At 35.4% G+C, this 72,089-nt stretch overlaps 3 protein-coding genes across 3 annotated transcripts in view; all 3 read right to left on the reverse strand.

Moving 5' to 3' along the window:
* Nucleotides 1–8,866: 8,866 nt before the first annotated feature.
* LOC148952497 (clavesin-2-like) lies at nt 8,867–42,485 on the reverse strand. The gene is made up of 6 exons (XM_089088987.1): nt 42,335–42,485; nt 40,103–40,261; nt 34,410–34,540; nt 19,845–20,077; nt 12,998–13,163; nt 8,867–11,692 (listed from the first exon to the last, which is right to left on the reverse strand). The coding sequence occupies exons 1-6, from the start codon at nt 42,399–42,401 to the stop codon at nt 11,510–11,512; spliced, it is 939 nt and encodes a 312-aa protein (XP_088945113.1). The 5' UTR covers nt 42,402–42,485; the 3' UTR covers nt 8,867–11,509.
* An 8,443-nt stretch (nt 42,486–50,928) lies between these two features.
* On the reverse strand, nt 50,929–57,474 carry LOC148952498 (uncharacterized). The gene is made up of 3 exons (XM_089089212.1): nt 57,247–57,474; nt 51,766–51,958; nt 50,929–51,731 (listed from the first exon to the last, which is right to left on the reverse strand). The coding sequence occupies exons 1-3, from the start codon at nt 57,358–57,360 to the stop codon at nt 50,929–50,931; spliced, it is 1,110 nt and encodes a 369-aa protein (XP_088945338.1). The 5' UTR covers nt 57,361–57,474.
* Nucleotides 57,475–64,692: 7,218 nt separating this feature from the next.
* The window catches only part of LOC148952499 (J domain-containing protein-like), a 21,569-nt gene continuing 14,172 nt past the window's right edge, over nt 64,693–72,089 (reverse strand). Inside the window, exon 3 of the mRNA XM_089088988.1 lies at nt 64,693–66,747. Coding sequence (XP_088945114.1) covers nt 66,571–66,747 — 177 coding nt within the window. The 3' untranslated portion in view covers nt 64,693–66,570. The remainder of the gene's footprint in view (nt 66,748–72,089) is intronic.

Genomic DNA, 72,089 nt, shown 5'->3' on the forward strand with positions numbered 1-72,089 from the left:
CTGTCTACAAAAATGTCGCATTTGTTTTTCTTTGCAAGAAGAAAGATAACAGATTTTTTTCCAGGGATGATCGTATTTAATGAATATGCCTTGAAGACCGGGAGATGGGCTCACTCGAACAGAATCGAAAATTCTAGTTTCCTTTTTAAGTGACCAAAAAGATTGGAGTGATCCAACTTAACTCAAGCAAATGCCTCAAGTCAGCCTGCTCCCCCAAATAAAGATTCAAATAGTAAAGAAAATGACACATAGGCCAATGGAACATTCATCGTCACATGAATGTTGCTGCCAGAAAAAAAGAAGTTAAGCTGAAGGCTGCTTTAAGGTGTGCCACTCAGGCTAGCTTGACTTTCTACTGCTGGTCTGCAAAAGGGGCTGGCTATATAGGTATCACTGTCCATTACCCCAGGAAGATGAAAAATGAGTGGAACTTGAACCATGGTATTTTACATTTCAAGAGGCTTAAAGACTCTCATACAGCTACCAACATTCTTTCGGCAGTCCAAGTTGCAATCAGAAAGTTTTCACTGACAGATAAGATTTTCCGTGTTGTTACTGATTCTAGGAGCAATGTTGTCAAAGCCTTCCGTGTTGTTACGTTGTTGTTACTGATTCTAGGAGCAATGTTGTCAAAGCCTGCAGGCTAGGAGCAATCCCCCGAACTTCATGTTTTGCACATTGTCTTCATTTATCTGTTGCACGCGCTCTTGGATTTTGGTCCAATCAAAACTTTGCCGATGATATCCCTGGACAAGATTGCCTGGAATCCTCTGAAGAAGTCGAAAATGTTAAGCCCATTGATGAAAATGATTTAGATGGCTTTTCGGATTCTGAGTCTAAAAATTCTGGAAGTGGAGATAAGTTTGCTAGAGAATCTGACAACACTGATGCAGTGTCTACGGAAGAGGATGATTAAAGTAATGAAGAAGAAGAGTGGGGAGCTGGGAGTCCGTCTGAAGACGAGAGTGCACCACAGACTATCTGAAGACATGCTACGCTTGCTCAACCATTGATAAAGCTGCGGAAACTACTGGGAATCCTAAATTTTTCCACTGTCCAGCATGATATGTTAGAAAAATATTGCAAAGAGAGTGGTCTTAGTCCTCATATCCCTCTCGACATGAAAGTGCGGTGGAATAGCACTTTTGAAATGATTATGTCTGCAAAAAAAAGTAGGGAAGCTTTGGAATTTTTTTTACATTCAACAGTAGCAACGATTCCATTCGGAGTCTCTGGCTTTCTACTAATGACTGGATTGTGCTAGAAGCTGGTATTGCCGTACCTGCTCCCTTTCGCAATGCCACCGTTCTAATAAGCGCTTCTTCATATCCAACCAGCAGTTGAGCATACATAGTCCTAAAAGGGCTTGAGTTCTTTTGTAATACGAGAGCCAGTGATGACCCCATTGTTGCATCCCTCAAAGAACTCATAGCCGTGGACTCATTCTTTCAACTCATAATTGAAAAAGTATTTCATGACAAACCAAAATTTTGAGCTTTTCAAGCTCCTATCTGGAAAAATGTGGAATTTTGTATTTTTTTTTTTCCAGAAGAAAGATCACGGATGAATGTTTACTTGTTTTTTCTTTACCCAAGGGGTGATCGTATCGACCCAGTGGTCCTAGAATGTCGCGAGAGGGCTCATTCGAACGGAAATTATAAGTTCTAGTGCCCTTTTAAGTAATGTAATTAAAATTTTAAAACAGAATCACTTTTTACAAAAAAAAACTGCATTTTTATGTACAAGCTTGATGAATGACGTCAAAATCGTGGTTTGTAACCATATATGACGGAATAAGTGAATGCAATATTTATATGTCTCTTGGAAACAAAGAAACAAATACAGGAGTTATGATTTGCATCGTAGAAATCACATTGAAAAAGTTACTGTTTACAATACGTTGGAAAGATACAAAGGGATTGATTTTTATCTCTCTCTCTTAATTCGAACAAGCAAAAAAATTATTTCTTTAATCATTATCTTACCCTGTTACAATACCTCAACCCCCAGCCCCCCAAAAACACGAAAAGAAGAATTAAGAAAATTAAATATTGAAATAAATAATAAAGGATATTTTACACAACATATTCTACCTTTAATTTGGAATATAGATACAATATTCTAGAATCCCTTCTTTTCTTCATTCTTTTTATTCGTCTTACTTTCCCTTTGGCTGCTCGGTTTTACCTATGGGGACAATTTTCCAGGGGGGCATTGTCCAGAGGGAATTTTCCGCAGGGTGGATTTACCAGGAGGAATTAGCCGGACACCATTGGATATAAATCCTTTTGACAACCTATTCAAATATAGTATCTTTGATTCAGTACAAACTCCCCCTCAACATTCCCCAAAATTTTCAACTTAAGTACCATAGCCGTGCGTGAGATATTGCTTGCACATGTGTCTTCTTGACAAACTGGATGCATAATGTCTCCTAATTTAGTTCAGCATCCCCATCAAAATTTCTTGAAAGTCTCAAGTAGTATTACTAGTCGCAAGTAGTACAAGCAGTCACAAGCAGTAGTGGTTGCAAGTAGTCATGAGAAAAAATATTATTTGCAAGTAATATTTGCAGTACCACAGTGTAATAGTACTATGCACATAGTTTCTTTTGATTAGTTCGACATTCCCCTCAAGATACCCTGAAAGTTTCAACTTAATACCCTCATCCATTCCTAAGATCTTACTGTTACGATCTGTTGGCAACCTGAACGGAACATTGTGTATTTCGTTTAGTTCACCATCCCCCTCTACATTCCCTGAAAGTTTAATCTAAATACCCTTAGCCTTTATGGAGAACCAAGATAAACACGCCCTTTCCCGTTCCCCAATACAAAACCTATATGTAAACAATAGGCAACTTGCATAACTTACAGCATTTTTCCCAGGGACTGTGGGGGTCCTGACGTCCCCGGAGGCAGTCATTTGACTTTTCATCTATTTTGAATAAATCTAAAAATTTTGATGGGATGTCTTTGGCAGGAGGGCAGCTAAAAAGGGCACGGGAGGAGGGCTGGCTCTCCTTGTCCTCCCATCGCATATTCAATTCCTAATCAAATGAGTCCACTCCAAAGTTGACCTCAGCCGTTCCTAAGGTATTGCTGAGACATTTTCACAGCCTGCATCCACATAGTGTTTTTTGGTTTTGTTCAGCAACCCTTTAAAAAGATTTTTTTTTTTTTCGATTTTGTAAGTAAAGCTTAGTCGTAGTAAGTGAAGTTCAGGTTTAGGCAATTGTCAGTTATATAAATCAAATTATAAAGATCGCCATGTTTTCGATGTGTCTAATTTTTATGTACTTGAGTTAAGAATAATTCCTTAAGAGTAGTTTTTTAACGAGATCAGTCAAGTCAGTTTCTAAAAGAGTGATCGATTTTTCGATGGCTAAAATGTCTTTTGCCATTTTCCTCTGTCTTAATTCTTATGTCTAGGTAATATCATTAGGACTTAGAAGCATCCCTAGGGAGACCATTCAGATCGAAAAAAAATAAGGTTGAAGATTGAAGAGTCCTTTTAAATCCTGAAAAGTTGGACTTTGTCAGGGTTGCTTCCAGAAATGTTAACTGTTCCACAGCACCAGATGCAGATAAGGCAAGGTTCTTCAAGGTTGAAAAGTCCAAAATGATACTTCAAATGAAATGCTGTATGTTTGAATCCCCTTTTTAGAAAAGGAGATTCGATGAACAAAAAGATAATTACGAAATTTAATACTTTTTTTTAACCAACTCAGTTTTTTAATCTTTGAGCCACACGAAAGCAACATTGATAAACTCTTTTTTTATTTTAGGGACAAAACCTTCAATAGTTTCTAAAGTTTTGAATGTTGTAATAAAATTCCTAAAGGACGTTATAAATATTTCCAAATTGCTAAAGAAAAATGAGGACATCGAATAATCACTCATTTTATTAAAATTTAATTGAGTGAAAATTATACAAATCGAATATAATAATAGAATATATTTTATTTGATGATTAACAACCCGATTTTAACTAGCTCACAGCTCATATCCACTAGAAAATTCTACTTCAACATATTCTGTCAAAATCTTAAGAAATTATTCTACTATTGGTTTTATTTATACATAATTTTTTCTACCACCCTTCCTCCAACAAACTATCCCTACTTGTCCCACCGTTTGCTAATCTCCAATACAGTAAACGAGCAAAAGCAGGGCATATTCAGACAGCCCACTAGAGGAGGTAACCCACAAAGAACAGCTTTGCATAACGCTGCACCTTCACTTGGAACGACATCCCGAGAGAAGTTATCCCTAAGATCTCAGCTGTTGATTCCAGAACGACAGTGGCAGTTCTTGTCTCCCTTGTGCCTGGGGCACAATATTGATTAGCTCCCCCCCCCCCCCCCTGTCTCCCAAAAATTTTCAGGCCAAATTTAATAAGATTTTCATGGATTAGAAAATTATTTTCAATTAATTGATTAATTAACAGTTTATTCTTAAATTATTACTATTATTTTAATTAAATCGTTATTTTTATTTTTTTATTAATTAATTAATTATTTATTAACCTTTAGATTATTTTTTTTTGAAATTTCGCGCCCCTAAAATATCTGCGCCCAGGGAAAGTGCTCCCTCGGTCCCTTCTCCTCCCTCTCCCCCTAAAACCATCTCTGCAAGACGCTGCACTTTCACTTCGAATGGCATCCCGAGGCATGGTTACTTGACTTTGATTTGCTAGAATTTCGAATAATTAACACTGACCCGACGTGCGTACCTGTGTTGGTCGCAGGGGAGTTGGTACTGCAGCGAATTGCTGGTAGTAGTAGTAGTAGTATCATTTCAATATATCTCAAGACGTTATTATAAATAGAAAATGGAACATTTTTTCGGCCAGACGATCGATTCAAGTCAGAACTACCAAGTTTTTAATCTTTTCTATTGGAGTAAATCAACTTTGTAAGAGATTGACCCGTTTAATAGTCCTATCATGCCAAAATATAGACAAAAACAAGATAACAATACACAATTACACGAGTTCTTTTTAATATAACAGTGAAGAATACAAAATGACTAGCATAATCGGTAATTAAACACCATCACCAAGTTCAAACATAATTACGAAAATGCTTTTTTCACAGAAAAATATGAAATTCCATAAAATACATTTCCCTTGGAAACATCTAAAAGCAATACCATTCAAGTGCGTAGAGGAATGATAGAGGCCCAACCCCGAGAATTGTTCTAATACAGTTTTTTTTTTTCTTTACATTTTTTTTTATTTAGCTTTTTAACAAAAATGCTAGAACTACTTTACTGTGCACAGACGAAAAAAAACACAGTCGATTATAATTAAAAAGGGAAATGTATTGCACAACATGCAATATCAGAAATAATACTACATAAAAAGAGAGAATTAAACATTTAAATAAAAAAAAGGTTAAGCACTAAAATGTTATAAAACAGAACAAACAAAAGAGAGCTTGATTACCATCAGAGGTGGGAAATAATAGAACAGAAAGTAATAATAATAAAACGGAGCAAACAAAAGAGAGCTTGATTGCATCAAGAGGGGGAAAGTAATAGAATTGAGAAAAAAAGAGTAAGACAAAGCAAACAAATGACAGCTTGATCACCAGGAGTTAAATAATAGAAAGGGAGATAATATAAGAATAAATCGGAGCAAACAAAAGAGAGCTTGATCATCGCCAGAGGAGCAAAATGATAAAGCAGAAATGGAATAATCAAACAGAGCCAAACAAAGAGAGCCACCAGAAGAAGAAAATAAGAGGAAAGGTATTATAGCAAACTATCCAAGATATGAGCCATCAAATGGAGAGAATAATAAAAATAAAAGCACACCTGGAAGAATAAGTCACAAAAAGAGAAATATAATATATACTTGAACTTAAAAACTTAACAATAAAGCTTAGATAAAAGCTTTAGGCGTAAACTATCACAAAGTGATAAAACAAATAAAAAAAAACTTGTTCCAAAGATCTAGATTAAGTCAAATTTAGACCAGTGCCATTAATTTATGAAACTTTGTAAACAACAGTCTTAGCGTTAAATATTTTGAGAGGTAGTCTAAGTAAGCCTAATACATAAATTAGTCTCCGATTTCCGTGAGAAAAAATAGATGTACCCAAAAAAGAACGAATCTTTGAATGACTTTTAAAGAACATAAGATCCTATATTCCTATACTAGCATTGATGGTAGATGATTCACCTGATCTGAATAACGTTGCATTTTTTGATAATTTCTGAGAAGTAGGCACGTGACTACGACTACAACACCACGACTACAATGCTACGACTACGTGACTCTAGCTACTCGAAATTGTAGAATGTTAACAGTTTTAATGGAACGATGCTACGATGCTATGACTACGTGACTCTAGCTACTCGAAATTGTAGAATGTTAACAGTTTTAATGGAACAAATAAAAGAAAATTTTGGAACAAACGATCCACCCAGAAGACTTTGGTGTTACGAAAAGATGTCATAAACACTGCACAAGTTTTGTGTTTTTGATAATTTTCCATTTGAAACTGCTTTTTCCGTAATCAATTTTTTATTTGGCAGAGTTACTGAAGACTGAAAAAAGCAAGTTCTCCCAACTTAAACGATAATTTTGTATTTTGGCCAAATCTTACCATCTTGTAAAAACCCCATGGCCTTGAGGGATGTATGTTCAGGTAAGGTTCCAATGTGATTATAAGGTTTTTAAGAATATTATTTCGGGGGAACACCGGCTTTGACTAGTTAATAGCGTCATTTCGAAGTGCCAAAAATAAACATAAGGTCAAATCCGTCAAGAGAACTAATTTACGAGGACTGTTGATTTTCTCCCTTTTTTTACAGTGTTTAGACGCCCAAAATCATAGCGCAAAACCTGCAAACATTGTATGAAGTCTGGATTTAGTTTTTTTTTTTTTTAATAAGAGATACGCTTTGTGTATCAGGTTATGTCTTTTCTAACCGTCTTTCCTCTACAGTCCCTCGAAACATACCCACCAAAGTGGGGATTCAACCCAATTCGGCAATCTAAAGCTGTAGGGCTATCAAAGCAACCAAAAAGTTCTAAACAATAATAGTTTGAAGATACGAGACTGCACGGATAATAAACGGGGTAACACAAAACTTTTCAATCATATAATACCCAATAGCCATCTGAAAGCTCATTTTACTAAGTGTGCTTGGGTACTCTCTAAACTCAACAAAATATGTATTCTCCTGTTCTACAACCAAATTGTGCTAAGAAACACAACAAAAACGACTCCACTCTAACTTTTGAGGATGTTTCAAGAGGCACAATGATTTTTCTGGGGGAGGGGAGGCTCTCTTGCGTAATAGCCATTATCGTGGGGACCAAGATTGGCTCTCCTCCATTCGTTTCCAATTATTATCGTTAGGGACCAAATGTCAAGGATATGACCATAAAATCAGACTTATAATTTAACTATGTGACGAGCTTTCTAAGCAATTTCTAAGTGTTTTCTAAGCAATTCACATATTCTGTGTTTTTCCGCCTAGTTGCCGCCCTTTCCCTCAAACTAGTTTATCCTCCCTGCTCCTTATATAGTGGTTATGAGATATTTTCCTAATATCGATCCAAAGGACCCCCTATATTTTCAATATATTTTGAAAAACATTATTATTATACATTTTTTTAATTTAACAGTTTAATAGATTTATGCAGATTACTTACTTTATACAAAACTTTATATGCAGTATAAGAATTTTAGTAGTCAACATCGAATATATAGCAGTAATAGCAAAGCCATTGAGAACATAAACAAATAGGTTATATGGAATACTTGACAGCAAGTGCTTCTTGATAGCTATCATAAAAAAGGAAATAACTCACATCTTTCTAGATCCTGACAGCAAACAAAAAAAAAACATAAATTGCAATGAAAGAAAATTCGAACACAAAACAGAACATACAACCAAAATAAACACGATAGAACTAAATTCAGTTCTTCGGTACCTAAGTAGCACCTCTTCAGTAGCTTATTAATTCCAGCAGCCAGTGGCGATTCTGGCCTCTCTTGCGCCCAGGGTAAAATCTTGATTAGAGCCACCTCCCCTGTCTCCCACCAATTTTTTGGGCCGCGTTTTAAGAACATTTCCATTGATTAACAAAATTAATTTCAAATCATTAATCACTTAATAATTTATTTTTTAATTTATTATTCAAATTAGTTGATTGTTATTAATCATTTGTATTTGATTATTTCAATTGTTATTATTTAATTAGTTTTTAACTTATTTCATTTTATTAATAAACTAACAATTTATTAATCATTTCCATTTATTAACTGCGCCCTACCCTTTGTTTTAATTAAAATAAAATTTCAAAATAATTACAACCATTAAATCGTTTATTTGAAATTTTGCTCCACTAAAATTTCTGCGCCCAGGGCAAGTGACCCCTCTGCCCCCCCCCCCCCCGCCTAAGACCGCTTCTACCGGTACCTAAGAAATTAAAAGGTAGACCTATATGAAAATGGAGATGTTGATTTCTAATTCCAGTGCTTCGGAAAAATCAATAAATTAATGTAGATGACATTACTATGTTACGAAAATGGGAGTAAATAGTACATAGAAAAAAATAGGGACACGTTTTTGTTGAAGTATTAAATCCAAATCCAAGCCCTCCCAAGAACCAAAAATGTAAAGAGAAAAAAATAATTATTTCTGGTAGTGTATCGACGGCTGATCTACCTTAAATACGGGAGATACTATTATGCCTATTTTATATACTGGTTAAAAAAGGGCATCAGAATTATTAAGCTACTTTCCAACTCTAGATGCCTTTCAAGGCCGTACCCAGGATTTTTTTTTCTCGGAGCGAGTTTTACTCAAAGATTTTTTTTTTGGGGGGGGGGGGTCTACACAAAAAAAAACGCATACAAAATTTGTTTATATCCATTTTTGTTACGTTTTTACGAGTCAAACCAACATTTCGGGGGGGGGGGCTAAACCTCCTACCCCCCCCCCGGGGTACGACCTTGCCTTATGTACCGAAACTGGCAAGTTGCTAACCTCGGTTGGGATCCTAAAGACGTCCAATCTAGGTGCCGAAGGCCCGATTTTAGTTCGAACGAAAGAAACAAAGAGATTCCAAATAAGATCATTTTAAAAGCTTCGAGATTGCACTCCATTCCATAGCCTTCCATGATAGAAACAGCAAAATAAAAATAAATGCTGGGCAGCTATTGCCGTTTTTCCGCCGTCCTAACAAAAATTGTTACCTAATAATCTTACAGATAAATTTGTTTCGGCAAGCAATCAAACAATTGTTAAATTACCAAGGACAATGAAATCTGATTTTTTGAATCAGTCAAAGGGAACTTACACAACCATACATAAATTAAACAATTAGGAAAGACTTTCATATGTAATTATGGGTATTAGAGGGCACCAAATAAAAAAAGAAAGAAAATTAGTGGAAAAACCAGCGAAATATAAGCTAAAACATATACCACCGAACAGCTTAAGAAGGTAAAACTTTTTCTTTGAAGGTGTAGTTGTCTTTAGAACCCAACAGATTGTTAATGTTTGAATTTTTACGGACGAAAAGCGTTGTCAAGTTTAACTAGTTAGTTCTGTTTATTAATTTGCACGCCTTAACGTCGCAGCACTGACGGAAATATGACCTAAAGATCTCATAATTTTGAAACAGCCAAAGAAAAAATCTCAGAAAATCACAATGCTTAGGTATAAATGAACCTGAAATGGGCCCAGGGGTGGGGAAAGAAAGCCTTACATTTTGATGATCTTGGACACTAATGATCTGTAATAGCTAATTTTACCCCGTTTTACTTTTTTCTAACAATTTAAATTGTTGTTTGAAAAACTGCTGCAAAATTTGAAAGTGAAACAAAAATTATTAGCTAACATTGTCAGTTAACATCCGGACGGGGGGGGAAAATTCTTACATCAACGATTAAAATTATTTCTTTATTTTCCCTCTAGTAAAGCCAAGCCTCAGACTCAAACATCCGAGGTGACTAATATGGAAAAAAGAAAATACAATGAATCTTGCACATATACTTCAAAACAGCTAAGCTTTTTTAATGCATTTGAATTCACTCTGAGGAGGTGAAATCTTAATACATCTGTTTCAGAATTCCTTAAGGGCAAACAGAAATAGACAGTTCAAGAAAATAGTATTGAATTTGGTGAGCCTTTTTATTTAACCATTTCCGGAATAACTCTCCTGCTCTCAAAAGGAGATAGTAATTTAAAACGAATCCATTAAAAAGATGACAACGACCTATCTACGAGGTAGGTCCTTTAAATCCATCATAATTAAGGGGGTTAATTATATAATCCATTATAATTAAGGAGGCTGATAAGGAGGCTTAAAACGAATCCATTAAAAAGATGACAACGACCTATCTACGTGGTAGGTCCTTTAAATCCATCATAATTAAGGGGGTTAATTATATAATCCATTATAATTAAGGAGGCTGATAAGGAGGCTTAAAACGAATCCATTAAAAAGATGACACCGACCTATCTACGTGGTAGGTCCTTTAAATCCATCATAATTAAGGGGGTTAATTATATAATCCATTATAATTAAGGAGGCTGATAAGGAGGCTTAAAACGAATCCATTAAAAAGATGACAACGACCTATCTACGAGGTAGGTCCTTTAAATCCATTATAATTAAGGGGGTTAATTATATAATCCATTATAATTAAGGAGGCTGATATATATAAATCAGCTTTTGAATTCTTTATGGGCAAATACAGATAGACATTACAAAAAAAGAAGCGCTAAATATGTGGGGCGCGCGATTATTTTTTATTTTGTTCGGTCCCTTCCTCAAAAAAAAAATATCCTGCTTTATAAGAAATTTCTACAAGTAATCTCTACAATATGCAAAATCGTTTTTAAAAAAAATAGAAGAATTTTAGTCACTTGAAAAAGACAACACTGAAGCAAATAAAGACACACTTATTAATCCTCACTCATGTCTTTTCAGGGACAAGTTAGCCATACTTAAAGAATCAAAGAAGAGCAGATAACAAAGATCAAAATGGACGGAATTATTAAGCAAAGTTTTGAAAGAAGACGGTAAATATTGTGAAAAAAAAACAACCAGGCGACATCCCTATCTGTACTCCGACTGAAATGTCTGATTGAAGCCAAAAATTTAGGAATTTTCACTAAAAACGTCTCCCCTCCTTCAATAAAATACTCATTGAAAACTTATCAAAAAAAGACTACTGTAGTAGGCTATTCTTTATCCACAGTAGTTTTTTTTTAAGCCTGAAACAATAAGTTGTTCATTTATCTTTAGCACAAATACATTTTTAAACGCGAATTTTGCTGCTTTTATATATTCTAAACCAAATTTTTCCAGCCGGTAAAGTAAATTTTTTCAACTTCGGTTCAAAACAGTAGCAGCTGAAAGATTCACCGACGTAAAAAAAATTTGTCACCGATCATCGGATAATTCGTCCATCATAGCGAAATTCGCCTCCTGTCAGAACCTAGCTTTAGAGAAAGACAAAGAAAAGTGGAAAGCAAAATCAGTTCCATAAAGAGCCAGATTCATCATTCGCTTGACTAGAATCATCAACCAAAAACCCTTTCATTGTATCAGCCCAGACTTTGGGGTTGTGCGGGGCGCATTCTCCTCCAAGCTCTGCAGGCAGGCACTCTTTTGGTATGTGGTCGTGCAGCGTGCTTAAGTTATTCCCATGCAAGTAAAGCTGAAAAAAATTCAATAAATTACGTTAAATAACATCATAACATTAAATAAAAACAATACAATCTTCATTCAGCTTGTGACCTTTAATCAAAGACTACAAAACTTGTTTGGAAATATATCATTCTGACTACTAAAACGGCTTTTCACTCTCTCAGGGGTTGGGAAATTCCCATTCCCCTTCTCATTCTAGCCAAAATAGTAATCTGACTTTTAAATCATATTTGAGTTTTTCTCTAATGTTTTCTTCTTTATTTATTGGTGGAATATCTACAGTATTGAAAAAAATCCATTACAACACACAAATTCGAAGCTATTATAAAGCTAAAAGTTATTTTTAATTCAGTAGAAAAGGTTTCATTTAAAAGCCTTCTTATTTTTACCATTTAAAAAACAAATTTCAGGAATAAAGCTTTAAACAATTATTAAGTCAAACAAATTCTGACTTTGAAACTATCACGAAAATTTTATAGTTTTACGTTTAATTTCTACTGAACAGAAACAAGAATTTATAATCAGTAGAAAAATGCATATTACAGGCAATCAAAAGATCAATAACTTCGACTCAGTAGTTTGAACCTACCAGAAGTAAGCTTACATCTATCTGACTTTAGTTAATTACTCCTGTGGACATGATATATAAAACTAATTAAAAACAAATCTGTCCAGTATACTGTACAAGCTTTAGATATTCCTATTCGTTAACTAAAATTTATCTAATAAACTTTCAAGGCCAATATGTGAAGTGTTTTACATGAGATTACATGATTAGTTGAAAATATGACAGGTAGTTTTCGCTACTATAGTTATTATATTTCGAAAAAGTACGTTGAATCTGGCGGGCGAGAATAATGTTCGAAGCGGCGCAAACGCATCCCACAGGTCAGACTTCAGCGGCCCCTCCCTTGGAACACACCCGCACAGATTTCCCCAGAGTTTGCTCCGGAGGACTTTCCCCCCCAAAAAAGCTGAACTCGTTTATTGAAGTTTTGACACTGTTTTCTAATTGGAAACGCTCTGACCAAAGTCGTATCCAGGGGGATTAGGGGGTTATACTCCCTCCCCTCCCTGAAATGTTTGTCCGACGCGTAAAAACGTAACATAATAAATATAAACACATTTTTGATGTGTTCCCCCCCCCCGAAAAAATTCTTTTGTAACAACCCCATTCCCCCCCCCCCCCCGGAAAAAGATTCCTGGATACGGCCCTGGCTCTGACCAGCTCCTCCCTCCTCCATCAGGTAGACTTGTGTTCACCTATGTCTTAAAATTTGTTTCTCTTATTTAAGCGAAAAGTGCAAAAAATTACCTTAGATGCTTCTTCTACGGTAGTAAATTGTCTCAAAACAGTCAAAATTCCACTGACGTACCAGGGCTGATTCACGAAGTGACATGCATGAAATTTCACTGGGTATGCTTTATGAAAGTGGTGAATCAATGTTTTCAAACCCGCAGCAGGTATCTTCATACACTGTCTGTAATATTAAGACTTATGAGAATCGGATAAAGAATCAAACTTAATCTTCTCCCAAACTTATTAGAATTTGTATGCGTCAAGAACAGATATTCAGGTCCATACTTTCTCAGTAAAGGATGAACCAGTGGAAACTATGCCCTGGAGATTTTCTTCTCCAAATAAAAATTGGTAAAAACTCATAATAAGAAAAAAAGACCTGGTATTCAACCTGAAACAAACCTTTTTATGGCATGCATACGAGGCCGGGGGAAACAAAAAACCTCCTTATCACCAGCTACAGTTGTGAATGAATCTGCACGCTTTGCTCGTCCGCAGTTTGGATTATTTTTTGGGTGGCGAGGTTTGGCCAGACTCCTAACTTTTTTTTCTTTGGCCAAACCCCTAACTTAACTTAACTTCTTAAGTTAAGTCAGGGGTTTTGGCCAAAGACTTTATACTGCTAAACCCAAGTTTTGATAAAAAGTAAGCTTGATAAATTCAAGGTTTTTTAGATTTTCCAAGGGCAGAATGAACATGATTCGCCAAGTCGGCACTCGGTTGTGATCCTCTAGGCACACAACCGATTTTGGACCGTTCCTAACAGATTTGGGCCGTGCCCCACCTAGGCATTTCTAAAATCGTGATGCCTCCTCGCGATATTTCTATTTTGTTACTCAAAATTTTACACGTATTCGCCTGAAGGAAGCTAAAATCGCCATTAACTTGGTATCTTTTTAGATTGGTCCTCTAAGCATATTTCATACTAATTTTGTTTAGTATAATACTGCTTACACTAAGTTTTTGTCTGTATACAACATGTTTTATACAATGTATGGCGCCATTGCAATACTACCATGCATCTTTTTTCTCTTTAAATGAATATGAACGTGACGTCTTTCATATGAAATATTTTTTTTATGAAAGGTTCTAAAGTATGGTCAGCCAGTTGAAAATCACGGCTCTAGACCTATTTCTTTTACCATATATCTACAAGCCTACGAAACGTATTCCACCCAATGAGACACGCATGGAAGTGGTGCGAGATCGTTTTATATGGGGTCTATAGAAGTCTATAGGACTTCCCATTTGGCAGAAACATAATTAATAAAAGACAATAATATAATGATTTGATGATAAAAGTAATAATTTTCCAGAATAAGAATTTCCTTGATAAATCCTTAATAAAATTCTACAATAATTTAAACAATAGTTCATAATATTAATAAATTTAAATAATATTAATAAGTTATTTAAGCAATATCCAGTTATTAATAAATAGTTTAATAATAATTTAAATAGCACTGATAAATAATAATTCCTCAATAAAATAATAATTTTCCTTTTTCTGTGAGAAGAATAGAGCAAGCCCCACAGTTAAAAAGAATTTGGATGAATAGGAAGATAAGTCTAAGAACCAAGATTAGAATATTGGAAGCTACGATAATGACAGAGGTCAAGTATGGTTCTGAAACTTGGATGCTGGGAAAGGCAAGGGGAGATTTGTTAAATGTTTTCCAGAAGAATTGTCTAAGGATAGTTTGAAGCATCCGTTTGATTGACCTTATATAACAGAACAAGCTGTGCGAATAATATGATTCGATCCACGGCTATAATCGGCTATTCGATCCACATTCTACGGCTATAATAAAAAGTTTAAATGGATAGGGCACGGTTTACAGCTGAAGGATGACAAATTGCCAAAGATTGTGCTTTTTGGCCATCCATCCGGGGCCAGACGAAAAGCATTTGTACCAACAATGGGCTGGGAAGAGGTCATAAGGAAGGATTAAAAGGAAATTAGAAGGAAAGAAAGTTCATCGGAAGGGGTACAGAGTGAAGCTGTGAAAAAATGGGGTGTGAGCTGTGAAGCTGTGAAAAATGGGGTGTCAGCTTCACAGAGTGAAGCTGAGGAGCACACGCATCTTTCTTGGCCTCAGGTGACTTGGTGCTGCATCGAATTACTAGCAGCAGTAGTAGTAGTAGTATTTTACAATAAGATTTTTTTTCAAATTTGAGTCCTTTTTTAATAAATAGAGTATGTTGACTAAAAAGGGGTCGTTATATTTAAAAAATATAAAAAGAACGAAAAGGATTAGCCCAACAACCAAAATAGCAGATATCTAAGACAGATAATCACAAATTATCTTCAACGCCTATTTAAGAGAAAATTAAAAGCTACAAAACATACGTCATAAAAAAATTATATATTAGTAAACATGCAAGTTACTAGTATACAATTATGAATTTTACTAATAAATTATGCTATTAGTTCATTTTGCTATTTTTGTTCATTACGCGTTTCTACTTTGGTTTAAAAATTTTAAATCACTCACTGGGGAGGGGGGCCAAAATGCCATTTACCATATTTGGTTTACATTAATTATTATTGTTTGGCTGAAATATATCGATAACCTATAAGAATTTGGTGAAAATATATATTAGAGCGTAAATTTTTATAGTGCATACTGCATAGACATTTTACGGTTCAACTATTTTCCGTTCAGCTTTCGTAACAGTGGTGCAACAACACCCTTTGGTTGACATTCCTTTCGCAATAACAGGTTGATAGTTGGTTTTGAAAAGTTAGCTTTTGCAAATCACCTTTTCTATAAGTTTGTATATGAATATGAAATAGGTTATCAATTTTTCAAGTTGATAAATTAAACACGTTTTGTTTCCTCAGGATGAAATGTCTGGGTTAATGAAAGTAAAATTAATCCAGCAATGATAGTAGACCAAATTCAGGGCGTTTCTATAATGCTATTAAATGCTTCAAAAAGCCCAGTTCCTTCCGGGATTTTTACTATTGAAAAACTTTACATTCGTATTCGTCCTGGGTTTCTCAGATCGTCAGCTCTTACTGGCTTACACGACATACATCAGGCCAATCCTTGAATATTGTTGTCCTGTCTGGGGTCCCCAAGCACAAAACACTGCCTACATGTCAGAGGAACTAGAAGACGTTCAAAAACGTGCTACTAAAATATATCTTGGACCCAGGTATGAGAGTTACGAGCAGGCCCTTGTGGTTATGAGCTTGCCCACTTTGTTCGCCCGAAGACACGACTTGATAATGGGATTCGGGAAATCACTCATGTCAAACGAGAAACATCGCTCAATTTTTCCTCCGACCGCACCGACCCCCAAACTCACCAGGCATCAGAACAGACTACAACCCGGCAAGTGCCGAACGAACAGATTTGCAAATTCCTTCGTACCAAATTTTGTTAGTGTATTAAATAAGTGATTTTTTTTCAATGACCGTAAAAATAGCATAATTTAGCGTTCAGTTTTGTTTGCTACGAAAGCTATTTGATTAAATGAATACGAATACAATTGATGTCTCTACTGCCCAGAGCCCTATCGAGGCAGTCCAGTTTGAATCTTTTCGTTTTCATTTTTTCACCCTTAAATTAGTTTAAAAACTTAAAAAGAACACACTTTTTTAACAAAAAATTGCTTTTTTTAAACAAAATAAAGATCCAAATTGTCGACTTAGTAAACTTTCTTACAGCAAGATTCACAGCGTCGCCAATTTTTATTACGTTCCACTAATTTAGCAATTAAATAATTACCAGGTCAGTAGGGGTTAGCGCATACCACATAAACGAATTCTCTCGGGAGAACAGTATTTAACGTTGACAGAAACGGAACAACCTTATATCGATCTTCAAAATATTCAGCAACCCTCAAAAGAGTCTGAGCAAGCCATGGTTGAACTCTGCTGTCTGGGTCACCAACGCTTGTTTAGCAGATCAGAGCTAACTCAGAGTTAGGAAAAAAATAGAGAGCTAAATCCGAGCTAACAAGTTAAAAAAAAATAAGGGGAATGTCCCCATTCCCCTTATATATGCGAGGAAAGTAAAAAAGTAGATTAATGACCCAACAACATAAAGTAAACTGTTATAGAGACCTACGTATAAGGAATCACGGGGACTCCCCCCCCTATATAAATTAAGAAACTTATTTTCGCAGACAATTCCGCAAGACAACCTATGAATATTCGAAGAATCACGCATGGAAGAAGGGAAGCAGCTTTTGGGACCGATCTCCACTCCCAAGAGGTCTCTCGTATTATGAAAAGTTTGAGCCGATACTTCAGAAAACTGGGGGACTCGTTAATTTCAATAGGTCTACTCCGCTTTTAGAAACAAAAAACCTACAATAACCAAAAATGTGATACTTAGAACAGTTATTTGTGCAATCCTTCCACCTTTCCTTGTTTTTTATCCGACAGCATCACAAATATTGAATAAAACTAGGCAAATTTATGAGATAGCACCCCCCCCCCTCTCCACCAACCAATTCCGGCAAACTTTATAACCTATAATTTATATAACTTTAGAAAATTATATGTATATATATATATATATATATATATATATATATATATATATATATATATATATATATATATATATATATATATATATATATATATATATATATATATTATATATGATTATATATATCTATATATATCTATATATATATATATATATATATATATATATATATATATATATATATATATATATATATATATATATATATATATATATATATATATATTATATATATATGTATAAATATATAGTTTGAGTAGAAAAATCCATGCTGGGAAATTCCCTCTCCATGGAAAATCACCCCACGAAAAATCGCCATTCCGGACAATTCCATCCTCGCTAAAAAAAAATCCCTTGGAAAATTTTCTTGTATACAATTTTGCCTGGGAGATTCTCCTTATCCTGCTTTCACTTAAGAAAAACTTTTTATTTAATTTCTAAAGTTTTTTATCTAAGTTATTTATTTAATTTCTGGCCGCTTTATTTAATTTTCCGTGTGGAAAAATTTTCCCAGAAATCCCCCCACCCCAATAGAAAGTTTATCCCACGGAAAATTCATCCAAGGAAAATTTATGCGGCGGGAAATTCCTCCCCCCACGGAAAAATCCCCCAGACAATTCCAACCCCGCTGAAAATTTCCCCTGGCAATTTCCCTAGAATACCTCCACAAGTAAAATTGAGTGCCGAAGAGAAAGTAAGAGAAATACAAAAGAATATCGAACAGAAATTCTGGTAAATTTCCCCATGTAAAATTTTTCCTTGAGAGTTCACCTCCAGAAACTTCCCTCTCCATAGAAAATTCTCCACGCGGAAAATCCCTCCACCACTCCAAAAAAGTCAGTACACATCCCAATAACAAATACCATAGGTAAACAATAAGCAAATTTCATAATTTACAGCCCTTTCCCCAGAGGCTGTGGAGGATCATGTCATCCCCAGGGCATATCTATTAGACCTTTCAACTATACTGAACAAAATGGCTGTCTCAAAATTTTTATCGGATGAATTTGGAGAAAATATAGGCGTGGAATGTGGGCTAGTTTCCCGCCAATATTTTTGATCATTTAAAAAGGACATTAGAACTTTCAATTTTCGTCCGAATGAGCCCCTCTCGATCTTTTAAGACCACTGGTTCGATACAATCAACCCTTGAAAAAAATAACTCATCTCTGATCTTTCTTGTGGGAAAATTTCCCCGGACAATTCCATCCTCGCTAAAAAATTTATTCCTTGGAAAACTTCTTGCGTATAGTTTCGCCTGAGAGATTTTCCTTAGCCTACTTTCACTTAAGAAAGACTTTTTACTTAATTTCTAAAGTTTTTATTCAATTTCTGGCCGTTTTATTTAATTTTCCGTGTGGAAAATTTTCCCCAGAAATCCTCCCACCCCAATAGAAAGTTTATCCCGTGGAAAATTCATCCAAGGAAAATTTCTGTGGCGGGGGATTCCTCCCCCCACGAGAAATTCCCCTAGACAATTCCAACCCCGCTGAAAATGTCCCCTGACAATTACCTAGAACACCTCCACATGTAAAATTGAGTGCCGAAGAGACAGTAAGACAAATACAAAAGAATTTCGAACAGGAATTCTGGTAAATTTCTCCATGTAAAATTTTTCTTTGAGTTCACCCCCAGAAACTTCCCTCTTCATAGAAAATTCGCCACGCGGAAAATCCCTTCACCTCTCTATTTAATGAATTTTATGTATTTGGAAACAAGATAAAAATCCTATTTTTTATGTACCTATTGTTGTTAAAATTTGGTTTTTAGGAATTTCGATTACTATTGGGCTGAGTCGCTCATTCCTTACAGTTCGTTACTACGGACTGTTATTGCCTTTTGATTAACTAACTCTACTGTTATTAACTGTCATTAAATTAACATTATTAACTGTCTTTATTAACTGTTAACTGTCATTAACTATCAATTAATTAAAAATAAACATTATAATTAACATTAGAAAAAAAGGTAGAGTGAAGAGCAGGGACAGGTTTGAAGGAAACCCCAAAGGATTAAGGAAGCTACTTTAAACAAGCATAAAGACTTACTTATATCATTCCTAAAGAAGCATTGCTTCACTTTACACCACCCACCCCACCCCACCCCCCACCCCTAATGGATAAATATACAGCCCATTTTATATATTATCTTTATATTTTACAAAAGCGAACATCAAACGCTAACATCTTGCAGCGGGGAATACTGCTCAAGCGATGAAAATAAAGAGCAGAGCTATTACGAACTATAATTTATGATTGTTTTAAAGCATTTTTCAGAATTTTTAGGGGTTTCTTCAGATTTTAGGGTTTTTCATGATCTGCACCTTCCAAAAAAAAAATAAGTATTAAACTTACTTGAACGTGAAGTCTGTCCAATCAGTGACAACCACTACTCCCGACTCTTGATTTTTCTTTTCCATCAAAAGCATATCCAAGGTTAACGTAAAAGCTCGATGAAATATTTCAAAGGGAAGTGTTTCAGGGCTCCAGTGGTTCGCATAAACAACGATGATGGGTCTGCCCCATTGGTCTTTCTTGTCCAGTACACTTGGTAAACAGTTTTCTAGCGCTAAGATTATGTGTTCTTCCTAGAATTATAAAATAACTAAATTTAGAAAGCAACTTCTTCATAATTTAAAATGATATTTTTTTATAAATAATTTCAATAATCAGAGCAATTACAACTTTAAGATAGTTTAAATAATATTATCTTGCAGACGATTTCAAACATAGTATAACCTAGCTTTTTTTATCCCTCTATATCTTTTCTTCTTAATTTGAAAGAGAAAATCTTTCTAAAAAATAATCTTTTATTTTGGCCTCTCACAAAATAAAGATTGATCTTACTCACTCTCACTCTCCCTAAGTACAATCTTTCACTCTCCTTAAAGGTCTTCCCGGGGCAATTCTTATAATTTTTAAAACGTATTGTATTTATATCAATAAGACATCAATTATAATTTTATATAGACGATTTTTCTCCTTAATAGGTCTCAATAATGTTTTTATTTTTCGAGTAAAAAACAGTTTTTTGATAAACAGTTTTCTAGCACTGAGAATATATGTTCTTCACAGAATTATAAGAAAAAAAAAATTTGAAAACGATTTTTTCGTAACCTGAAATATTTTTGATTCAGTAATTATAATTAATTTTAACTTTAAACGAATTTTGACGATATTATCTTGTAGATAGTTTTAGAAAATTGTATAATTTAGATCCTTCACTTTTTCTTTGTCTTTTCTTGTTAGTTTGGAGTTGGAAGTTGCGCAATTCGATCAGGTTTGTCTTTAACTTGTTTCAGAAAATAATACTTTTTGGACAATATTTTGTAATTGATCGTTGTTACAGTACAAAGTACACAATTATAATTAATTATAAATAAATACTATATATAAGTATAAATAAGTTTTAAGCATAAATTTTAATACGACCTAAGGGTTATGAAGATGCAACTGTATAGATGTAACTGTACATTGTGGACTGAAGTGAAATACAATACTAGAAAACACATTCACTTAAATTATAATTAATTTTATGAATTTATATTAGTAAAAATGCTTGTTTATTGGGTACTACGTATACTAGCTTTGTGTTTTTTTGCTTCTACCGTTTTCATGACATAAACAAAACAATAGTAATAATAATAGAGCCACGAAGAAAGAAATCCAATAGGTTGTTGTGCTTTGCAGCTCTAGGGAACTCAAGTTTTAGAATATAAAGGTCATACGCCTAAGAATAGAACCGTGTTCCACTTTTTGGGGGGAGGGGAAAGGAACTTTAAAATAGGCATTTTTCGCCAGAAGGTTATAACTTTTCGAAACATTTCCAAATTATACCACTTACGCATACAGCTGGTCTTTAAAGAGAAAGTGGGTAATTGAAAAGAATAAAATGTTACAGCTTTGCAGAATTTGGATTGTAGTATACAGCTTGGTTTTTGGAAATCCTTCAAAATGAAAATTTTATTTGAAACTCTCACTCATTGGCTGTCTTTTAATTCACTACACTCGTAGTATTCTTCGAATTTTCTTTTTAAGTAGCACCTTGACAGTTCTTAAAAGGAGTATTATTCTAAAAATAGTACAATTTTGAAAAAATATTACTTATTGACATAAAAACTTATTTGTATCAATTTCGAAGTACAACCCAATTTTTTCGAAACATATCAGAGAATTTAGAATGCGACATTATTTTAGCTTAAAGGGAAAAAAAGCTTGGAGTAAATAAGAAAGCAAAAAAGGGGAAGAACTATTTTTTTTTTAAATCAAAACAGGAAGTCTTCAGAACTTCCAAAGATCACAGCAGAGAGTTTGAAATTCTTTGCTGAAAGGTATATTTTGCTTTTGATTCGAGCGGAATGGCAACCCTGCTCCTAGCTAAGACATTCAGATATGTTCTTGCTATTTGTAGCGAATTATCCATCAAGTGTGACTTACTCGCAAAAGTTTCAAGTCAAAAGGTTGTTCAAATAGAAAAGAGTTTCTAGATTTGCAAAAACAAAGCAATGGGCTTTTCATGGATGCATTTAAACTCTATATGCTACCCAGCAAATAAACAAAGAAAACAAATGAATAGATCCTGTAACCCCTGACCAGTCTCACCCGAGGGACAGACTCGCGGTTTGTGGGAGGACAACATCAGGAAAACATCTGGGTATTGTTCTGAATCTACAAGAGACTCTGTTAGTAGTCGATCCAAATGAAGGATTAGAGTTGCCAAATCCTTGATGCTGTTCACAGGCTGGCTGGAGTCGTAGGTCAAGTCAATCTTTTGAGAAAGCACCGTTTCACCACTTTTGTGTTTAATATTATATCCCATTTTGTCCAGTAAAATAAAGTATTTCCAAGATATTTTATTGTAGCCATAACTATACAAATAACTAATTATCAGCCATTTATTTGTTCTAGTTTATAAGGGGTCAATGCCACGTTTTTTTTCTTTCGATACTCTAATGACAAATCATTCCAGATATGACCCCGTAATTTTTACAGGATAACAATACCACGGAAAAATAGAACTAGGTCAGTGCTGTAGCCAAATTTGGGTTCTAGAAAATTTAAATTCCTCTAAATCTGAAACAATTGCGTTGAGTATTTACTGACATGAATTGTTCTGGAAATCTTAAAGTACCAAGGACAAGGAAAGCAAACTCTGATTGTTTGAATTGAGACACGTGGAAACTTCGACACTACAAACTATATAACTAACTATATAATATAACAACTATAGAACTTAGAAAATTAAAAGAATCAGGAGTTCAACTTTCAATGAAAAAGTTCTCTACATGCAGCTGTTCAGATTTCGGTAGCAGTAGAGGCCAACTATATATAAAAAAGCTTGGGTGAAACATCAGCAAAAATAAGCTGAAGACACATGACACCAAACAGTTTAAGGAGGTATAGCTGTCTTGGGAATCAGTAGATGGTTAATATCTAATATTTACAGACGAAAGGCGTTGTCCCATTTAACTAATTAGTTTTCCCATGGCTCAGATCTTTAAAATTTTGAGATGACCAAAAAAAACCTTTGAAAATCATAGATTTTCAGGTATGAATAGGCCCAAGATAGATTTGGGGGGGGGGGGCTTTTCGATCTATTTGATACTTTAAAAAGGGGTTCAACCATGGAGGGTGCATAACCTCCAGCTGTACCTTAATTCCTTGATGAAAAGTGTTTATGTACTTTATCCAGAGGAAGTACATCTTGTCCACCCACTTGGAAAAGCGATAAAATATTTTATATACAAAAGTTATAGAAAAGAAAACAACTATAAAATCTAAATTTTCAAAACCCACTATTAACCCGTTATTGCGAAAGGAATTTTTGACCAAGGGTGTTGCTATGCCATTGTTGCGACAGACAAATAAGAAACACGAGAATAATAAAGAGACTATACATCACCTTTTAGTCATAAGAGTTATTTTTTAATGGCTAATATTCATGACATTCCTTCAAATAATTACTTCTAATCAAATTTAAATAATGACTTTAAATAAGGACTTCTTAAAATATAATGACATTTTTTTGACTGAAGGAAATTGGGATTTCGTGGGAGGGGGTAAAGAGGAAAGCTCAGAATAAGCTGAAGTGGAAGAGGAGCGTGCACAGCTATGTTGGCCTCAAGCAAATTTGTGCTGCAGAGAGAGACAGAAATGACGCAGGTGCACAAAACATGATTCTAGGGGGGGGGCAAGAATTTATGAAATAAAGCTGGATACTTCTTGACACCTCTCGTGGGGAATTGGCTCTTTTAGCCCCTCTTAAGTTTGCAGTTATTTTCAAACATATTCCAAATTAGCCTTCACAGAGAAATTAATTAAGAACACAGGCATTTCAAAATAGGCGTTATGAACTTTATTGTTATTAAGGATCTTTATTGTTATTAATGTTTGTGTTATGTTTTTATTCGAATAATAAATTGAATTGAAATTGAATAACTTCGATTTTATTTATCAACCGTAAACAGAGAATTATCAACAGAAAAAGCTTCCAGAAAAGGAGAAGTCCAACGTAAGGAAGGCCTATTGTAGCACACTAGGTAAAAAAAAACACCAAGTAAAATCAACAGCACAAACGATGAAAAAAAAGTTACGATACTTGCGTGTTATAGCGACCACACTCGAGTTCAAAGTCTGAGAAAAATCAGTTTGTCTGTCTGCAATCGGTTATAAATTAGCTTAGTCTTAATGAAAAAAACCGTGATTTAGATATATTTTAATTAAATAGAGGTGATTAGGTTAGGTATTTAATATAATGCTTTCTGGGCGGCCTGCTTCCATAGTTCTCTGTTGTAGTTTCCATAATTTTGTTACCAATGTATTATATTTTCATTTTATTTTGGTATATTTCATTAGGATTAACCTAAATTCACTTCTTGAGTGTGGTCACTATAACACGCAAGTACCAAAGTTACACCCAAGGGCTTATTACTGACCATGAAGAATGTGAATGAACTTGTGCTTCCACCCTTGCCTCTGTTTTTCAACTCGTAACTCAACCTAAGCCTTCAAAGAGAAGGCAATTAAAATGATAGGCATTTAAAGATGGGCTTTTTCAGCTTCTATTTCATCTCTGAACGTAATTTACGAGTAAACACTAAATTATTAGCAGAAAACCTTAAAACTATTGAAAACAAATATGTAATACATAAAAAATGTTGTACAAAAACCTTATGAAGGCCATCAGCAAAAATACTGAAAAAAGTCGCACTCAAGGGGATGTTTCACAGTCTATGGAAAGTTTACATGGAATCATATCTGCATCCCTATCTACTGTGCCTTCAAAATTGGATCGAGTTTTACGTCCATGCCCAGTCTAGAGACGTTCGCAGGAAGAACACCTCAGGGCCTAGTCCCCTCGTCCTAAATTCCAAATTTGGTACTTATGTAGTATACCAAACACACTCAAGAAGTTAAGTTAGGTTAACCCCCCCCCCTCCCCCAAATGTCTGTCCGACTCATAAAAACGTAACAAAATGAATATAAACAAATTTTTGATGCCTTTAAAATAAATTAAAAAAAAACTATAAATCCTCCCCGAAAAAAAACGTTTTGTGAACCCCCTCTCCCCGAAAAAATTCCTGGATACCCTGCCCCTCATCCTCAAAAATCTGGCTTTGCAAAATAAATTCCTGTACACGTCCCAGACTGAGGAATTTAAAAACTCGTAAATCTGGTGGATAAGTAAAATATGCGTTACTCTTGATTAAAAAAGTGGAAAGGGGACCCATCAAAGGAGGGGATGATAATGCCTATTCCCTGTGTATAACGGAATGGTTAAGATCCTGTAACTGATAGCACGTTAATTAACTGAATGTTTCATAGTTCATGATGCTTGGCAGGGGGGGGGATTTCCACCCCCCTAACTAGAATGATACTAAAATCAAAATCCTGATTCCCAGTTGACGAAAATTCGCTTTTTTCGATGATTCTAAACTTAAAGGAGTGTATATTTTAAGGTATTCTGCTTTGAATAGCTGTCAAAATAGGCGTTTCCATAGAGAGAGAGAGTAAAAACTTTTCCGAGCGAGTGGCAAAAATACATTAAAATAATACAAGAAAAAATAAACAATAAAATAACGAATACAGATCGCATACCCTAATCGGCATCACAAACCATACAACTAAACAATTTCAACTTAACAACTATAATCATGCCCCAAGAGGCCATAATTATTTATTTACAACCTACCCCCCCCCCCCCCAACCAAAAAAAAAATAAAATTCATGCTTACTAAAAATGAATTTCTTTAATTGTTCTCTTAATTAAATACTGACATACTGTTAATAAGTCACTTTCATAATTGTCAAGCCGCAGCAGAGCCATGAAACGGAGCCGAAGACAAGTATTTATACCACATATAATATAGTTAGATATATAATTAAACATAATTGGAAAAAATATATATAAAATTAATAATAATTTTTTTTAATTAATATAATTAGACATATAATTACATATAGTCTGCAGCACTACAAAATTGTAACGTCATCACTGTCACTCTTTAAAGGTCGTATCTGCGTATTAACACTTCTGACACACATTCCAAAATCCATATGCTAAGCTGTTCTCAAATGGAAGATTAACAAGGTAATGTAGATCAGCAGGATCAAAGCACGATTGAACGAACATTGCCTAGTTGATCCTCCCTTTGGGGCAAAGGCGGTTTTAGATAGGGACAGAGGGGGGGGGGGTGATTTCAACAGAAATAGTCCTGAGGCCCCAGCCGGGCAGCCCTGCCCTACTTAATACTTAGAGCTTCAAACTTGATTAAACTCATGAACACATGTCCATATGAACTTCACGTGATCAAGAAATAATTATCTTACAAATCGGCTCATTTGATATAGAATGACCCAAATTTATCTTTTTCGTCTAATCAGCAAAGGGGCATATATGGCATTTTCTCATTGCGTAAAAAAATATAGATATTACATCTCACCTTCAAAACCCGAACTTGCTATGAAAAACATTGCAACAGAGAATTTTGAGTAAAAGGAACAAAAAATGAATCAAATACAATTGACTTAGGTACTAGCATAATGTCGTAACTATTTCGTAATACATCATTAAACCTGGGTAGATTCTAAAAATGGAAGAGTACGATTTGAAAACAATCATGTGGTTACGCAATGCTGTCTCAAGCGCCTTTTTTTAAGCAAGTCTTTAAAGTAGGGTTGGGAAACCTTTTTAGTTCCAAGGACAAGAATAGCTGATTCAAAATTATCCGCGGGCGATCTCGTTATGCTAGAAATAGAAAGTGACAAGGAACTCACGAAAAATACATCTACTTAGACGTATAATACTTTTCTTTTAAATAAAAGAAATTTACTTGTATGATATCTTCGGTATTGATTCAGAGTTCAAAGTGTACGCATCTGCTCTTAAATTGGATATTTTTAACCAGTACGCTTTTCAGTGAATTCTAATCTCAGTGAAGCTAGTTTAGATTTGGCAATGTTTTCAGGTTTCGTCAAAGGATTATGATTCCGAATGAATTGCCTAGCGTATCTTGACTACCTGAGTTAACAAAAAAAAGGAGTTATTGACTCTTAACAAAAAAAGAAAATAGGACAAATTACGTGGTTAGATTACACAAGGAACTATTCGTGAAAAAATCCAGCTGTGGTAAATACTAGTGAGTGCTCACTTCATACAAAACTGTGTGTTAACTCGTTACAGCCTGAGCGTTGATTTGCCTAATTTAGGACCCACTTGATAACTATAGTGCCGGAGCATATGGCTGGCACATTCTAAGGTAGGCCTTTGCAATTTTAGTAGGCATTTAGAAATAGAATTATGAACTATATACCTATCAATTGAGTGATTCCTTAGTACCTGGAACAGTAAGGAAAGACTCTCTGTGTATCTGACCCAATAAGTGAAACATGGAAACACCTATGCTGCTGGGCATCACTGCTTTTAAGCAAGTTATCAAAATGAACCCAAGCGAGTAAGACCTTTTTATGCTCGGGGAACCTGTTTTGTGGATTAACGAGTTTAGCAGGGGCGAGCGAGATAATATTGTGATTAGCATTTTTATGTATTCGTTAAATTGTTACTTAATGAAAAAGAACATTTTTTTTTTTTTTTTTTAAAACATAAGGGGCCGAAATATAATATTTCTTATACATGATGGGTATTTTCAATATATTAATTTGTTTGTTTATAAGGAATCCACAGAATAACTCAATCAGAGACACGAACTAAAAATTCTATCAGATAATTTCAGCAAAATCTTGGAGATTGTTACTGCAAATAGCTCTAAATTGGATGTATTAACAACTGGGTTCAGAGGCCTTGAGGATCGTGTTAAAAGCCTAGAAACTACATTAACTGACTCGATATGGATAGTTTCAGCGCTAGAACCGAAAGTTGCTGCAATTGAGAATGAGAATAAGAATATGACAAATCAAGTGAAAGTCCTCGTTGATGAAAATCAGCTTTTGAGATCCGAGTTGACTAGTATCTCGACACGAATGATGAATTTAGAAAGCAAGCCTTCAGAAAACAATATTTTGATTTGGAATATTAAAGCAAAGGATGAAATTGAAGGTGCTACAATTTTCAAGGAGATTGTTGTTCAGGGTCTTGGTTTAGATGATGTTCCGTCATTTAAGATTTTGGACTTTAAACCAGATAATAAATTCTTGAAAGTTGACTTATTTTCGAAAAGCTCTAAATTACTACTGCTGAAGAACGCGAGGAAACTGCAAGGAAAGTCTATTTGTGGTTTTCAGAATATTTATATATCAGATGATGCTCCGCAATGTGTTCGAGAAGCACGAAAAAAGCTGATCTTGACTCGCATGAAGCTACGTGAACGCGTCATAGAAAGTTGGGTCTCTAAGTCCGTGCCCCCCTGCTTGTTCATAAGGCGTCCAGATGGCTCAGTTACAAAGTACAATGCTGGTGAATTTGTACAGGAGCTTATTAATCCCCAAGATGGTGAAATGGCGACTAGCAGTGGGCGTATCCAAGCTGGTCGGAGAGGCGCTAGAGGTAGTGGAGTGGCGTTCTGAAATGATATTAGATGAAATTTCCCTTAGTCTGTTTGATAGTGAATTATAATAAGTGAATATTATGTTATGATGAAGTTAATAATCAGGTTCCCTGAAGTTAACATACCAGAGTATTAAAAAGTATGTGTTTTGACAATAAGCATGTTTTCGTTGTATCTTTTCGTTATTTTAATTTTTTCTATGTTTCTTTTGTTTTTTTTATATTATTTTCGTTCCGTTATATGATTGAATATTTGGGATTTCTGTTGCTGAGTACAAGTTCTGCCCTACAATGTGCGTTGAAATTTGATAATGGTATTAAATAAAGAGAGACTGGCGCTGCTTGAGAATGGTCACGTAAAGTTTGCGGATCGAATGAATGAGACGTTAAATCGAGAGTTTGATGGAGATGGGAATAATCAGGTTTGTTTGGAAAATTCTAAGTATGTATTTGCAAGTGATCTTAAGGATTATGTGACGCGGCGGGGGCCACAAACTCTGCATATATTGCATCTAAACTGCCGGGGGTAAATAGTTCTCTACATTATATTTCAGAATTGTGTTCGGATCCGAATTTTGATGTGGTGGCGTTGACTGAGACATGGCTTCGGAACGATAATTCGTCTTTGTTAGATATTAATGGTTATGAATTTATTAATAGGAATAGGGAGACTCGACAGCATGGAGGATTAGCAGTTTATATTAAATCAGGTTTTGCAGTTAAGACTAGACAGGATATTTGCATTTATCGCGAAATGATTTTTGAGTCAATGGTGTTGGAAATAAGTAGAAATGGATCCAAGTTTTTGGTTCTTATTTTGTATAAGCCGCCTTCTGCTTCAGAGATAGAGTTTTTAGAGTTATTGGAGCAGCAATTGGAAATGTTGAATGTATCAGGTTGCCCAAGTTTCATAGCGGGTGATTTTAACATAGATATGATGGTACTTAGTAATCGTGCAACTACTAGTTTGTTAAATTTAATGTCTAGTTTCGGATTGTTCCCAGGTATAAATATTTGTACAAGGATTTGTAACACGTCAGCTAGTTTAATTGATAATATATTCACGAACGTGAATTTTTGGAAACCAGGAGTGCTGGTAAATGATGTTTCAGACCACTGTGGAGTGTTTCTTTCTGCTGAAGTGGACCATAATTTTACAGCTGGGAGTTTTTGTAGCCCAATTGTACCGACTGTGGACGCGGATTCTCTTGTACGATTTAAGAATGAATTAGAGTTTATGGATTGGGAGTTTTTGAATGCAATAAGTGATCCGGATATTAAATTTTGTAAGTGGTATGATCAATTGTGTAGTAGTCTAAGAGAAAATTGCCGGATGCGTAAAAAAAAAAACAAGAGTAAATATGATTCTGCAAGAAAACCGTGGATTACCAGTAGTCTTCTTAGATCTATGAATAGGCGCCATGAATTATATAAAAAGAGTATAATTGAGGCAAGCGTACTAAACCAGCAAATTTATCGTAAGTATAATGTTGCTTTAAATAAATTATTGAGGAAGGCTAGAATTGAGTATTTAGCTAAAGAATTTAAGAAGAGTGAGGGTAACCCGGCAAAGACGTGGAGTCTCCACAGGCCTCTTATTGGCAAGAGAAGAGTTACGTTGCCAAATCTTCAGTCAGATCAAACTCCAGTTCAACTTTCCAATCAGATGTGTGATTATTTTTCTAGTGTAGGTAATAATGTTGCCGGATCTATTTATTGTGATAGGAGTGATGGCACTTTTGATCAATATCTTCCTCCCAGTTGTGATACTTCTATTTTAATGACTAAAGTGACGGAAAGTGAAATAACAGAAGTAATAATGGCTATGAAAAATAAAGCTTCAGGTGTTGATCTAATATCTATAAGAGTGCTAAAGTTTGTTCTTCAATGTGTTATTAAACAACTGGTTTCACTAATAAATGGTTGTTTTAAAAGTGGTGTGTTTCCAAAGTGTTTGAAACGAGCGAAGATTGTTCCAATATTTAAGGGGGGTGATAAAAATGATATAAGTAATTACCGTCCCATTTCGCTGCTACCAGTTATTGCTAGAATTTTCGAGAAGCTAGTATATATAAGGCTAGAAAAGTATCTTGAAAAGAATTTATTTTTTTATCATAATCAATTTGGTTTCAGAAAAGGTTATTCTAGTGAGCATGCAATGTTGTTTTTGACTACTTATGTTAATGATGCATTAGACAATAACCTTAAAGTTGCATCAATTTTTCTGGATATTGCGAAAGCGTTCGACACTGTATCTTATGATATTTTGTTAATGAAGTTAGAAAATTGTGGTATTAGGGGAAATGCTTTGAAGTTGTTAGAATCATTCTTAAATTCAAGATCAATGTTTGTGGAGGTTAATGATGCACGTTCTGACAGTAGATTTATAAATTGTGGAGTTCCCCAGGGATCACCCCTAGGCCCACTTTTGTTTTCTATTTATATAAATGATTTGTCAAGTGCAGTTGATGGGTTGTATACTATTATTAAACCTCCTCTAGAGGCACTTAAACCTAGTAAAGCCCTAGTTATGTTTGCTGACGACACGAAATTAACCGTATGTGGTAGGACTGAGAATGAATTGATGTCGCAATTACGAGAAGGTTTTAAGAATATAGAAAGGTGGATGAGAAGTAATAGGTTAAAACTTAATTGTAATAAGTCTAGTTTATTGATATATAGCAGATCTCCAAGTTATTACCCATGGGTGAATAAATTAAGTAATGGTACATCAATGATTCCACGAAAGAGGAGTGTTAGATATTTGGGGATTATTATTGATGAAACTTTAAGTTTTGTAGATCATATTGATTGTGTGTCTATGAAACTTGCACGTAATGTTGGAATTATGAGTAAACTGAAAAATTTTCTCCCAACTAGTATATTAAGATTATTGTATTTTTCAATTGTACATCCATATCTATTATATTGTTGTTCAGTATGGTCGTCTACTTTTGGAACGCATCTTCTGCCCCTGCGTGTACTACAAAATTCGGCAATAAGGCTTTTGATTGGTAAGGATAATAGAGGATCATCTGTTCGTAATGAGTTTATGACGCTGAAGATTCTACCGGTATCAGGTCTTTTTAAATTTTATAAAACACAGTTCATGTTTAAGTATCTTTATGGTAGTGTTCCTGTTTGTTTTAAGGGAATGTTTGTGAGTGGGGGTGATGTTCATGAGCATGGAACTAGAAATTTGGAAGAATTTCGAAGACCGATTCCGCAAGCGACAAGATCATTTTTTTCTATCCGTCATGCCGGTCCGAGTGCTTGGAATAGTCTACCAGTGGAACTTAAATGTGTGGATGACCTGCTGCTGTTCCGTAGTTTATTGAGATCGTATTGTTTAGTAATTTATTATTTTTAATGATTTGGCTAAAAAGGGGGGGGGGGTACGTGATTATTGTCGAGTGGCTCCGTATAGTATGTTAGTACTAGTTTGTGAGTTGGAGGGCAGAACTTGTATTTGTATTCATATTAATTGAAATGAGTTATTATTTTGGATCTTATTTTGTTATTATGATTTTTTATGCGTTTAGAAGGGATTACCCCCGCACAAGCTTGCTTCTGGGGGTATTTTGTTTGTTTGTTTTTTATGTATATAGTAAAATAAATCCCAGTTATAAATTTAAATTAAATTGATAAAGCGACCGCGCTTTGTTCTTGTAATAAGACCAGTTTAATGTGTACATTCGGAGATAATCAGCTTAGCCTGAGATAAACCACTTTCAGATATATTCTAATTAAATATTTAATATATGGAGTTGAATAGGTTAGGTATTTAATATAATGTGTTCTGGCCGGCTTGCTTTCCATGACTCTCTATTGTAGTTTCCATAATTTTGTTAATAAAATATTATATTTTCATCCTATTTTGTTATATTTAAATATGATTAATCTAACTTCACTTCTTGAGTGTTGTCTCTCAGGTTACAAAGTGAGGTCGCTACATCATACAAGTACCAAAAAAAAATGAGTTCCAAAAATCGAATTCGAACACTAATCATCGAGTGGATGTCCAATCTCCTTCAGCTACGGCAAATATAGGAGCGTCACTTTTTCCACTTTGTGTGGCACATTTCCAACCCGTCAAACCCTGTCACACCACACATCGTCCTTTTTACAGAACGTGCATGATTTCTGAAAGTAGGCGAGCCCTCACTTCTTGCAACCCGTTTTTTTAGGCAACACATTCTAATACCCTTGCAAAAATATAAAATAAATATATGGTACTAGCCAACATGGGCCCAGCTATTGATTTTTTTCTTTGGCGGGGGGAAGGTAGTCGATTCTTTTGTCTCGGTAGATGAAAGGTTATTGTAAAATATGGCTCGTAAGGATCTCCTTACCAACATTCATAATTTATTACCAATATATAAGAATAAATTTATAATATTAGTTAATATAATTTTGTCATTCACGAAATTAATATAATAAATAGAAAATTAATTTAAACTTACACATATATATATAATAAATATAATGAGGTAAAATTAATGTAAAAACTAATTTCATTTTACAAGAATAATATAAGAACAAATTATACATGACTAACTATACATGACGTTCGACAAAAAAATGAGGAACAAAAAAAGAAATAATCCGGAAAAATACAAAACCAAACGATGGTAATTTTCAGCCGGTGAATAAAATGAGAAGAACAGCAAATATTTCAGAAAAGACATTAAGCCGCTCTCAGTGCAAAAGAAAAACTCAAGTTACCTGCACACAATGAAGGCAAAAAATAACTGATGACAGATTGATAACAGGTTAAAAAATGAAAGGGTCCTTCAAAAGATTAGTTTTTTTCTTTTGCAGTGACTACGGCTTAGCGGAAGTCGTTGGCGAACTATCCACTTTGCTTTTTGTTTTATGCACTGGCTGAAAACATTCCCGTCCGTTTTTGTCTCGTTTTTTTCTTTATTTTTGTCTCGTTTTTTTCTTTATTTTTGTCTCGTTTTTTTCTTTATTTTTGTCTACGTTTTTGTCGTATGCTACAGGAAAAAATGTGATTTTATAAGAGTCTATCAAAATTAGATACGAGCTTGTGCTTCATTTCTAGATCGATTTTGAGCATAAGCAAGAAGAAAAAAATATGTGCAAATCGACATAAAAAACGTTCAAAATGATTATTATTCTAGAGATTTTAGCTTGAAACTTGGTGGAAAATACGCCTGTATTAAACAGGTTTACATATTTTTAGACTGAAAGACACTCTGCAATCCAGCCCTTGTTTCTTAGCCCACTGAAAAGAATATTTTCGAGACTAAGTCGTTCTACCTCTAGAATTCTAGAGATCCTAGCGCGAAAGCTAGTATAAAATACGCTGTTATTAAACAGGTATATCTAATTTAGTATTAAAATATTACGCCTATCCAGCCCTTGCTGCTCAGCCCACTAAACACATGATAGAATATTTCGAGACAAGTCGTATGTGAATATAACTTTTAGATATACCCACTTGTATGATATACCCACTACCATAATTTATTCATGCATTGACGCACTGTAAACCGGTTTCTTTCGCTAGTTTATTTCACCTTAGCGTGAAATAAGACAAAGAGAAGTGACAGAATAGATGGGAAATATAGAGTCTGGGCTATATATTTGCACATTATGGTGGGGTGGGGGTAAAGTATTTGGACAGTGTGAAGGCAGAAAACAATTCTTACTTCATAATATGCAGAAAATTGTAGCTAACACATTTTGCATGCATACCCGCTACACTTTACCCCAATCCCCCCCCCCTATTGTGCAAATATAAAGCCCAAATTTGTCTCTAAAGTATTATACATCCATCATACTTCGGTATATTTTATTAGGATTAACCTAACTTCACTTCTTTAGTGGTAGTGGGTGTATCATACAAGTACCAATTATTATAGACAAAATTTACACAGTTCAGAGATACTTACATTTAAAGGCGCTGTAAGGCAGGTTAGGTTGTATATATGCGCCTGACACACGAGTTCTAAAGCAGCGTCCACATTTCGCTGTCTTGCATGCAAACACGACACTATTAACTCTTCAGTTACGTCTGACGAATCTAAACAAACAGATGTGACAAATAACAACGATAGAAATAAGTATAAAAATTGTCATACGATAAATAGGAATTATTGGAAAATAATTGTATTTTTTGTCTCAATAATTATTTTGAGCTTAAATTTTGACTTTTAAACTACTTAAATTTTGACCATTCGGAAGAGGAATGTAAGAAAGAATATTTTCTGAATCAATAATCAAATGTCGAATGAGAATACCCAAACAAACACATCTACGTTTTGATCAGCATTCTCACTGGTGTACACCAGTAGCGGATCCAGGGGGCGAGGGGGCGACACGCCCCCCCCCTAGCGTAGTTTAAAGTAATGTAATTTACTTAATTAACTGAAGTTTGCGTTAATTAAACTTGCTCTTAACGCAAGTTTATTGGTTCAACCTATTTTGCGCACCCCAACAAAAAATCCTGGATCCGCCCCTGGTATACACATGTCTAGACCTTAGGGGGGGGGGTGAGGATGAGTTTTCATAATGGGAGAGGAGGAGATTACTCGTCCAAACGTAAACTTTTAGGCTAAATCTTCTCTAGAAGGTAACACTTCACGTGGATATCAAAGGGGAGGGGGGGGGGGAGTTTTAGCTGAATTCTCCCTTTGTGCTGTTAGCAATGTTATAATACATGATCAAAGTACAATAAATTGATATCGTGTGTATAACAGCCAAGGTTAATATAATGTTTTTTTTTGTTGGTTGTTTATTTAAAAAAAAATTAAGTGATAGGCTACTTGAGAGCAGTAGGTTTATATAGTTGGCATCATTTCAGGCACTTTATAGCTACTGACTACACAGAAGAACCTAAGCCCTCTGCCATCCCCAACATAGTAATAAAAGTTTTTTTTTAGGAAAAACAAAAATGAAATACTTTTTTTTGCCTTATCTCTGCCAAGAGAAAGTTTGAATAAAACTTTTCCGAAGTTGACAAAAACTTTACCAAGATTTTGTTTCCAAAATAACAATACAAGAAGTAGAATAAAATATTTCATTATACCTTTACTGATTGATCACAGTTCTGTTTTACTTGTTTTTGGGCCCACCTTCAGTTGCAAAATTATTCCTGCACTGCAGTTATTCATACTTTGTACCCTATACTTACTGCCAAAGGGCACTTTCCCTATCCACTAGCCTACACTTATTGTAGAGGTTTCTGAGAGGTGCTCAAGAAAAAAAAGGTCGTTTTCCATCCTTTCTTCCTGTTATCCCCCCCTGGCAAAGTCACAATTTGCACAGGAGGAATGGGTGGAACTAGTTGTGATGTTTCTGCTTTTTTTACTGACTAACTTTGACAAAAAATTACAATTACTGATTGAAATTAAAAGAAAAGTAACGTTAAGAATAACTGTCAAACTTTGTCAGTAATAACATAATACTAGGTTAAATTTCATACATGTGCTAGATAAAGAAAAAAATACCACCACCCTCTCCACTCCTGTACTTCTCTGTTAGTTTTACCAACTACGATGGTCTTTTTCCTGACATTCATTCTTCAACATATGAACATATCCTTGATAAAGAGGTCAAAACCTTAACCTCTTCTAGTCTCAGATCTTCTATTCTGTAACTTCATTTTGGCTGTATGCGTCTATCACCTAAATTATTTAGTTTGTATTTGTTGGTCAAGTCGTCGAATATTCTTTATCATAATATTAGCTTACCCGTCGCGCGCTGCTTCAATCTCAAAAGAAAGTAATTTCTTGGATAATTCCACCCCCCTTCCCCATTAAAATCCCCCGCAGACAATTCTTCCTTCTTCCCCACCAAAAACTTTCCCCCGCGTGTTAATAACGATCCCATTTTCAAATCTAAAAGTATTTTTTTTAAATTTCCCAGGGATACCCTTACCCTCAGCCCCATCCTACAGCAGAGCGCGAGATTTCAACTGTCTGCTTTCATAGCCTTTATTGATTTTGTTGCCGCTTTTGATTCCCTTATCAGGACGGAGCTTTGGAAGATCATGGTGGAAGATGGTGTCCCAGCAGAAATGATCGCGATACACATAGGAGCCTATGAGTCTACAGTAAGATAAGATAAGATATTTATTTCGAGAAATTACTATCACAAGCCCTGAAGGGCCAAATTCGAATTTCGAAGTCCATAAAAAAACAAACAAGCAAGAAACTCATAACAAAATCACAACAATTTAAAGATTGGCAACCAATGAAAAAAAAATAAAAAAAAATTAATAAATAATCAAATATCAGAATGCGTATGATTCCTTTGTCACTTATATTAAAAAACTTCAAAATGGCAACTAGTTAATAAGATAAAAACTAATAAAACTGAAAAAAAAATAAATAATATACACATTAACAAATGTTTAAAAAACAACATAAAAAGGGGATATGGAACAAAAAAAAGAGTATAGAGAAAACCGAGCTGTTTCTTTTATTATATAAGAGAAACGACAAAATTTATGCACAAATTAACCACTATTTATTAAATCAGTAAAAAAAGGGATAAAAGATTTCTTATACCGCAAGGTAGTACAAAGAATGGGAGATAAGGTTGGGATAGCCTGGGACACAGTTCGTGTAGGACTATTTCTATCAGGTACATGGTATTCAGGGAAAAGGTTTGCAGTACGGGGGGTTCAAAAGTGCCAACTTACCAAAACGGAGGCACAAATTATTTCTTCGTCTCTCGAGGGTCTCTAGGTTTGAAATATTTAACAAATACAAATAGGGTATCTTGCCCTCTTTAAAAATGATTCTTAGAGCTCTCTTTTGGACATTTTCAATTTTATGTGTTGCTTCATTAGAGAGGACAGGGTGCCACACAGGACAAGCGTACTCTAATATGGGACGCACAAAAGAAATGTATACTTGTAGTAAATGTGATTGGGGGCAACTAAATTTATTTAAAAGTTTAAGGAGGGAAAGCGAGGAGTTTGCTTGTCGTAGGATATTATTTATATGGGCATTCCATTTCAAATTAGAAGAAATTGTAACACCAAGGAGTTTAAGAGATGTGACGGAGATTTCAGGAGGAACAGGAGCAAGAAAAAAGGGAGGAAATTTAAGGAAAGTTACTAGGAGTGTTGCGGATTTAGAAGGGTTAACTGTCATGTCAAGGGAAGAGGCCTCACAGGCAATATCTTGGAGTATGCCCATTGGGTTGCTAAAGATGTTTTTATGACATATCTCTAAAACTGTCAAGTCATCGACAAATTTCCATCTATTGTCTTAAAGGGTTGAAAGGCTGTTAATCATAAGATAAAAAAGGAGAGGGCCTAGAATAGTCCCCTGAGGAATTTCATTAAATATGGAGAGGAGATCTGAGAAACAATTTAGATATTTAACTGATTGAGATCTATTAGAAAGAAAAGAAGCAACAAACTTAACAAAGAAAGTTTCAATGTGGAATTCAGTTACAAGAGTCTAAACTGCCGACAACAAAACAATGGAAATTGACGTTGAGTCAGGGGTCAAACAGGGTTGCCCCCTTTCACCAGCTCTGTTCAATTACATAATGGACTGGATAATGGCGAATTCACTTTGCACCCACAAAGGGTTTGTCGTTGGTCAGAGAGAAGACAACCGATCGCCCTAACAGACCTTAACTTTACAGACGATGTGGGTCTCATAAGTAGCTCATTGGCTGAGTTCCAAAAGATGGTCAACGAGGTCTCCTGTACATACAAAAACTGGCCGCATTATCAGTAAGTCTAGAACAAAAACCATGAAAGCAAACACCCCAAACCACCCAGATATCCTACTAGAGGGCAAAACCATCAAGACTGTTGAAGAGTTCCACTACCTTGGTTCTATCCCAACTCCAAAAGGAGGTGCAGAAGCTGATGTTAGAGCTCAAATAGGAAAGGCATATGGTGTCTTCAGTAGCATGAAGAAGTTGCTTTGGGACGGACATGAAATTAGCATCAAAGCAAAGATGAATGTCTACAAGGCAACTATTAGATCGATCCTGCTGTAGACCTATGAAACTTGGTCTTTAAAGGCCAAAGAAACACGTACACTAGAAGTATTCCACCATCACTGCATGAGACACATACTACAGGTCAGCCAATGGTTTCATACTTCAGCCACAGAGGTTCAAAGGTGTTGTTCCCAGAAGGCCCACCTCTTGGTAATCATAAAACAATGACGACTGAAATTCCTGGGACACACACTACAACAACCAGCTGGAACCATATTCCGCGATGTCCTCAATGCGACCCCCTTCCAACTTGGTAATGGAGACCAGGCAGCCAAAGAAAGAATCTCTGGCACACATTCAATAATGACATGGATCCTTGGTATGGCTTCCACCAACATGGACGTTGTGCAATAAACACTGGCTGAAAATTGTAGAAGAGGCTGCTGCTGACAGATTGTGTTGGACTACATCTATCATCCCATCATCCATTGATGCTGGGCAGGATGGATCATTGTCTGGTTCATGCTGAAAGTAAGTAATTCATTTTAATATGGAAAATTCCCCCCCACAGACAAAATTCCCCACTCATACAATGACAATGGTGTTATTAAATTTTAAAATTCATGCTGAACACCATAATTCAGAGAGTTCACTGAAAACAATATTTTATAATTCTAGAAGTGTGTTAGATGACATAATTCATTATTAACAAACCTATTGATCAAATATCCAGAATATTTGGATAATTTGATGGGGAAGAATTGTCAATTACTTGTATTGAGAAGTATCTAATTTCAGTCAGCTCCAAAATTATCAGGAGGGTCCTGGAAGAGGGGGTGGAGGTTTACACCTAAAACCTTAATAAGAGTTTATTCACCCTTTTTTGAAGTTTCTTGGTGATTGGATAAACAGTGTAGTAATGCATAAAGAACAGACAGGCACACATAGATTTGGTTTTACATCTATATATACATATATATATATATATATATATATATATATATATATATATATATATATATATATATATATATATATATATATATATATATATATATATATATATATATATATATATATATATATATATGGGTTTTTTTTTTGGGGGGGGGGAGAGGGGTTTACAAAAAACTTTAAAAAATGTTTCAAAAATGTGTTTATATCATTTTCATTACATTTTTACAATTCTGACAAAAATTTTGGGCAGGGGGGGGGGGGGGGGTCAAACCCCCAACCCTCCCCCGTGAATAAAGCCTTGTTGCTTAGACACAGAACCTTTGTCAAATATAACATTTGACTTTTTATGTCAGTACTGGGGCTCCTTAGATAGAATACTGTATAAGCCCCATGTCAAATCAGATAATACATCATCAAAAAGCAACATTGATACTTTAGAACAAGCAGTGTCAGAGATAATTTGACATAAATGTGTTTTAACTAACTTATATGAGAGATTACTGTCTCTTATAATTAGCCCTTTGCAGAAAAAAAAAATAGTTATAGAGCAACATTTGTAGGAATATTTAATGGAAAAGTATCACTCCCAAACAATTATTTCCTCCTTCTCTTTTTAAATTGCCATTTCAGGCTTCAACACTGTTTTTAAATATGCTTTGTCCCAATTCTTGTTGATGCTCTGGAGCAACTAATTTATTTTCTGTTTTTCCAAACTTACCAAATTCTGGAAGCAGTGTGAGCCTTGTTTTCAAGAGGGAAAGAGATGTAGCATAATCATCCTTCTTCTTTTTTGATCCCTTCCTTTGTTCTTGTTCAACCTCTAAACTTTCATTTTGAGCTTTTGACACCTCTAGGAAATCCAAATAATCATTCATTTCTACAAGCAAAAAACACAATGAAATTAACAATAGCATATTGCTGGCACTTCAAAACAATGGCAGACAAACACAATTATAGATCAGTCAGGTGTATTTTAAAAGATTCACAAAATACTGCTTTCACTGTTTGAAATTTTAAAAAAGGTATTGTGTGGTCCAAAGTTACATACTACAAATAATTTACATACTTATAAGAAGATATTTTGGAGACAGGGCCAGGGAATGCCACAAGTCTTGACCACTTTTAGTTTAACCAAGGTGAAACTGATAACTGTCTCCTTGCCTGCAGAAACAGATATTTCCACTCAAAAGCAAGAACATTGTCAGAAAAAGTCACATAGTACACTCCAAAAAGGCTATAAAATTCCACTTCAGATCAAATACTCAAGGGTCTAACTAGAGAACATGCAAAACCATGTTTTATGGCCCCAGGTAAGAAATATATACAGCTCTCCAAATTCTAGTCCCAAATTCATCAGTCCAGCATAAAATGCAAACTTCCATAAAAACCACAAAGGTTACCATTTCCTTCCAATAAACCAAAATTGGCAGCATAGGAAGAAAAAATGAATAAAACAAGAGGTGTTTACAGCACTCTATCCATGTTTAAGATTGCCACTTAAGAATTGGCATTATGAAGCTCAAGTGTTTAACTTTTCTTCTGGGGAATAATTGCTGGAAGGCCTTATAAAAGGCTTGGCACTAGAATTATGTGACAAAACTAGACTTATTATATTTTTTTTATTAACTTTTCAGCACTTACAGCTTCAAGGAGTCTCTAATATAGTTCACTATAAATGTGTTTTTTGGAATTTTTTATTTGAAATGTATGACTTAGGATATTTTGTGTAGTGGTTTATCTTGTCAGTGTTACATTCTGTTGATGTTTCAAAGTGCATTTTGAAAAAAGAGTTTTCCTAGATTACAGTCAGCCAATCTTAATTAGTTCAGTCCCACCCATCAGTCATTCCAAATATCTATCACTATCTAAACTATATCTAAGATTGGTAACCTACTTTCTATATTTATGGAAGATACATTTTAATCAATGTTTTTATTCAAGGTTAGGCACTGTCCAAGTAGGCCTACTAGGGGGATTACCCTAGACCTAAATAAGGGCATTTCTTTACTGTTTATAATTTCATCATGTTTTCTTTGTTATAATGGGTTTGTTGCATTCTTGGTCCATGAAGCTCTTCTATAGTATTGTGTTAGAAATGTTTAATAAAATTAATGTTTAAAAATATGGACAGCAATGGAAGAAAACATGATGATCTAATTCATAGAAGTATGCTGCATATTATAAAGTAAGAATTTCATTGTTTCAGTGTTCCTTAAAGTTTTTTTACATATACTTGGGCTATATCTCAGACCATCAGGGGGAGAGGGGTATATTGTCCAAATCATAAATATAAAATTTAAAAAGGATATTGTAAGGAATCTAATGCCATTACTTTTATTTTATTAAGATGTTTCCTTCTGTGGAACTGCAAATCCAGGATGTCAGGCTTCCAAGGTCAGTACCCTTTAGAGAGAGGAGGGGTGGAGACATCATCAAGGCTCTGAATTCATTTCTGAGAATTTTATTCACCTAACTCAACTATTTTTCAATGTAGCAAAAAGCCCCTCATCTTAAATTTTCCTAGAAAGACTATTGAGATCCTCATGGTAGGCTATATTCACTCTATCTATTTTCTGTCTTTAAGGAAGATTAACCTTTTTTACAATTTTACACTAGGCCTAAATCCACTATTGATGAGAAATAGCATAGGCTAATTAAAGAAAATAGCCTGGTGTAAATCAACAAAATTTAACATACAACCAAGGGCTAGATACAGGCAATAGAGGGGGAGGGGGAAGGGCTGGGATGTGATTACAACAGTAAAATTGACTATTATATTTTGACTGAATGAGCAATCAAAGATAGGCTAGGCTTGCCTATGTTTCATTTTAGCCTATGACTTTTTTTGTTATAGAACATAGTTACCAAACACTGCCAAATGGGTAAAGCACAGGTGTTTCTTTATATGCTATTCATCCAATAACAAAAACATCATACAAGTCAAGTCTACCTGAGAGCTTAGAACTTAAATGAAAGTGGTGATAAACAATCACTTGAACAGATTGCCTGAAAACCATCTTTTAAAACAAAGTTACTATAGTAACTAAGAGTGAAAACAGCACTAATAAAACACAGGTACTAAATTTCAATTGGGAAGTTGAACCCAGTAAATACGAAAAGACAATGAGTACCAAAAGCAAAAGCAACAGATGGTTTAGGTTCATTCACAGCATCGGAATTTTAAATTTGTTACTGGGCATGCGCCATCTTTTTTAATTGAAAATTTATTTTGAACTTACAAATTTTTTGGCAAAAATATGCCAGAATTTGTATCCACAGTCTATAAATGGCATTACTACTCTTATAGTACAAAAACTTTTTGGTTAATCGAAAACGAAATTTGTTTAAACCCTACCCCCAGCATAGACCTTATTCGTTTTTCCGCCTGAATTGCAACGCTGCGCGAAAATCGGCCATATTGTTGGCAGGTTTGTTGTGAAAACATGGAACTTATCATTGAAATTTCTGAAATTCAGAAGGCACTGGTGGGTTCATTTTGTTGATAATCTTGTTAATAGCAAGGTTGCACACCACCTACATTCTGGATTGAATTTTCTTTAGCTTTGGTCATATGTTTAACATGTACAAATCTATATCTTTGCCCAGCCAATCATGGACTCCAACTTGAAAATTACAAACATTTATTTAGGTGCCAAAAAAGGCAAAGAAGTTAACAAAAGTGACAGAAAGATCCGCCATAGTCTCTACAATAATTTTAGCATGTTTATGACCTAAGAACATGGGTTGACTTTCCAGTTTTTAAGGAAAATTTGACCCTTAGAAATTAATATTTTGAATCAGTACCAAGAATACTTAGGCTAGATTCTGCTACATAGGTCATGATAATTGGATGGTTTTGGGGTCAATGCCCTTATAAAAAGTACTCTCTGTCTATACAGTATAATATTGTGTTCTCCAACTGCACATGCATAATGTGGTAATATGTTGGTAAATTTTTCAATTCATGGAATATTGAAGTAGATAATAAATAGACCTATATCTCCATTTAGAATTTCATGCTGAATCCAAATATAATAATCATTAACTAATAGTTTGCCGCAAAGGATTAAATTTTATAAATTTAGTTCAAGGATATTGTCAGTTTGTTTCCTTGCTTATTTGCCAGCAGATAAAATAATTGGATGGTCTGAAATGGTATTTTCTGGTGCAAAGTGCTGGAAAATTTTCAAACTTCCTACTAAAATGTGTATTTTTTTTCATTTGCATCTCAGATTTCTTTGTAGGAAAGCAAATAATTTTAAAATAAATATTATGCCCCCCCCCCTTGGTGACGCCCCTGCCCCTGACTATGTCCCTGGGCCTTGCTATTACCAGTAACTAGATTTTGAATATATGAATACAAAACAATTATTTACTTATAGAATATAAGCTATTCGAAATTGATTTTGAAATTGAATTCAAATTAATTATTCAATTAATTGAGTTAATTTTATTTAATGAATTCAATGTGAAATTAAATTTGATTAATCGATTACCAGAATTGATTTTTGTTCCATGAACATATTGGATCCAATGAAAAGTACAAGTGAGTTTTGCAGAACCAGCACATATTAATGAAAAATTCAGTTATGTTTGTGTTGTGACTGAAAATTTATGAGTTGACCTAGCTGAGAAGGGCGCCATTTGAGGTTTTGAGGAGCTCAGGATCCCCCTCCCTCAGTTTCTGTCCCTAGACCAGAATCAAAATAAGTTTTTTGGAAACGTTAATTAACTTTGGAGGGTTGCAGGGGACACTTTTGGCGCCCCCACAACTCAGCGCCCAGGGTAGCTGCCCCCTTTGCCCCCCTAGTTCTGGCCTTGGTTTTGGTCAGCTATCAGGGAGATTTAAGTCCATTCCCAGCAATTCAGCACATGGTAATAGTCCTCTTCCTCTCCTGAAAATGGACCTTGATCCCAATCTGTTTTTCTCTTACATTTCCTTCAGCAGCAGGATAGCTGCATTTTTTCTAACTTTTCCTCAGGCTACACCAAACACAAGAGTATAAATTTGTATTTTTAGCACTCTGGCCTCCGGTGTCTGATCTCAGATCTCCAAAAAAAAAGTTTGCTGTATGTCTGTCACACAAAAGCATCTCAGAGTTCCTAAAAACATAATTTAAAGTAGTGGCATGTTTTGGGGGGCCTGGGGCCTGGCCCCCCTTAATTTTCCCAATTGTGTAAAGACCATTAACCTCCATTTTTTGTTATTTTTTATTTTGAGGTAGGGGGTGCCCTCCCCCCCCTCCACCACTTATTTAATGCCTCCCCTCGTATTGTTAATCTTACAACACTATAAGAACTTTATAAAGTCAGTTCATACCCACAAACAATGCTCAACTTTCCTCAGTTTAACTGGTTAGGTCTAGGCCTATGTCTATTTGAAGTACAAATCAGTACAAAATTTGTCAACTCTAATTTTTTCATATTTTTTTAGGGCCAGTGGTGCAGAGATCTTCATATTGTCCCACTTATCTCAGACAATGTTATTGAAGATTATGACAAAGCTTCAAATTCAGCCAGCCGGCAACTCAAGAGAAGCTACAGCTTTTTGGTGGAGCAATATATTGCCATGGAAACCGTGCATATTTTAGAAGTGGAAGGACTTTTTGGAAATAAAGGGTTAGTGATAAAAGGGAGTTGCTATCGCAGTTTTAAAAAGAGGGACAAGCCACATTCAATCAAAGTCTATCTTTCGTGTGACAGTCAGATTATCAACAGTGCTTGTTCATGCATTGCTTGAAGTGTTTTTTGCAATCACCTGGTGTTGCTCTTGAAAATTATCAGTTTGATGTAAAGTCTTAAGTACAAAGAAATCCCTGCCTCCCTGAGCTGCACCAAGATGCCTCAACAGTGGAATTACATGAGAAAGCGGGATCTTGAGCCACAAAAGGTGATGGACATTGACATTCACCAAGTTCGGGAAGAAGGACTGTCAACTCCAAAAACAGTGCAGCTGTATGACCCGCGGGTCAGTAAAGATGATTGTCTCAGTCTGAGATTGCGAGTTGTGCAACTTAGTTCTTCCCTTAGCCCGGCTGTATCTGCATTTTCAGATAGGACAGAGTTTCTGTTACATAATCTTTGTTTATTTTTGTTAATGGTTTTTTATGAAGGTAAATCTGATTCACTAGAGCAATTTTATTTTACTCTCAGAAACAATAACTTATGTTTAAAAATTATGTTTTCAAATGTAAGCTGTACCTGGACTTGTGATCCTGAGATGGCTCTCATGTGAACATTTCGATGATGAGGAAACCCTTTTTCTTTGCATTTCTATGCTCTTCCTTTGGGCAGCTTTCTGGGCTTTGAACTGGGGAATGCAGTAGCTGAACTGTTCCATGCGTGAAGCATGCTGTGAGTTGCTGTTTTGACTTGCATCTCAGAAGTTTTGCTTCAGGACTACCAGGACACATGCAAAGGAATAAGAAAACATATAACAATTTCCAATAATGAAACTGGGTGTTTCATAAAATTTTTACTAAGTTTTAACATGGATGTCAGGGTTGCAGCGGTCAGGAGCTGCTATTAGGGGGGGGGATCGGGGTGATCACCCTGCTTATGAAAACTGGTAAAGCTTGTCATAAATGCCATAAAATTTGAAATTTTCTCAGTCCGAAGGGGGCAACGGCGTTCTTGTAATGCCTTAAATTGCTTATTCCAGACTGTTCGAAAACCCTGGAACTTATCATCAGTTGCGTAACTAAGGATGGGTTGGTACATTGCACCAGAGGAATTTTTCTTTTATTGGTTTTGTAATAGAGACTTGAAAATGCATTTTCAACAGAAAAATTAAGCTATTTGGCACTGACAGGACAATTCATTAGCAATCTTCACCATCCAATGGTCATCAAAATAGTATAGTTGGCACAGAAGATTAGGTCCTGTAGGCGGGAGGCATTAAGGAGCCAAAGAGTAATTACTTGTTCATAGAAAAAAAAAATGCACGCTTTAGTGGTAAATCCAAAAATGTAGTGCTTCATGACAGAAAATACTTTTCTATCCTTGACTATTCACCAATTTCATTATTAGCCGGAAAAAAAAAAATAGAAAATGGAATTTCTTACTAGACATTTTCTTAAAACATAGACTCTTCGCACAACACTAGTTTTAAGATAATTTAATCCTCAAAGATAGGTGTAAAAGAAGTAAATATATGGAATAGTACACTTTTTAGTTATGGTTCTAAAATTTCCGCTGCTTTGCGGGAGAAAGCACTGCTTTCAAACCATCTTCTCGCCCAAAATAGATATATTTACCACTTCAAACCTCAAAATTTTCTGCACAGATTTGACTTAGTCCGCACATTTTCGTCGTCCCTTCCTAAGGTCCAAAGGAATTAGGATGACCTTGCCTATAATTAAAATTGCTCGATACAAGGAAGTACTTTTTACTTCTTCCACCCCCCCCCCTCCTTTCATCGTAAATCTTGGATCCGTCACTACAATTAATGCCATTTTTTGCTTTCTTGACTACGCAATTTTGTAGCCTGACACCCCCCCCCCCAAACGAAATCCTGGCTACGCTGCTGGCTCTCTCATTTCCTGATTGATGCAAGCACTTTAAGTTTGAAGTCCAAGGCATGCTAAAACTTTTATTTTTGTGTTAAGTAGACCTTTAAAAAAGGATTTTCTTGCAGATCTTTTGAAAGACGGCATCGAAAGAGGAGAATATTCCCAGGCCAAGCTTGTTCAGAATAGATTATTGGAATGCCCAGTGCTGTCAACATTGACCAACCATTTACAAGTAGATGATCCTACTTGTAGTATTGTAACCAATCTCAGTGTTGTAACCAGTGCATTGTTCAAGGCTGCTGAGTTTCCTGATTTTCCTCTGTATGAGCGTACAGGTAGTTACATGTTGACAAATACTGATCCAAAACAGCAGCAAGTGATAGACTCCTTAAGAGTATCAGCATCAGAAGCCAAAGAAATTGAAAAAAAATCTCGCAGACAGGCTGAAAGTGAAACGTGGTTCCGTGCACGTAAGTTTCGACTTACTTCCAGCAAATTCAGTTTGGTGGTGAAAAGGGTCACTCCTTGGAGCAAAAAATCAGTTTCGTCTAACTTTGCAGATCGACATTTGGATAGAAACCCAGCTGTAAAGTGGGGCAGGACGCATGAAGCAACTGCTGTTCGAATTTACAAAAAAACTATGAAAAAAAAAGGAAGGGACGTTGTGGTTATGAACTGTGGGATTGTGATACCAGCTTAGTACTGGCTTGCCACGTCTCCTGATAGGCGTGTGTTTGACCCATGCGAAAGAGACCCACATGGCATTATTCAAGTAAAGTGCCCATATAGTCTTCGAGACAAAACTGAGGAACAGTTTTTAGCTGAATACCCATACCTCATATGCTTGAGAAAAGACCACCACTATTATTATCAGATCCAAGGGCAACTTGGCATTACTGGACTATCATGGTGTGACTTTGTATTATGGACAAAAAATGTTATAATAATATAAATGATACCTTTTGATAATGTTTTTTGGGAAAATGAAGTCAAAACTCTGAATGATTGCTATTTCCAACACTATCTGGAATACTTGTCTGAGCTTCTGTAATTTGAGGTCCTTTGATTAATGTGATAAACCTTTTCGACGTATCCAGAAACCACGAAAGAGGGCCCCTCACAGGTACCAGTTACTGAAAAAAATTTCTTTTTTTTGACGCTCAAGTTTCAGTAACGGTCCATGTTGCAGAAGCAACACTTCGGAAATGTCGAAGTAATGTATTTTGAGTTCCTTTGATTTTTGTGATTCAGAATTCCTTTGATTTATGTGATTATGAGTTCCTGCGAATAAAAGCATTCTTTTTTTAACCTATTTATATATATAAAAAACCTAACTAAAATCTGTCTTTCATCAAAAATTAGGACACTAGTCAAATCCGTTTTCTTTAATTTGGCTGGGTACTTTATTTTACATACAAATTGATAAATTATTATTGTAATTTCCTTTAATGTTGTTTTATTCGGTAGAGAAACTGTTGCAGAATACCATATTATAGGGCATACAGCAATAATTACATACGGAGCCTTCTGGTGTATAGTTAGACTTCAGTTGTTTCCATAAGAAATTGCCTTTTTTACAATGCTTCTAATTTCATTCCAATTTAATTTTTACGTTTTCTTCCTACTGTTGTTGAAAACTTTTCCAAGTGCTTTGGTTTCTTCTTTGGGTGGTACACCATGCACGACATCTCTATCCTCATCTCTGAGGCTTGAACTCTCAGATTTTGCTTTATTTATTTCTACCTTGAAAAACAAGGAGGCACACTTGTGCCTCTAAAGAGGAGACCCACCACAATGTTAAGCGATTTCCGGTCCTAGCGGTCGCAGAGAGACAGCAGTGATCGCATTTTGTAGCCCAAGCTCCAACTAAGAAACGTGCAAAATTTCACCCCCTCCGACTTTATCTTCATGGGTAAAAGTGGGCCGGAAGTTTCGACCCTCCGACCACAGCCCCCCTTTAACATTGTCCGATTGGGCTGAAATTTAGTGGTTAAGCATTCCTTGGGCCCGGAAGCTTATCCTTGAAATTTCAGCTCAATCCGATCATTTCTTCCCTGTTTTCCAAAAAACAAATATAACCCCTTACAGTTCATTTCTCTTTTTTTTTTTTATCAGCCACGCCTCTAGCCCACAGTTGGTACCGGATCCGGGTGAATGAGGACTCATTCGAAGAGGAATTCGACCTGTTAGGGCCTTTTGATATTTTCAGACCGAAAAAATTATCCCCCGAATTATATTTACGAAAAACCTCGTTTTCCTATAAGAGCCCATGTTAATTTTTCCTACCACAACCCCCCTTTAACGTTGTCCGATTAGGTTGAAATTTAGAGGATAAGCTTTGCTGGGGCCTGGGAGCTTATCCTCAAAATTTCAGCTCAATCCGATCCTTCCTTCTCTATTTTTCAAAAACCAAATATCAAGTTTTGTGGGGATTTGCTTGCGTCAAAAATAGATACGAGAGACTAAAACAATATAACTAGCGTCTCTGTGGTACAATGGTCGCTGTTCCTGACTGTCAGGCGGAAGATGCGGGTTCGATTCCCTGTGAGAGAAAATTTTTTATATACTGAATTTAAAGTTTAAAAAAGAAACTCAGTTTCTTTTTTAAATCTATCGGCAATCTATTAAATCCTTCGGCTCTACAGGCGTCTCCAGAAGAACATCACAGTTGGCCTTCAGGTTACAGGTAAGTCTCCACTGATTTGATAACATGCCGTATACCCACATGCTCGAAGAAAAGTTGAAAAAAGAAAATCTTACTGTGCATTTGATTTGAGTATTCAGGAATTAAAAGCCTTAACACAAGAATCTTCAAAAGCGGGGGGTTTGGGTGGGGGCCGCCCCCCAACATTAACTCCAGAAAAGATCAGCAAACAGCTAGTCAAGCAATAATAAGTAATAAACTGTACAAAAACGTTCATAAAATATTTTAAAAAAACACCTTGTTCTGAAGATTTAACGTGGCGGAGACAAAATTTTTACAATGAACCAGGGCTGGTTTTTGGTGGTGCTTTGGGGAGGTGACCATCCCCACAAACCCTCCGTCCGGATACGAAAGGGGTTGTGCTCTCCGGAACGCCTCGCTCTTTACGCTAAAGTTTTTATTGTTTAAAAAAGAGTTGTGAGAAAGACAAACTTTAGCGTAAAGAGCGAGGCGTTGAGGAGAGCACAGCCCCTTTCATATACGGAAGCGGGGGTTTGGGGGGCGGTAGCCCCCCAACAGCAACACCTAAACCCTGTACGTTTTACGGTTCGAACTTGTGACTCAGCCTCGTTAAATATTTAGAAAAAGTAGTTTTTTTTAAAATAATTTTACAATAAGATTTGGTTGCATTAGTTGCTTTTACAAAATCTTCTGTTTCTGTAAATACTGTTAAATAATAAAAAAAACTTTGAACTTTTATTTGTGTATCCTCTATTTCAATTCCTTTTATTTACCCTTCAATATACTTAAGCATGGGATCGGCATATGCTTCAAATAAAAGTAGACTCAAATTGAAAAAATAATTATTCTTCACTTGGTATTTCTTATTCACCTGAAGAGCTGATGATGGGGTTCATAAGGACTGTCATTATGGCACAAACAGTCCACATCTGATTCAGAACTGGGACAAGGTTAACTGGGATTGTTTCTCTTAAGATCCCATAGCACTTAATTCACATTATGAGTCTCTCAACATATATTCGGAGGCGGGCAATCTTCTGGGTTTCAATCACATCAGAAGCTACAAATTGCACAGCATTTTGAAGAACCGGGGGAATATTTAGGCTTACGCAAGAAGGCAAGTCAGTCTGTATGCGGAAACCCTTATCAGCCATTATACTATCACCATCATCATATGGCATCGTCAGGATTCCACATCTTTTGGCAAATTGTACATCAGAGATTGACCGATCATACAACTCAGAGACGAATGTCACAATGCAATGTGGCTATAAGCCTCTGATACCTTTTTAGTCAGCTGAATTTGTCTTACAATTAAGACACAGAGTTATTTCTTTCTTAAAAAGTAAATTAACACTGACTTTCGGTTTAATCGATCACACCATAATTTGTGGGATCTTCATATTTTAAGTCATATGGCACATTTCTGTCGTCATATTGTCTTGACGGCCAGAGAACAAGTCTTCCCAACTGTATATATAAGAAATTGATCCAGCTCACAAGGATTTTGCTAACGGTCCCCTGACTAATTGAAAAACGGAATGCCAGGTCTTGTTTGTATAATCCCACTTTTAGCCTGCAAAGGACAAGAAGCAACTGATCACGACCAGAGAGCTTTCTGTTGCGTATCTTAGCTGAACCTTCGGGATCTCTCACATGAGCTTCAGTGAGTCTCACATTTTCACCATTTTCACCACAGTTGATGAATTCAAAAAAAGACTCAAAGTCAGATGAACAGGTGAACCCAGTATAGAACTGCAGTAGTTTGTTATCCTTTTTCACGTTAGCATAAGTAAATGTACCATCTTTCAAAGCTTGATCAGAGGCAACGAGTTTGCTCTTTATGTCCATATTAATGTGCTGCAGTTTTTCCATCTCTTTCTTTTTATCTTGCAGTTCAATTTGCATATACCTTGCCTTTGCGTCTAGTTCTCTAACTCTTGATAATAAACTGACAGTCACATTATCGCTGGTACTGCTAACATTCCCTGAGCTAGTTATTTCACCAATTTCACAAGGTTCCTCGCCTTCACCACTTCCAAAAAGTTCCTCGCTTGTTATAGTATTCCCCACTTGCAGACACATCTTCAACTTGAGTAATCTCAGCACTGAGTTTTTTCCGGCCTTTGTGATGTTTCTCACTAACTTGTCTTTCTTTAGGAGCTTTTTGTCTAAACAATGATTCATGTGTCCAAGAAAAAATACTTCGGATAGATCCTGGTTTGAGTTCTCTTCTTCCGGATACAAAACCAGCATAGAAGTCCTCATTGTTGAAATGTCTAGAACATACTCTAGTGTAGGCATCTGAGATTTGGAACAAGGGACCTTCATCTCTTCGAATCTTCACAAGCCACTCCTTTCTCAGATACTTATCACTTGGAAGCTTGTGAAAGGAAACCTGAAATATAATTCCACTATTAGAATGATAGTTGTAACAAGGGCTGATGAGAGGTCAGATTTTCCACAATCCTCCGAGCTTATCACTTCCCAAAATCTCTCAAGTGGCCTTCGTATCCCAAATCAGTTAATTAAAAATAGAACTGCAAGCTTGAATCCTCTCCAGGGGGAGGAAAACTAATTTCTGACCTGGAACATATTCCGCATTGAAGGGTAGGAAGTGATAGCCCCTAAGGATTGTGAAAACTCTGACTAGATCATTGACTCTTGATTGTAGTAGTGTCCGTGCTCTGCTCACCGACCATGCAAGTCCAGTGACAACCAAAAGGGTGAAGGGTAAAAAGTATGGATACCTCTGGGTGTTTCAGAAATATAATTTTTTTCATTCTGTTGAAAGGAGATTTTGGTAACAGAGATTTGAAGGGGACTGTCTGGTGAGTCTACAAGGGTCAAATTTGTAGGGATTTCAAACTACCGTAAATAGGTGAATGCAGTGGCGTAACTAGGGGGGCAAGAAGGGGCAAATGCCCCCCTAAGGAATTTCGTCAGCACATTGCTCCTAAGCTTTGTGGCACTGACAGGACAATTCATTAGCAATCTTCGCCATCCAGTGGTCGTCAAAATAGTATGATCGGCACAAAAGAATATAATCTAAATAAAGCACAGGAGGTTTTGTGGGTAGATGAGAAAAGCTTCATAAAATTAGAAAATTACAGCACAGCCAATTCAAGAAAATTTGGGAGGGGGACAAAAACTTCCCTTCGGTTTTCTTTTTTGATTTAGATACTAAAAACGTAATTTTTCAAAACCAATTCACATCTTTGCCCAAATTATACAAAGAACGTGAAGGAACTTTTTTAGAAAAAATGGAGCAATTTTTAGAGCAATTTTTTAGAGCAATTCACAGATCAAGATGGATCTTAATTTGCTCTGAAGTGTAAATTTAGGTAACTAATGTAAAGAAGAAAAAGATACTTTCAAATTCTCCTCTTTTGATTTATAAGTAATATTGTAAGATAAAGTTAACACAACTTCATCAGAACCCATCAGCATTCAATTAGATAGATGAGTGAATCAAACACTCAATTGTGGTACTCTTTTATTTTACAATGTCAACTGGGTAATTTAGAATAAGTTGTAACTCCCTCACATCAATCAAATAATCCCCTTCCCACCACAAAACCAAAATAGGTACAAGCACCAGAAATGATAAATATGGCTGCAACTGGCACTATTCCTTTTTAAAATGAACAGAGGTGGATTGAAATGCTTAACCCCGATGCTTTTCAATTCTATTTCATAGAGAACAAATTTGCTTACTATGAAAGGAAGGTAGATTTCAAATATATCTAGCTAAGATACACAGTTGTTTAGTATTGAAACGCCAGTAAATTGCACAGAGTGAAATGATAAAAAGGATAAAGCTTCAAAGTGAAGTTACTATCAAAGTTAAATAGAGGTGTGAAGCAAAACAAGTAGCTCTGAATCATTCCATTCTGAAAATCAAAAAAGTTAATTCATAATCAGGGGTGTTGTTTGGGGGGGGCAGTCCACCCCCAAAAATTTGGAGAAACAAATATTATATATCTCATTCCCCTTGACTATCTGGATATAGACCCCTCTTTCCCCCCCTCCCCCAAAAAAATACTGGAGTTCATAATTGCTGTGAAATGTAAACATTAATTGCTTTATGATACACAACATGAAATTTGTATTAGCATTGTTAATGCTTGGCATTATAGAGACGAGGCTAATCTACCATTGTTCCGTAAGGCTAAGGCTTCCATTTATTTTAAGGAATATTCAAGGGGAGAATTTATCTTTCAGTTTTCTTAAGAGGTTTTACAGTGCTAACTGACAGAAATGTAAGTAAATTGTTGACACTTTTTGATATCTTTAAAAGGGGTTAGGTTAGGAAAATGAAACTTTCAGTTATGAATCCAGGTACGAAACCATACTTTGGGAAGGTATTACCAAGCTTCCACATTAACCATCTCATGATCTCTAAGTCTTAGAAATTTGACTGCTTGACAGGTCTATGGTCTATACCATTTGAGATTTCAACAAAACAACATTTTACCTCAGGGACAGGTAGATTAAATTATGTCATAGGAAGGTATTTTGAAGTACCTGCCTCCACTCCTTAACCCTTTAGAGAGCAGTGACCTTTGATGACCTTTCAAAATCTTTGTGATCTGACACTGAAACCTTGCAAAACAAATCTTCTTCTTTAATTAAGTACAAGAAAACTATTTTCAGCTTCACAACTTTACTCAATCCAAATTCATGAGGTTTCAAATATCTGCAAATATATTTCCTAAATTTTGAAAAAAACGCATTGATATGGCTTAAAATTCTACTCAAATAATAAGAATTGCATTTTCAGAATTAAAACCACAGAAAAAGAAACTGATGACTGAAAATTAAGGTAATATGTTGTTTTGTCAAAATTTCAATAGGTATAACCTGCCAAGTAGGCAAATTTCTAAGACTTGGAAATCAGAAGAGGGTTAACATGGAAGCTTAGTAATACCTTCTTAGATTGTGTTTTTGGTCCTGGATTCATTACTGAAGGTTTCATTTACCTAACCCCTTTCCAAGACAGCAACAAGCAGTTAAACTAGAATTTTACTATTAATTTTTCTTTCGGATAAAAACCAGTGGTGTTGTTTGAGGATGGCAGGGGAAAAAAGAAAACACTAAGACCATAACATCCTTCCTTTATAAAGTACAATACACTTTAATGACTAGCCTACATTACCATAGTTTTTTCCAATAAATTGGACAAAACAAAATATGATATAGCCCATGAATATGAACTTTTTGCCCCCCCCCCCCCAATAAATGGCGGGAATAAAATTCTACTTTAGCTCCTTATGGCTATCTTGTAAATGTTTTCGGTTCGGAAAATGAATCTTTGAAGGATGGATGGATCTGCAGGATGGAGGAAAGACCCAGAATAGTCTTTTGAAGGAACTACCTTTACTCCTTCTCCCTCGCGCGTGTCCTGAGATGGGAATACATGACAGGTATATGCTGATTGAACTTTATACAAGTCAACATATTACCTTAATTTTTAGTTATCAGTTTCTTTTTCTCTGGATTTAGTTCTGAAAATGCAATTTTTGTTAGTTGAGTCGAATTTTAAGCCATGGGTTTTTTTTCAAAATTTAGTAAATGTATTTGCATAACTTTAAGACCTTATAACTTGGGATTGAGCAAAGTTGTGAAGGTAAAAAAATCTTTGTTGTACTTCATTTAGGCAGAAGATCTATTTTGCAAGGTTTCACTTTTATAACACACAGATTTTTAAAGGTCAGGACCCTCTAGAGGAAGGAGTGGAGGTAGGTACTTCATAATAACTTCCCAGGACACAATTAAGCCTGTAGACCCATCCCTGAAAGTTTGTTTTTCCTAACCAAACCCCTAACCAAGATAGCCAAAAGTAGCTAAAGTAGAATTTTAGTAAAAAGATAGATGGATCTACTGGCTAAGGTATATCCTGGGGTGGTATTTTGAATTATCTACCTCCACTCCTTCTCCTACTAAAGGGTCCTGAAATTTGCCTACATAACAGGTAGAACCTATTGAAATTTGACAAAACAAGTCTTTACCTTAATTTTCAATTATTGGTTTCTTTTACTCTGGCTTTAGTTCTTAAAATAGAATCCCTGATGTTTGAGTAGAATTTTAAGCCATATCAATGTTTCTTTTTTAATATAGTAAATGTATTTGTGTATCTTTAAAACCTTAATACTTGGGATTGAGAAAAGTTGTGAAGCTGAAATTTTTGTTGTTGTAATTAATTTAAGCAGAAGATCTATTTTGCAAGGTTTCACTCAAAATCAAAGGTCAGGGCCCTCTAGAGGGAGGAGTGGAGGTAGGAACTTCAGAACACCTTCCCAGGACATACTTTAGCCTGTCCCCTTTCCAAGATAGCCAAAAGTAGCTTAAGTAGAATTTTATCAAACGCTGGAGCTATGCCCCTGATGGAAACAAGGTTAAAAAAAAGAAATTTATCAATTATTCCCCCTTTGTTACTGTTTTTAAATGCAATAAAAAGTCCTATTACAACTAAATCCTGAAACATGTCATTAGGCCTACAATTTGAACTTTTAAATTCCTGAATTTATACTTTCTCAGCATGATAGTTGTCACCCAGACAATACCCCTCACATTCTGATTGGTTAAATTTTTGACAGTTCATATCATTGACTTACATATAAAGTAAACATACTAGATGATGCCTTTTTTATGCTCTTTCCAAATATAACAATAATTTTTTTCAGAAATGAATTTTACCCCCACCTCTATATATACTAATTCAGGGTATATATTTGCACATTAGGGCCGTGGGGATCAAGTTTATTTATTATAAAAATGAGAGGTAATTTTACAATCTACCCCCCCCTTCCACGAATGTGCAAATATATACCCTGAATTGGTATATAGCCTATAGCCTAGGGATGGGGGTAAGATTCATTTTGACAAAAATGATGATTATATTTGTTAAGAGCATAAAAAGGGCATCAAGTAGTATGTTTACTTTATTTGTAAGTCAATAATATGAACTGCTGAAAATTTACCTCTGATTGTCTATCAGATATATAATGGGTCGGCCTACAAAAAGAAAACAATAAGACCATAACAGTCTTCCTTTATAACGTGTAATACACTTTATTAATTACATTACCATAGTTTTCTTCATATTTATCTACGTCTTAAATAATATTTATTCAACTATTCCTTTGAAGTTCCTATATAGTCCACGACCATACTTGGAGACACTATAAGAGGGTTCATTGCCTTCAAAGAATAGGACTAAACAATCTTATCAGTCAATACCACATATATACCACTTTTTACTACTAGTTTTAACAGCCCAAGTTCAAACAAATTTAAAAAAATTTCTATTAATTAGCTTGTTTGGAATCCCTAACACCCTACAGCGATTTTTATGGGTACAGCAAACTGTATAGCAAAGGAACAATAAAAAAGGGCCTATATAGTTCAGGACCATATCTGAACCATTAGGAGGGAGGTGCATTGTCTGTATAGCATAGGCCTAAACAAGCTTATCAGGCAATACCATGTAGAGAGCCCTTTTAACTACTAGTATTACCAACCCAAGGTAAAATTACAGTCCAGGCTACTTATTATAGTTCATTTGACTTATTTACAAGTCAATCACGCTTTTTATAAACTATAACTCACCAAATACTTCACCAGGCTTTGGAGCTGAAAATGTTATGTTAGGGCTAAAGGCTAAAAGAAGCTGTTTTTACTCACTCTGTCAGGTAGTTTTAGGTCTTGGGATTTTTTCAAAGATTCTTTGCACAAGGGAACACAACAGTATGGTCCTCCCATTGATGAGACTCGAAAAAGACCACAAAAAGTAGACATTTGTTCTTATTTTCTTCTTTATTCCTATTACAGATGAGCGATTTTTACCAACAACATGGCTGCCACGAGTAGTTCTTTTTCTCTCCGAGAGTGGCGCTTCAAAAACGAATAAGGTCTATAATATCTAAAGGTTTTTTACCTCGCCCACTCACATTTTCTCCTAAGCAATATCTGGAAGTTTCAACTTCATCCTCCAAGCGATTGGTAAGATATTACAGATATGCTACTTCGACGACCTGGATACATATAGTGTTGTTTGATCTATCTCTCCCACTCCCCAAGTCAAAATTTGAGGTCTAATTGACCCAACACTACCAGAGAGTCCAAAATTGAACCCAACACCACCGGAGATTCCCAAATTGACCCCCGAGCCATTCCCCTTGTATTTCAGATAATTTTAGAACTCGGTAGTACGTAGCATCTTTTGATCTACTCAGATACCATTGTCATTCCCAGATCATACTTTTGTGAAACTCGGGAAAATTTGGCTAAGAAAACGATCCCTAAAAGCTCTAATACTAAAACCTATCTGTTAAAAATGCTAATTGGCAAAATTCAGGGCCGTTTTTCCTCAGGCTGTGGGAGCTAGGTTGACTGCATGACCCTACTTATTTCAACTTTAAACGTTTCCAAACAAAATTAACATTTCTAATTCAATATCAAGAAAATTATGGGGGTATGGTAGCAGAGAAAAACATAGGAGGGAGGCCAGTGGCCTTCAAACACATTTGGCCATTAAAACGGGTATCATGACTTAGGATTTCCAATCGAATACCCCCCTCGTCCCCAACCATGGGCGTAAGGAGGGGGGGGGGCAGCTGCCCCCCCTGGTCCGTCAAATTTGCATTAGATATAACTGAAAAGCAGCTGGTTTGGCAAAAGCAGTTGATACAATTCCGTCACACTATCGACTTCCCCCCCCGAGACAATATGCTGCCTAATGCTGCCTACGCCCATGTCCCCTACCCTAAGGCTTAAGAATATCTTTCCATAAGGGTGGTCAGAAAAAAAATGGCCTTTTCTGGTCCTTTGTTGAGCTCACTTTTAAGAAACCATTATTCTATTTTCCTTCCTGCATTGAGGTCCTATTAGGTCAAAGATTTTGGAAACAAGTTTCAAGCCGATCATGAAAGAAAAAATTCGACCCTTTTTTGGGCCTTGATTTTTAAGAAGGGGTCGTGCCTGGAATTTTTTTTGGCACATTAGATTCTTCTTAGTCTAAGGATTTACGGCGTAAGTTTTAAAATGATCAGGGACAAAAAGTTGTTGACCCGTTTCCGGGCCCTCCGACCCCCTCCCTCCCGTTCTGGCAGAAAACGGCGAACGTCGCAGAGCTCAGTAACAGTTTTCTCATGATTAGAGGGAGCTTTTCCCCAATTTGATCCAGTTTTCACTTACATTCATACGAATTTTTCGAGCCAAAATAGAGGAAAAAAGACATTCAGAGTAATTCAGGATTCGAAAGAGTAGAATAGTATTTGGATGCTTAAGAACCATATAAAGCTAAATCCTTCTAATAGATCCACCAAATTCCTCTTCCTATTTGCTGGAAAATCGGCAGTTTGTCGTAAAATAATTTTTTACTACTACTAATACTACTAACAACTCATCGCAGCACCAAGCCGCCTGAGGCCAACACAGCTACGCACGCTCCTCCTCCACCCCAATCGATTCAAAGCCTCCCTTTTTACATCCGCCCACGAAGTTCCCATTTCCTTTAAATCTTTCTTTATGACGTCCTCCTACCCCAGACGAGGACGACCTGCTTTCCGTTTAGCCCTAGACAGTTGGCCGAAAAGAACAATCTTCGGCAATCTGTCATCCTTCATCCGCAAAACATGCCCTAACCACCTCAACCTTTCTTTCATGATAGACCTAGAAAGCGGTATTGAACCACATTTTTCGTATAGCCTATTGTTTGAAATACGGTCAATCAGCCGGGTACCCAGAACAATCCTTAAGCAATTTCTCTGGAAAACATCTAGCAAATCTTCATCCACTCTTCGGAGTGTCCATGCTTCAGAGTCATGTTTGACCACTGTCATCACTGTAGCTTCTAATAATATAATCTTTGCTTGCAGACTTATGCCCCTGTTCTTCCTGACTTTTTTTAACTGTGAAAAAACACCCTGAGCCTTTGCTATTCTATATTCAACATCATCACTGCTCCCACAATCTTTACTAATAATACTACAAAGTTAAGTGAAGCTGTACACCTGATCAATCTTTTTATTACACAACATAATCTGTTCATCTTCACTTATTCATAGCTTTACTGACTTAGTCTTCCTAACATTAATTTTCAAACCAATACTAGCACCCTGAACTCGCGAAACCTCTAAAACTTCATTTATTTTGCTCACACTTTCATCTAGGATACTTAAATCATCAGCATAATCTATGTCCAGAAGACTTTTTCCTCCCCATTTGATTCCGTGGTGTCCCCTTGCCTTTTCTGTGCTCCTTAAAACAAAGTCCATCAAAATAATCCATATAAAGGGGGATACAACACAACCCTGCTTAACTCTTGATGTAATACAAAACCAGCTGCTAACCTCATTTCCTATCTTAACCGCAGCAGTGTTATTCTCGTACATAGCACTAATCACTTTAATGTATTTGTCTGGTATGCCATACAAGGATAAAACCTTTACTAAAGCTCCTCTATCAACAGAATCGGAAAAGGGTTTACCGGAAATCTTAGCTTATTTTTTTGCAATCTTGGCTCATTTTGTGCATTCTCGGTGATATTTTTTTAAATTATCGGTGAAAATTCCTTTATTCTCGGCTCTGATTTGTTACTCTCTGAATAACTTTTTTTTTATAAATGTGTAATTTTTACTGGGATTGTCGTCTACTCTTCTTCCAATCTCAGCTTCATTTTTGAAGCTGAAATTCCATTTGAAGCTTGATTTCCTTTGCTCCATTTTTGTAACTCTCTGCAAAACTTTTTTGTGTGTCATTTTTACTCTTGGGAACATTTAGTGACAATTCCTATAATTTTGGCTCCATTTTTGTAATTCTCCGCAAGACTTTTTTTCTATGTCTTATGATTCTTTTTTACTGGGAATCTCAGCTACTTTTCTTGCAATCCAAAATCCACTTGTGTATTTTCAGTAACTTTTTTTTAGAATATTTTATGACAGTTCCTGTAGTCTCGGCTCCAATTTGGGCAAGCTGAGGCACAAGATCTTTGACCTTGACAACATTTTGGTGTTCCTGGGTGACTTATTTCTTACGAACATCTTCGCTCCAAAGTTGCATTCTTGATTGGCGATATTCAAATCTTGGGTAAACAAAAAACCTATGTCCACAAAACTTCTTTTTCTTATTTCAAGAGAGCCATTAATTTCTCCCACTATATATAGTTCATATAGAACTTTATTTGAATTTAATTTTCACTGAATTTTGCTTGATTTTATAAAATAAAATTTAGCTTTGTTAGATGGATTTCAAATATCTAACCAGAATTTTCCTAATAGCAAGAATAATTTTGTAAATGCGTGTCTTTGGAAATTTTGTACTATTTATAAAAAATTATTAATAGGATTTATATATTGTAACCTATCATTACCTCATGGGTGCGACTTTTCTATTGAATTCAAAAATGCAAACGTTTTTTCCCACTGTTTAAAGCTGCTAAGGCGTTTCAGTTCCTGAACATACTACCGCTAGAATATGAGCTGCTTCGACTGTAACGTTTTCTTTCAAGCTTCAAATACAAACAAACTTGTTTAACTTATACTTTTGTCATACTTATTGCAGTTGTCCTAGCATGGAGATTTCTAAGCATACCATCTCTAAAATAAAAGCTGCTTCGACTAAAACGTCATCTACTAAACTTCTCATACAAGCACATGGTTCATTTACACATTGCGGAAATCCGTCCAGATTTAGCAATCCGTTTGGAGATTCCGTACATTTTCGTGCTTGAAAAACTCTTATCTTTTCGCAAAGATTTCGTCAAATCGTTGCGGAAAGATATAGTTACCATGCTGCATAACGTATAGATTATAGTTACCATGCTGAAGCTGTTTCGATAGCGCATTAAACCTGAAGCAAAAATTTGCAACACACAAATTTAAGCTGATTAATCTGCTTCGCCCGACACTAAAGAAACATCGAAAAGGCGCTAAAATCTAAGCTGGATAGACATTTCACTCAGTTGTAAAGCAGTTATAAAGTCATCTCCAAATTCTAAATAACAAAACACTTATGCAATAAAATAGCACAAGTGGGAAGGAAAAGATTACCTTGAAGGGAAGGCACATAAAAAGCACTCCAAAAAGCAAAATAAAAACCTAAATTACAAAATAACCTGACCTGTCACCCCATTTATAAAGAAATATTCAAGAAATACACCAGAGCTATTTACTTAAACTATATACCCTACAAAAACTGGTTTAGATCTACACCCGACACTAAATCAGACTTGATTTAACATGGCAGTTTATGGGGCTGTTGTTTCTTCTGCTCTTATGCTTAATATTCAAGTGGTGGCTTGTACTTTACTGAAAACAACACATAATTAATATTTCGTTGTTATGACGTAAATTTTTACTAAGGTCAGCTACTTTGACGGGAACGTCATCTACGGAACTCCTTATATAACCACACTTACTTAACATCAGCTGCTATTCTCAAATTATTTTCATAGTGTATTAAATCTAAACCAAAAATTTGCATAAAAGACACAGATTTGAGTTGATAAACGTACTTCCCAACACAAGATGTAGTTGTCGAAAACTTCCATTTTTGAAAGTCGACTGAGCGATACTTAGCATATGTTAGGAAAAACAATAAGAAACGCTGGGTAGTAAAATACGGGGCGTAGGGGGCTTGAACCCCCCCCCCCCCGAATTTTTTGTCCGACTCGTAAAAACGTACCAAAAATGCATATAAACAATTTGTTGATGCTTTTAAAAAAAATTGTACCCCCCCCCTGCGAACAAAAATCCTGGCTACGACCTTGTATACCCCACCTCATTATGTAGACATAATGAGCAATCTTTAAAGTTGTGAAGAAAAAAAGGCTTTGGAAACGACCAATATGATTGTATTAATTAATGAAATAGTTTGAAATAATGTTTTCTTAAGTTTCAACGCAGATCGTTTGGATACTTAAAAAAATTAAGGTATTGCTCTTTCTATGCTATCAAATTGTATTACTACTGCTACTATTACTACAAACAACTCACTGAATCACCAAGCCGCCAGAGGCCAACACAGCTACTCGCGCTCCTCTCTCATCCCAATCCATTTAAAGCATCCCTCTTTACACCCTCCCAAGAAGTTCCAATTTTTCTTAAATCTTTCCTTATGACCTCCTCCCACCCAATTCATGGACGCCCCACTTTTCCTTTGGCCCTATATGGTTCACCAAAAAGAACAATCTTTGGTAACCTACCATCTTTCATCCGCAGACCGTTTCCTAGCCATCCCAACCTTTCTTTCATTATAGTCCCATAAAACGGGATTGAACCACATTTTTCGTGCAGCCTACTGTTTGAAATACAATCAGTCTGACGGGTACCCAAAATAATCTACGGAAATTTCTCTGGAAAACATCTAATAAATCCTCCTCCGTCTTTCAAAGCGTCTACGTTTCAGAGCCATACTTGGCGTAAATAATTTCTGAGACCACACTGGCTAATCCTGACGAAACGATAAAAACCGTAAAGAGAGAAACGAGGACAATAACAGCAAGCGAAAAAAACGCAGACTACACTGCAAACATTTCGGTCAAGACCTCCGCTTGACCGTCCTCAGTGCAGAATAATAACAAATACCGATAAAAATCCAAAGATAATATAAAAAACAAACTTTAAAACCAACAAAGAAACTAAAATATGAAGACCCTCTCAAAGCAGCGGTGGAAGGGTAACTGAATAAACTAACACACTAGTGAATTTCAATTCAATCTTTCAATTTATGTAGATCATTTGTAAAAGCCAATCGCTTACCAGTAAGATATTATGAAAGATTCTATTAGGTTGCAAAATATGATTTTGTGAATTGATATAAAAATGATCAGAATTAATAAGTTCATTATAAATGGGGCTTAAATAGGCTTCTTCAGTATCTGTATTGAGGGCTACTCTTTGGTGAATGTGCTTTTTTATTTCAACTGCCTCTTTAAAATTGCATGAGACCTTTAACGGGGGCATTGATCGAGGTATTATCAAATAAAATGAAATGGTTGTCATAGACGTGTTGAGCCAAGGCGGAATCAAAAGTCTCAGGTTTTTGGCGTAGCACCACGACTTTTTCGATTGAGAACCTATGTTCCGACAACCTCACCTCCAATTGTTGTTGGGTACTTGCAACATAGAAACCACCCCAAGAACAGGGAATCCTATAAAAACCACTCCCCGAAATGGGGCAGGTTTTATCTTTGCTGTTGTTGAAAAAGCTGTAGTATGTCGTTGTTGTATCCTATTTAAATTTTTAAAGATGACATTAGGGTGATGTTTTTTCAGGATTTTTCTTAGTTTGTCACTCAATTTGTGATATAGGGTAAAACAATCATAAGTTTCTTATCGCCCATCCAATTGATGATATCTGTTGGGGGTTGTTGAGTTTATGCATCCTTTTCTGCCTTTTTTTGTATTTTTTCTATGATGGATGTCAACAATTTTATCCCATAAAACTATTGGAATGCAAGTGAGAGGAAGAAAGAGAGAGAGAGAGAGAGAGAGAGAGCGAGCGAGAGAGAGAGAGAGAGAGAGAGAGAGAGAGAGAGAGAGAGAGAGAGAGAGAGAGAAAGAGAGAGAGAGGGGGAGAGAAACAGACAGACAGAGAGAGAGAGAAAGGGGAGCGGGTTAATAGTGCGAGAGAGAGAAAGGGAAGCGGGTTAACAGTGCGAGAGAGAGAGAGAGAGATGGGGAGGAGAAAGAGAGAAAGACAAGGATGTTGAAAAACATGAGAAGATGAAAACCAACTAAGTGACATAAAGTAACTGGCAGTCTTATGATGCAAAGTTATTTCTGGAGAATGATCATCTATTGTCAGATCCATCATAGATTATTTTAGCCAGTTTATGTCTGGTTGGTTGCTCTTTTAATTCCCTTCCATAGACACAGGGGAATGTTTGCAACAAACTGTTTCTCAACTTCTAAAACCTATATCTTAATTATATATTTGAACTACACCCTAACTATAGATCTTAACTATTCTATATCTTATTTCTGTACCTTAACTTCCTATATTTTAAATCACAACATACTTTTGAAAAACCTAAGACTTTCGAACACTTGTCCAAATTTTTGGTTATCCTGAATTTTTTTTTTTTTTTTTACATTTAAAATTGCAACAATTAGCTTAGAGTTACAGTCAGAAGGTTTCATTTAATTAGAACATCATTACAAAAATAAAAACAGAACACATCTCAAACATAATAAAGAACAAGAAAACTACGAAAAACAAACATAAGCACAAAAAAAGCGAGAACACAAGAAACAAGAAAACAGTTGATACTAATATAAATTTAAAAAAAAAACATTGTGTATTTTTGTGACATCAAACGCTTTTGTTTTTCTTGTCCACTCTATTACAATGATCGAAAATGCACCCCAGTGCACCTTCAGAAGTGCACCACATTTTCTATCACCCAGGTGTCGTTTTCGAGAATCCTTCGAATAGAATCTTAAAAGCACTAGTTTTATGACACATTTTAAAAACTGAACTTTAATATATTGCCCGGTTTTCTTGCCATCGTCTTATTGGCCTTGTCTCGATGCCATACTCTATATCTGATTGAGCTACTTGACTTACAAGTGCTTTGTCTGGCCTTTTGGCGCTAAATTTTTCGTTAAGTAGGCCGCATCTCCCTCGTCTTGATTTATTCTGTATCGCGTGCTCTTTTACAAATATTAAACAAATCCCATCTCAACTCTGGTCTATTTTCCCATATGCTTTTTTTAGCTTGACATAATTATTAAAATTAGTCTTGACATTATTATTAATATTACTTTTCTTGCGGGAACCAAATCTCTCCTTGGATTTCCATATTTTTTGAAGTGACATCATCAGCTCTGGAAAAACGATCAAAATATTACCCCAGTACTCCCATGAAGGCTACGGGTGCCCCAACCGACATTTTACAAGATAAAATGTTGCATATTCTGATTCTACATGACTGATGAAATAGATTTTGTTTGAACTTAAATTTACCTTAAATGTTTTAAGAATCTTGCATTCCCTTGTCTATGTTTCGATGTTTTATGATATTTTATATATATGACATTTAATATTATATGATATTATATTATTATATATGATATTTTGTTACTTATATATGATATATTATACATATTCAATAGTCTCTTTGTTTTGTGGTTCTTCTTTTTTACAAGTTGCTTCAATTTTTTGAATACTTTGAAAACTTAGTTTTTTCTTTACATATAAATAAAACATTCATATACCTTTATCCCGACAAAGTACGCTTTATTTTTCACTTTGGTTTCACAAATGTTCACTTTGGTTAAAAATTTCTCCGAGAAATATTTATTATCGAATTCCACAAAGATACCCAAGGGGTATTGGGGACATTTTTGCGAACAGAAAAAATTAAAAATATGGATACACACCTGATTAATAGCAATTTTTTAACCGTCCTAACAAAGATTATCAGCTAGCAATTTGACTAACAGCTACATTTTCTTCAGCTACCAAAAGCGATTAACGAACAATTTTAAAAATAAGGTATTAACGAGCAATTTTTCGTAAAGCTAACAAAAAATTGCAAGCTAATCACTCCAGCGAATCGAATTGTTGATGGGGAAAAACTATTGGAGTGCATCACGAGCCATATTTAAAACCTGATAATACAGCAAAGCAGGATAGTTTCTAGCTATGCACTAGAATCCACGAATGCTAATATTTCTTACAGTTAGAAAATTATTCTGCAGGAGTTCTAAAAATATCTCAAGATAGGCTATGCGTGTAGGCTATTCTGGATGAACTAGGCTTAGGTCTGATCTAAACTTGTCAAAACTTATTAAGCTACCTCTCTTCTTCATTTTTATAAGAACCAGTTTCAAAATAACGCATATTGTTATGCCGGGTAAGCTTTTTTTAGTTTTTACTATTTTTTAGCCCAACTAATACGTTTCTGAGTACTATTAGGATTTTTTTTTGTCTTTCCATAAGCTAACACAAAATTGTTAGAAGACATTCGGAGTTAACAACAGGACGTTGAAAAAAAAAATCTTATATCTCATATCTCCTAAATTGTTTCAGGACTAAAGCGGGATCCTCAGTAATAACACGAACGTGTTCAGAGTTGCCACTCCTCCTATTTTGGATTTCCGCATGTTGATTTTCATTTTCAGGGTTGGCATCAGCTAGCATATTTTTTGGATCCATCGGCATTCTCCAATGAAAACACTAAAAAATAACAACTTTAGGAACTTTTAGTAGCACTAAGACAGTCTAAGCCGGAATTTTATTTTAAGCATTGAAATTATAAAGCATTGAATTATATTATAATATTGAATTATAAATTATAAATTATGAATTATAAATATTGAATTATATACAATATTTATATATACAATATTATATTTTATATAAGCATTGAATTATAAGCAAAATAAATTTTCGGCATTCCCTCTTTCCCGTATTTTATGTTGTCCATTGCTCCAAAGTCTTAAAATGGTAATTGTAAAGTTTAGCTGCATGGATGAAACGAAAATGTGCTTCCAGAACGTGGTAATGGTTCAGCTGACGACAGAGGTAGAAACCACCCCTAAAGTACAAAATTTGTTGTCTGCCTTGACCCATATTTAATCAATTGGTTGCGTGAAAGAGTAATAAAAAAGAATACGGCAAATTATCTTTGCAGTATTTCACAGAACGGTTTCCTTGAACTCCTCATTTCACTAAAAGCCATTAGCGACAAAATCACATAATCTTAGACAAAGTTAAAAAAAAATAGAATGGGGGGGGGGTGATATTGATTTAAATTATACAACCTAATTCAATATGTCCAAGAACCGTATGTCATGTGTTTGAGGCCCCTTGTATGAATTAAATAAAAAAAAACAAGTTTTTTAAACTGAAAGTAAGGAGCGACATTAAAACTTAAAACGAACAGAAATTATGCTTTATATGAAAGGGGCTGTCTCCTCCTCAACACCTCACTCTTTTTATTAAATTCTTTTGCGTTTTTAAAAAATAAAGTTACGAGACAGATTTAAATTTAAGCGTAAAGACTGAGGCAGTGAGGAAGGGACAGCCCCTTTCATATACGGAATAATTTCTGTTCCTTTTAAGTTTTAATGTCGCTCCTTACATTCAGTTTGAAAAACTTGTTTTTTTAAATTTAATTTCTGATCGTTTTTTAGTTAATGCAACTTTTATTTTGGCTCACCGTCATTGAATAAGTAAACAAAATTTGCATAAAAATTTTACTTTTCTTTTGCTAAATGGATGTCTCTAAATTTGGTTATGACGTAATTTACAAATTAACTTACGTAACTAACTTCTATATTCGTATATTTTTCTTCTGGCAAAAAATACAAAGTTGCAGATTTTTTCAGATATGAGCTTGAAACCTATGTATGAGGGTCTTCTGATACGCTTAATCTGACGGTTTGATTTTCATTAAAATTCTTTCATTTGTAGGGGTTATTTCCTCCCTCTTTAAAAAATTGGGTAAATTTTCTCGGGCTCGTAGCCTTTGATGGGTAATACTAAACTTAATAAAATTTATATATTTAGAATCAGCATTTTGAACCCATTCTTTTGATACATTTATTGACATCAAAATTCCGTTTTTAAAAGTTTCGATCACTATTGAGCCGTATCGCTTGTTTTTTTTTTAATTACGTATATGTTATTAAGTATATGAGGGGGTTCTCCCCTTAGTCAATACCTCGCTCTTTACGTTAAAAGTTAAAAAAAAATTTAATTCACAAACCCCTGAATCACAAAGACCGTTTAGTTAGAATAGATAGCTCTTTTGAAAGCACTAAAAAAAACTGTAGCGCAAAGAGTGAGGTATTGACTTGGGGGAGAACCTCCTCATGTACGTAATAATTTCTGTTCGTTTTAAGTTCTAATGTTGCTTCTTATTTTCAGTTGAAAAAAACCTTTTTTTTTTTAATTTAATTTTTGATCGTTTTTTAAATAATGCTTGGAAATCCGGCGCCCCCTTCATAGAAATGTCTCCTACGCCAAAGAAATACCTCCACGGAAAGATTCTCCCGAGTAACCCCCTCCTCCAGAAAAAAAATCCTTCCTGAAAATGTCTGTATACTTCCCAATAACCAATAAATAATGCTGGCAAGTCCGGCGCCCCCGTCATGGCAATTTCCCTTCCTCAATTAACACTTCCTTCCTGGACAAATCCTGCATCGTAACCCCCGCCCCCCCCCCCCCCCACTACCAGAAAAAAACCCTCCTGAAAACGTCTGTATACTTCCCAATAACCAATACTATATGTTAACATTGGGTAAAGTTCATAACTTTTAGTCCTCCCCCCGGGGACTTCGGGGGATTATGTCATCCTAAAAGACTTATTTATCATATTTTTGGCCATGCTGAACAAAATGGCCATCTCAAAAGATTCATTGGGTAACTTTGGGAAAAAAATGAGCGTGGGAGGGGGCCTAGCTACCCACCTTGTTGTTGTTCACTTAAGAAGAACACTAAAACTTATAATTTTCATTCCGATGAGTCCCCTCACGATATTTTAGAACCACTGGGTCGATTCAATCACCCCTGTAGAAACACAAAAAAAAACAACAAATAAACACGCATCTTTCTTCTGGCAAAAAATGCAAAATTCCACATTTTTGCAGATAGGAGCTTGAAACCTATAGTAGGGTTCTCTGATACGCTGAATATGATGGTGCGATTTTCATTAAGGTTCTATAACTTTTAGGGGGTCTTTCCCCCTATTTTTGAAAATCAGCCAAATTTTCTCAGGCGCGTAACTTTTGATGGGTAGCACTAAACTTGATGAAAGTTACATATTTGAAATCAGCATTGAAATCTGATTCTTTTGCCGTATCTATTGGTATCAAAAACCTGTTTTCTAGAGTTTCGGTTACCATTGAGCCGGGTCGCTCCTTACTTACAGTTCGTTACCACGAACTGTTTGAAAACAATATGCGAAATAAATATTCTTGCCAAACAGGATGGTCATGGAAGTTTCAAAAAGCACGGTTGAGGCCTACGTTTTAAAAAATACCAAATATATGTTCTTGCAGAGAAGGATGGTCACAGAAGCTTTAAAAAGTACAGTTGGAGTTGCACATTTTCTAAATCTCAATGGGACTGTCTTCATATAAATGTGGAGTGGAAGGTGTCCGCCTTTTGGCAATCCAGCTGGGGCTAAGCGAAAAGTAGAACGTCGTTGAATGGGCTGGGAAGTCTTCATACGAATGGATTCGAAGTAATTTAGAATTTTGTAGCAGGGAATAAACGGTGAAGCTCTGAATAAATTGGAGTTGAGAAGGAGCATGCGTTACTATATTGGTCTCAGGCAACTTGTTGCTCCGATAAATGCACGGTAGAGAAATTTATAAAGTAGGTTCATCCTGAAATATATTTGTCTACTGCAGTCTCGACGCATGTAAAAGCTCCTCCCATTTTCTCAGTGTAAACGAGCAACAGGGAAATGTAAATCAACACTGCAACAGGGAAATAGCCGAAATTTCATAAATTGTGGGTTTGGGACCCACAAAGTGGCGGGACTATTTGAAATTTACCACAAAATGTTTTACCACAGATTATCTATTAGGTTTCACAATAACTGTGATTTTAGATAGTCCCAGGGAGCGTCAAAAATTTTTTCTTCTTGGTAAGGAAAAATATTACCTGGAATTTTTCCTATTTTATACTCTTTTTTTGGGCCATAGATAATTTCTTAGACCACACTGCTTTTCCATTTACGAAAAATTAAGCAAGAAAAATGGTTTTAATTTTGATAAAGCAGTGAATAAATACAACAAAATAAACACTTAATTAAACAAACACACTCCGAATATTTCGGCTCCACGACCTGGAACCTTCCTCAACGGAAAAAAGGGACAAAATGAAATAAAAATGTTCTTTATTTAAACTTAACTTACATCGAAATACAACATACTAAACACACGAAGAGAAAGATGTGCCCTATCCAATGCCCTGTTCTTGGATAGCCCTATCCAATAACTGTTTTTCGTGAAATTGTTAGTGAGTTTTCAGAAAATTGAAGGACATCAAAAGAATTATATTTGTATTTTAAGAAGATCATAAAGTAATGCTTGTTGTTATTATTATTGTAAATATTCTGCCACAAACTTGCAAATTACTTAAAACTTCTTATCAGAAAGCATTTTTTTATTACTCATTAAGTTAACCCTCACGATTCTTTTCATTACCTTTCCAGTTTTTGGTTACGTCTAAGTTTGGTATAAAACTTGGAATGTTTCAGAATTGTGCTAAGAATATTTACCAAGTTTTTTGTCAGTTTCTAACCAAACTTTGTTTTGTCCCAAATAAGCTTATTTATTTAGCTTTAATATGGCATAACTATAGAAGTGAAATATCAATGTGAAGCACCAAGTTTCCCAATCAAATGTCATCACGTTATGGCATTGTTCAAATAAAACTTATTTTTACCTTGATCATCATTGCAAATTCATTCTTTGTGTTTCTTTCCATTCTCAAACTAATGTCATCTTTACCTTTTGCATTATTATAGCTATACCGATTATTTTCCTTTTTCTTTTTCATCTCTTCAACTTATTTCATTCTCCCTTATCCCCTAGACGCGCGATTTGTCTTTTTTCTTTTCCTGTTCTCCAGGCTGTGATTATCGATGCCACAGACGTGCCAACCCATGAAAAAAAACTAATGTCGCTTATCTTTCTTCTGGTTTACATGTTCTCCGGAGGAGCAGCACCCCGGCCCGGCTTTGTTTAATGGTTGAGATAGGAGATGATCGTACTGTATAAATTTATCTACAGTGGATGACTGCTGCGACGCCTATAACGTGTTAAAACCTTAGCGTAAAGAGCTAAGGGTGACGGGGTGGCAGAACAATTTGCTTTTTTCCCACTGGAATGGACTACCATCGCAATGCTGTTATGAATTGATGGAGGAAAAGGGCTAGAACAAACTACTTGGTCGCTTAAATTCGTTTCGGGTTAGGTTTGTTTCAATCGATTTCAATGGAAAGCGTCCTTGTAATACAAATAGTAATGCTTATTGAATATACTTATGCATTCCAAGCACATTATTTAGTAAGGTATACTAATTTTCTTAAGCTAATTTGTTCTTTTATTCTTAAATCCTATTACCAAATTGACCCTCGATACTAGGGGTAGTTTCCCAACTAGTTACTACTAAAGAATATTTGTAGCCACCTACTAAAGTCTTTGATTGAATCACATGCTGTTTCCAGCTGTCAAAACCAGGATAGCGGTAAATATACTGTCGTTGATTTTACCTGTCTGATCATGTTATTTATTTGTATCATCTAATTTAAATATTAAGTTAGAAGAATCGCAGCATTTACTAACTGAAAACAATATTTCAGGTTGTAATGTAGTGGTTGTAAGGTTGTCAGGTTGTAGTGGTTGTAATGTAAATATTTGTATCTGTGAACCAGTAATATCACCATACTTCATATGGTGATATTACCGATTCCTGTGTTGTTTACCAAGGCACCAAAACATTAAAGGAGCGTTACATATTCCCAATACGTAACGCTCCTGCTAATCATATTTTAATAAATA

This window comes from Artemia sp. Qi Xiang Cuo, chromosome 5 (genome assembly GCF_049724085.1).
Source record: "Artemia sp. Qi Xiang Cuo chromosome 5, ASM4972408v1, whole genome shotgun sequence".
NCBI classification, from domain to species: domain Eukaryota; kingdom Metazoa; phylum Arthropoda; class Branchiopoda; order Anostraca; family Artemiidae; genus Artemia; species Artemia sp. Qi Xiang Cuo.

Coding starts and splice junctions, on each gene's coding strand:
- LOC148952497 (XM_089088987.1), bottom strand. CDS start 42,401: ATGGTTTTCAGGCAATCTGTTCAAGTGATTGTTTATCACCACTTTCAT. Junction 40,262..42,334: donor TTTAAGTTCTAAGCTCTCAG/GTAGACTTGACT, acceptor TTTTGCTTGTAG/AAATGAATGATTATTTGGAT. Junction 20,078..34,409: donor GCCTTACAGCGCCTTTAAAT/GTAAGTATCTCT, acceptor TTATAATTCTAG/GAAGAACACATAATCTTAGC.
- LOC148952498 (XM_089089212.1), bottom strand. CDS start 57,360: ATGTCTACTTTTTGTGGTCTTTTTCGAGTCTCATCAATGGGAGGACCA. Junction 51,959..57,246: donor ACCTAAAACTACCTGACAGA/GTGAGTAAAAAC, acceptor ATTATATTTCAG/GTTTCCTTTCACAAGCTTCC. Junction 51,732..51,765: donor CAAACCAGGATCTATCCGAA/GTATTTTTTCTT, acceptor ATCATTGTTTAG/ACAAAAAGCTCCTAAAGAAA.